Source organism: Ictalurus punctatus, chromosome 5, assembly GCF_001660625.3.
Source record: "Ictalurus punctatus breed USDA103 chromosome 5, Coco_2.0, whole genome shotgun sequence".
NCBI lineage: Eukaryota > Metazoa > Chordata > Actinopteri > Siluriformes > Ictaluridae > Ictalurus > Ictalurus punctatus.
In genome coordinates, this window is record NC_030420.2 from 19,508,072 (window position 1) to 19,578,082 (window position 70,011).

The 70,011-nt window shown below is 38.9% G+C and overlaps 3 protein-coding genes across 5 annotated transcripts in view; all 3 read left to right on the top strand.

Annotated features, from left to right (window-relative positions):
• Positions 1 to 3,294: 3,294 nt before the first annotated feature.
• Positions 3,295 to 13,186, top strand: LOC108266012 (coiled-coil domain-containing protein 112). Of its 2 annotated transcripts, none has more exons than XM_053680293.1 (10): positions 3,295 to 3,404; positions 3,797 to 3,858; positions 3,941 to 4,062; positions 6,309 to 6,398; positions 6,505 to 6,580; positions 6,691 to 7,081; positions 9,525 to 9,944; positions 10,025 to 10,120; positions 10,225 to 10,343; positions 12,290 to 13,186. In XM_053680293.1, the coding sequence occupies exons 2-10, from the start codon at positions 3,803 to 3,805 to the stop codon at positions 12,318 to 12,320; spliced, it is 1,401 nt and encodes a 466-aa protein (XP_053536268.1). In that variant the 5' UTR covers positions 3,295 to 3,404; positions 3,797 to 3,802; the 3' UTR covers positions 12,321 to 13,186. The 2 variants fall into 2 exon arrangements, with proteins under 2 accessions (XP_053536268.1, XP_017324432.3); XM_017468943.3 differs by having other exon boundaries at positions 3,330 to 3,367.
• Positions 13,187 to 14,992: 1,806 nt separating this feature from the next.
• On the top strand, positions 14,993 to 36,917 carry pggt1b (protein geranylgeranyltransferase type I, beta subunit). Its single transcript, XM_017468577.3, has 9 exons — positions 14,993 to 15,180; positions 15,587 to 15,705; positions 17,591 to 17,658; positions 19,142 to 19,293; positions 22,758 to 22,890; positions 30,630 to 30,675; positions 31,367 to 31,551; positions 33,685 to 33,793; positions 35,837 to 36,917. Exons 1-9 carry the CDS (start codon positions 15,008 to 15,010, stop codon positions 35,983 to 35,985), a joined length of 1,134 nt encoding a protein of 377 aa, XP_017324066.2. The 5' UTR covers positions 14,993 to 15,007; the 3' UTR covers positions 35,986 to 36,917.
• Positions 36,918 to 44,781: 7,864 nt separating this feature from the next.
• The window catches only part of trim36 (tripartite motif containing 36), a 25,270-nt gene continuing 40 nt past the window's right edge, over positions 44,782 to 70,011 (top strand). Inside the window, exons 1-10 of one of the 2 annotated variants that reach the window (XM_053680294.1) lie at positions 44,782 to 45,011; positions 45,596 to 45,836; positions 50,111 to 50,460; positions 51,341 to 51,487; positions 51,987 to 52,082; positions 53,592 to 53,845; positions 54,250 to 54,371; positions 59,270 to 59,569; positions 65,932 to 66,229; positions 67,651 to 70,011. The exon at positions 67,651 to 70,011 is cut by the window's right edge and continues 40 nt beyond it. In XM_053680294.1, the coding sequence (XP_053536269.1) occupies positions 44,979 to 45,011; positions 45,596 to 45,836; positions 50,111 to 50,460; positions 51,341 to 51,487; positions 51,987 to 52,082; positions 53,592 to 53,845; positions 54,250 to 54,371; positions 59,270 to 59,569; positions 65,932 to 66,229; positions 67,651 to 68,002 (2,193 nt within the window). In that variant the 5' untranslated portion in view covers positions 44,782 to 44,978 and the 3' untranslated portion in view covers positions 68,003 to 70,011. Of the gene's footprint in view, positions 45,012 to 45,595; positions 45,837 to 45,860; positions 49,177 to 50,110; positions 50,461 to 51,340; positions 51,488 to 51,986; positions 52,083 to 53,591; positions 53,846 to 54,249; positions 54,372 to 59,269; positions 59,570 to 65,931; positions 66,230 to 67,650 lie in introns of those variants that run through there. The other variant, XM_053680295.1, reaches the window with a different exon arrangement.

The following is a 70,011-nucleotide window of genomic DNA, read 5'->3' on the forward strand; positions in this document are numbered from 1 at the left end:
CCATTTCACACCTGAGACCTTGTAACGCTAACAAGTCACATGACACCGGGGAGGGAACATGGCTAATTGGGCCCAATTTGGACATTTTCACTTAGGGGTGTACTCACTTTTGTTGCCAGTGGTTTAGACATTAATGGCTGTGTGTTATTTTGAGGGTACAGCAAATTTACACTGTTACACAAGCTGTACACTCACTACTTTACATTGTAGCAAAGTGTCATTTCTTCAGTGTTGTCACATGAAAAGATATAATCAAATATTTACAAAAATGTGAGGGGTGTACTCACTTTTGTGAGATACTGTATGTATGTGTATGTACATATACTGTATGTATGTGTGTGTGTGTGTGTGTGTATGTATTATTATGTATGTATGTATATACATACATACATACATACATACATAAAGTGGGGGAAATAAGTATTGAATGCATCAACATTTTTTTCAGTACATATATTTCCAATGAGGTTATTCCTAGGAAATTTTTCCCAGACATCAGTATTAACTCAATAAATAGGCAAATATAAAGAATTCACAGCATTAAAGTCCATAAATAAAGTTATGTGTAATAAAGTGGAATGACACAGGAAAAAAGTATTGAACATGCTAAGATAAAACAGTTCTAAAAGGCAAGGAACCAGCTGAAATCCATAAGTAAATATACCCCCTATTTGTGCAAATTAATATCAGCTGGGTTAGTAAACTGATGGTCTATAAAAAGGCTTTTCATTACCAAGGTGTCACACAAGAAACATCGCATGATGGGTAAAAGCAAAGAGCTCTCCTAAAACCTTCGCACCCTTATTGTTGCAAAACATATTGGAATCAGATGAAGACGTATTTCAAAACTTTTGAATCTTCCAGTAAGCACCATTGGGGCTATTATCCGAAAGTGATCACTCCATCAACCGGCCACGCACAGGAGCTCCTCGCAAGATTTCCAATCAGGGAGTCAGAAGAATAGTCAGAAGAGTAGCCCAAGAGCCAAGGACCACTCGGAAAGAGCTCCAGAAACACTTGGAGGCAGCAAATACCGTTGTCACAGATCACAGAGAAAACAATAGGCAATGCACTCCACTGCTCACGCCGCAAGACTCCATTACTAAAGAAAAGGCATGTCAAAGCTTGTTTAAAGTTTGCTACAGCTCATTTGGACAAACCTATGAAATACTGGGAGAATGTAGTCTGGTCAGACGAGAGCAAAATTTAGCTTTTTGGCTGTCCTTCTACACACCATGTTTGGAGAAGAAATGGCACTGCACATCACCCTAAAAACACTAAACCAACAGTGAAGTTTGGAGGTGAAAGCATCATGGTGTGGGGCTGTTTTTCATCGCATGGTACTGGCAGACTTAATACAATTGAAGGAACGATGAATGGAGCCCTTTACTGGGAGATTCTTGAAAAGAATCTGCTGCCATGCACCAGGATGATGAATGAGACGTGGGTGGACTTCCAGCAGGACAACGATCCAAAGCATACAGCAAAGGAAACAGTTGGTTTCAGAGAAAAAAAAAATCAAGTCATTTGACTGGGCCATTCTATCATCTGATTTGAATCCAGTTGAACAAGATTGAAAGACAATATGTTTAGAAGAATGGGCCAAAATCACACCTGAATACTGCTGCTGATTAATTTATTCATACAGGGAGTATCTTGAAGCTGTCATTACAAACAAAGGCTTCTCTACTAAGTATTAAATAAATTTCAGTTAGTGTGTTCAATATTTTTTTCCTGTGTCATTCCGCTTTATTACACATAACTTTATTTATGGACCTTAATGTTTGGTTTTATTTATATGTGCAAATTTCTTGAGTTAATACCAAAGTCTGACTTTACACACAACCCCAATGCCAGAAAAGTTGGGACGCTGTGTAAAATGTCAATAATAACAGAATGCAATGATTGGCAAATCTCATAAACCCATATGTTATTCACAATTGAACATAGAAAACATATCAAATGTTTAAACGGAGGAAATTAGCCAATTTTAAATTGGGAGATCTTTTTAAATCCCTTGTTAGCCTCATAGGCATCCAGATCCTTTTTTTTTTTTAAGTCCTTACAGAACTCTTTAGATCTTGGCATGATGACGCCACACACCTCAATAACCAAGGGAACACCAAACATTACATATGGGGTATAAATAAGACTGGTTCCACCTACATTTCCTAAGCAGGTTCTAATCACTGGCACCCAATCTTCAACACCTGATTCTAATTTTATAGGTTTGAATGTGTGATAATTTATACTTACTTTTTCCATGTGACTGATCTGGTTTTTGTTTTGTTGTTTATGTAAATTGTGAAAATTACTGCAAAATGTCAATTATATTTGTCATTTGATAGTGTATCAACTTTATTAATAGGCACTGTTTCAAAGTTGATCAAATGCTTGTCCAAATATGTCAAATAAGCCAACAATTTCCATGGGGTGTACTTATTTTTCACATGACTGTTTGTTTTTATATATATATATATATATATATATATATATATATATATATATATATATATATATATATATATATATATATATATATATATATATATATATATATATATATAATATTCTGTGTGTGTGTATATGTATATATGTCAAGCATTGGGATCTATTAGGCAGCACCTGTACAGTTCTCAAAGTTGATGTGTTGGAAGCAGGAAAAATGGGCAAGCGTAAGGATCTGAGTGGCTTTGGAAGAAGGCAAGCCGGTGGAGGAAGTGTGATGCACTGGGTGATGTTCTGCTGGGAAACCTTGGGTCCTGGCATCCATGTGGATGTTACTTTGACACGTACCACGTACCTAAACATTGTTGCAGACCAAGTACACTCCTTCATGGCAACAGTATTCCCTAATGGAAGTGGCCTCTTTTAGCAAGATAATGCATCATGCTATACTGCCAAAATTGTTCAGGATTGGTTTGAGGAACATGACAAGGAGTTCACGGTGTTGATTTGGCTCAAAATTCCCCAGATCTCAATCCGATTGTGCACCTGTGCAGACAGGTCAGAGCTGTTTTGGTGGCACAAGGGGGACCCACACAATATTAGGCAGGTGGTTTTGAAGTTATGGCTGATTGGTGTATGTTTGTATGCATATGTATGTGTCTCTGTGTGTACATTTGACATGTTCTACATGTTTCATATTTGGCGATGTCGGTTTGTTACATTATGGAGTTTTAGGGTGTTTTTAAAGAAACTGACGACACTGCCATAAGCACAGAGGTCATTCCCTCCTATTTGGCAGTAGGGGCAAGTGTATTTTTCCTGCACTGCATAAAGTTTTACATTCAAAATCTAAGATGGCCGCCTTGACAACATGCATTTCAAACAAACAAACAGCGGAGTACTGTTTTCGGATTCCCACGTACGAATTTCAAACATAATTCGATTACTAAAAACACGTAAGGGATGTATCTCATGTTAGGTTTCTTTTTTCTTTTCTTTCTTTTTTTTTCTTTTTTTTAACTTAAACGGTTATACGTTTAGCAACGAAAAGCCCGATACCTTCACGAAATCACGAATTGATTTCTATTGACAATATAGTGCACTAGCTAGGGTGCATAGTCCAATATAACATGCTCTAAGTAGTGCACTTATGTAGGGAGTAAGGAGCTATTTGAGATATCGTAGCTGCATTTGCTATCACTAACCTAGACTTTCGTGCGTGAAGTTTTCCCACTAAGCGCCGTGTTAGATTTCTGCCAAAACAAAAAAGTACATTAATGCCAAAGTGAAGAAAAAAATTCCTTGTAAAGAGAGTGTAAAACAACGTTGTTAAATGCATCACTCCTAGGAAAGCATGGATTTGGCGAATACATCAGATTTCCTACGAAAAGCTGAACACCTGAGAAAGTTGTGAGTAAACAGTGACTGTAAACAATAAACAAGTGAATTAATTATATCTCTGATGATTTATTATTTGTATGTGTCTATGCAGGGTTGATCAACATGAAAAAGCAAGAGCACTGAATAAGCCCAGGAGGAGGAATGGCCTCAGGGATTGTTTCTGTGAATTAGCAGAGTTTGAGAACAAGCTGAATATGGAATTTAAGGCTGAAAGTAAGTTGTTGGAAAGTAAACTGTGTTTTCCCTTTTACTCTATATATATATCACACACACACACACACACACACACACACACACACACACACAATTTGAAGTGCTTATGTTTTGTTTCACAGTGGAATTTCACATTACCACTTTTGACTTCATCTCTCTCCACTGGCTTCCTGTAGCTTCCCATATCAAATTTAAGGCCTTGATGCTCATGCACAAGACCTTGTCTGGAACAGCACACCCCTTCCTCAACACTCTCCTTGAGGCTTACGTTCCCAAACGCAATCTGCATTCGGTTAACGACCGACACTTACTAGTGCCTACTCAGCCTGGCTCAAGGTCCCTTTCCAGAAGCTTCACAGTAACTGTTCCTCAGTGGTGGAATGAACTTCCAACCTCAATCCAGACCGCAGAATCTCTCACTATTTTCAAAAACCAGCTAAAGACCCACCTCTTCTGTGAGCATTCAACTAACCCCTAAAATGCCAACCCCACATTATTTAAAAAAAATAAATAAACAGCAACCCTATTCTGACTCCTACATCTTGACTCTGTGCAATTTGCTTCTCTAGAACTCAATTATAAATCTTGCATGGTAGCACTACTTGTATTGATCTCCGCTTGATATATCGCTTGGTGTGTATTTCCTCATTTGTAAGTCGCTTTGGATAAAAGTGTCTGTTAAATGAATAAATGTAAATGGAGTGCCATGGAGTTAGTCTATATTAAATGTATGTGTTACATCCATTTTTAGTTTGGTAGAATAAATACATATTTCTTTGTCCTTTTTCTTTGTCTAAATGTTATGAACTATTGCTGGAATTGTATGTAGTTGATGTCGAACACACAGAAGCGGAGTGATGGACACAGTGAAATGTCTCAGTGCTGTTATACTAAATATCCACATGATTGGAACGCTGCTTGTTCAATCAAATTGGTGGAACTAACTGTTGAATAATAATAATAATAATGAAGGATAACTTGTGATTTCCATAACTATAACTAAATTGAAGAAAAAAAAATCACCCCAGTGGTTTAGAACACTGGAGTTGCTGGTCTACAGCCACTTTCTTTTCCGTAATTTGATAGTCTTTATTGGTCACATATACATTACGACACAGGGAAATTCTTTTTTTTCTTCACATAACCCAGCATGTCAGGAAGCTGGGGTCAGAGCACAGGGTCAGCCATGATAGAGCACCCCTGGAGCAGAGAGGGTTAAGGTCCTTGCTCAAGGGCCCAACAGTAACCCAGAGCCTTAACCGTCAATGGTTTGGTGTGATTTAGTTGAGCTTGGATTTTTTTTGTGAGAAAGAGCTTCTGTCTAGCCGCCCTACCCTGTAGCTTAGACATGTGAAGAATACGAGAGATTGTTGTCACACATTGTTGTAATCGGTACTTGTCAGATATTCCTGCAGCTCCTTTAATGTTGCCGTAGGTCTCTTGGCAGCCTCCCTGGTAAGTTTTTGTCTTTTGAAGGGACGTCCTGTTCTTGGTAATGTCACTGTGGTGTTCCATTTTCTCTATTTGTTGTTGATGGCCTTCATGGGGTTCCATGGTACAGCTAATGTTTTGGAAATTCTTTTATACCTCTTTCCTGATCGATACCTTTCAACAAGTCAGATACCATGCATGCTTTGTAAGCTCTTTGTGGACCATGGCTTCAGCAGTCAGATGAAACCAAGAAGATGTGAAGAAAATCCTACAGTAACAGCTGGGTCTTATTTGGGGTTATTCAGAATAATTTTGTTGATCACATCCCCAATTATAAGAGAGTGCACACTTATGCAACCTGATTATTGTAACTTAAAAAAAAAAAAAACCCTAAAACTGATTTTTGATTGTTTTTCACTTAATTTTCAACAAATTTTAATTTACTAGTGCTTTCTGTAGGATATGTGCTGTTTGTGGTGCTGCAAGTACACACCTGTATCAGTGATACACTGCAGTCTCAAATACTTATGGCATCCCAAATTAAATAATTTGTCATCGCACTGTTGGTGTTATTACAACTTAGGCACTCTACTCCGGACGTAGCCTTAAATTCTGTTGAAAAAAATGCACTCAATGCCATGAGCTCAGTGGAGGAAAAGCACAGCATACTTTATGAAATGTTCTTCTGCAAGTAGCCAGCAGTAGTATATTTATTCAGAGGAGGTGAAATTCTAAGCTCTTGCCTCTTGTAGCTTTAAGCAGTCATTTTGTATTCATATGATCCCCATTTATGTTCCATTTCTGTTTTCTTGTAGTACTGAGAGTGCAGCAACAATTACAAAAGATCCGAAATGGTGTGTACAGATTCCAGGGGCAGTTGATGGATGTGAAGCCATCTCCCAATTGTAAGTAACATTATACAAATATAAGCTTTTTTTTGTCTCCATACATAAGCGTAGACTTAATCATCTTATTTGTCAAAGGAACATTTTCTCTCTCTTTAATTGCCAGTGATCGAAAAACTGAAAGACATCATGAGTGAAATTGAGAATGCCATCAACACCTTCAAAGAACAACAACATAAAAGGTATTTTAAAAAAAACCCCTCTTTTTGTGATTAAACTGAAATAAATTGTGAGCAGTTAACTTGTGCATAGAGTGTAAAAAAACATATTGTTTGCTCATTTTCCATCTAAGTTTTGAGGAGCTCTTGCAGGAGGAAAGAACTTGTTGGCAAGAGATATGTGCCTTTGAAAGGAAGATTGACTCTTGGATGTTGGCTGTGAAGAAGGACATTGAGTTTCCCATAGTTCAGAAAAGCAAGCATGACATGACCACAAAAATGAGAAAGGAGTTTCCTATAGAGGTCATGGCTCTGGAAACATTCCTGCAGCAGACAGGAGGAAAACTGGGTGGCTGGGACCAATATGACCATCAGAGCTTCCTAAAAGTGTGGACCAAGCACCGTGGGAAACCCTCGTACAGGTCCGAGGTCAAACTGTACTTACCGGGCAAGACTGAAGAGGATATAAGATTGCACGAGGACTGGTATCTAGAAATGTGCCATCTCCAGGAAAAGAAGAAAGAGGTACGGCTTCACTCTGGATTTTTCAGTGCTGATTGCTAAACTAATGAAGTCTTGTGTGGTGTTAAAAAGGAAGTAATATAGAGTCCTGTTTCAAAATAAGCATTTCCTGTCATGATTACAGTGACCACATCAGTATTTTTATTTATTTATTTTTTTTGTATTGTAAATTACATGTTAAGGAAACCTGAATGGCCAACCAGGAAGTTGGTAAGATGCGTGAGTTTTGCTAGTAGGTTGTAATGGTTGGCTAGAGTGGAAAAACTGGCCATTGGCCATTCAGGTTTCCTTAACATGTAATTTACAATACAAAAACTTTCTTACAAATGATGCTACTGGTGTGGTTTCCATCTCTTCAGGCTGCATCAAAACTACAAAGTGTACTAACATACTAAATAGTAGGGGTAGAAGTTCACAATTTACACCAATCAGCCAGGACATTAAAATCACCTACCTAATAATGTGTAGGTCCCCCTTGTGGTGCCAAAACAGCTCTGACCCGTCACAGCATGGACTCCACAAGACCTCTGAAGGTGTGCTGTGGTATCTGGCGCCAAGACCTTTAAGTACGTTTTAAGTCTCGATCAGATTGAGATCTGGGGAATTTGGAGACCAAGTCAACACCTTGAACTCTTTGTCATGTTCCTCAAACCATTCCTGAACAATTTTTGCAGTGTGCAGGGCATTTAGGTAGGTTGTATGTGTCAAAGTAACATCCCCATGAATAACAGGACCCAAGGTTTCCCAGCAGAACATCACCCAGAGCATCACACTGCCTCTGCCAGCTTGCCTTCTTCCTAGAGTGCATCCTGGTGCCCTGTCTTCCCCCGGTAAGCGACGCACATGCACCCGGCCGTCCCCACGATATAAAAGAAAACGTGATCCATCAAACCAGGCCACCTTCTTTTCTGAACTTTTCAGCAATTTGTGCTGTAGTAGCTCTTCTGTGGAAGAGCACGCCCTTGACCCTGTGGCTGGTTCACCAGTTGTCCTTCCTTGGACCTCTTTTGGTAGCTACTAACAACTGCATACCGGGAACACCCCACAAGACCTGCCGTTTTGGAGATGCTCCGACCCAGCATCTAGCCATCCAATTTGGCCCATGTCAAAGTCACGCAGACTTGCCCATTTTTCCTTTTTCCAACACATCAACTTCTAGAACTGTTTGTTCACTTGCTGACTAATATATCCCACCCCTTGACAGGTGCCACTGTAACAGGATATTCAATCTTACTCACTTCACCTTTCAGTAGTTTTAATGTTTTAGCTGATCAGTGTATCAGTGCCCATAAAAAGAGTAGTACCACATTACCCCCCCCCCCCCCCCCCCCCCCAAAAAAAAATAAAATAAATAAAAACCTTTTAAAAAACCTGATTCTTTTTAATTAATGTTTACAAAACTTCTTGAACATGGAAAAGAGAAAATGAAATATTCTGTAGGAAGATTTTGTTTACTGTCCAATCACTGAGCAACAATGCAGTTATACTGACATATGGTTTAGTAGGTTGGTACACAGGGTTGGTCAAAGCCACAAAATTTTTTAGGAAAGTTTTGTTTCCACTGCACTTCGCATTACACTATTAACGTTATAAACATTACTGTTTGGCACAAACCTTTATCATCATAGTGCCATTTTGGACAGTCCATGATTGTGTTTGGATCATAGTTTCATGTGATATGGTCATAAAAAATTCAACATACACTGTGTTGTTTATACAGAACATACACTGTGTTAAGGATATTTAGAATAGTTATACCTTTACAGATGTGTTGTACCAGTTTAGCTGATGTCATGAAGTGTTTTTGTTTTGTGCAGTGTAGCTCTTTATGCTTTTTAATATGCTTTAAGTTTGTAAAAATGAAACAATGTCGTCTACATTTATCAAGCACCTGCCAGATGACAAGCAGGAAAATAGTTGAGTATCCAGATGATCTTATCGCCATGGTAACTTAATATTTGAGTTTGTACAGGATTTCACTGACGTTTTTTGTGATTGTTGCAGCCCAAAATGCTTTATTTTGCTACAGCTTTTTTTTTTTTTTTCTTTTTAAATCTGCGATGCAACTTGCGGAGGTTTTTTGTTCATGCATTTTTTTGCGTAAAACTAGAATTGGCAAAATTGCAGTTGCACGAAATTGTTTTGCATGGTCTGCTGCAGTGATGGGACTTTTAGCTGTACTCATGTTTGATGCACGTGAATCGAAGAGAGATCTGGCTGAATGTGCGTTGTGATGCGATGACATCACATGACACATCTTGGCCCAAATCTGCGGAAAATCTGTGGTAATTTTGTAAAATTCCAATCTCTTCCCACTGATATGCGATATACTGAAAACAGTGGTATTGGGTTAGACGCTTATCCAACCATGCTAATGTTCGAAACTCCAGTTTTGCATCTATATACTCCACCCATAATTTGGCTGAAAATATACCTTATTTACTAGGCTATTCGGAAATGGAGGTCAGAAAGGCAGAGAGAACGGGAAGCTCGGGTGCAGCATGAACACCAGGCTGAAGAGGCAGAGAGGAAAGAGCAAGAAGTCGCTCTAGCGGAAGCCCAGCGTCTCAAACAGGAAGAGGAGCGCAGGGAGGCGGCACTCCGTCTGGAGGCCTGGAGGAAGCAGCGGAGGCAGCAGCAGGAGCAGGAGGAGGAGCAGAGACTCCGGGAAGAGGTGCTGCAGAGCAAAAGACTGAAGGAGGAGAGGCGGAGGCAGCAGGAGGTCAAACTCGCTGTGGAGGCCCACATCAGGGAGAGGAACGAAGAGGAGCAGCTGAGAATGCTGGAGAAGGAAGCACAGGAGCGAGTGGAGGTTGAGGAGCGGAGGAGACAGGCTGCTGAAGGCATCAAACGTTTTCAAGAGAGGGTGAGTTTAGAGAAAACACATTTTAGTTGAGGTTTTGATTGAGAAAATCTCAGAAAGTGCAGTTCATTTTGTCTGCGTAGGATCTACACATGTTAGAGACAAAACTGCAGGAAAAGCAGGCTAAAGAGGAGGAGGAGTTGGGACGGCTGAAGAAGCAGGCTAAACTAAAAGAGAAGGTGACAGTTCAGTGGAAATAAATAGTCTAATGAAGTATTAATTAACTTTTAATAGTGACCACTGTTTGTTTGTTTGTTTGTTTGTTTATTTATTTATTTTGCAGGTTGAAAGTCACATTAGCCGAGATCCTTCAAGACTCTGGAAACCAACCAGAGGATGGGAAGCACGCAGCAAAGAGATTGGGCCAACAGGAGGTGGACCTGTCTATCACATGTTTCATAGGTATGGATTTATACATGAATCTGTTTACTTAAGCCACAAGTAAAGGTGTTGTCTTAATTTCACAAATTGCGTCATGTTGTCATAATTTATCAACCTCACATCAAACACCGAATTTGGAATGAAATTTTGTGGGCCCTTGTGATGCATCCAGTATCTCTGACCAAGCGTGTGATTTGCTGCCTTCACTGTAGAGAGAGTGTGTATAAAACAGGTAGACAGTCACAATAAAAAAAATAGTCAAATACAGATGTTTTCAACGTTATAACTTGGAGGATCAACAGCTGCTCAAAGTACATGCAAAGAAGGTGGTGAATATTACAAAATGCATTTATATCACAATCAGAAAAGTTTGAACTGATATAATGTGTTTTTGTTTTTTACTATTAATATCCTAACATACACTTTTTTTATGGAATTCAATTTGTGCTAAAAGTATTGAACGTAACTTTTCAAGAAACGAACAAAAATATATAATGATAATTGAATTAAGTTAATTGGAAACAATTTAACACGATCTTCAAATAAACAGCATTCTTCATTAACAGTTTTCTAAGCTTCCTTTTCGCTAATCATGGTTTATGGATGCACTGCTAGAGTTTTCACACTTTACCGTCTTCATTCTGGCAAACCTCTCGTGTGGGCGGGAGGTGTGTGACGAAAAATAAAAAATTCTCGCAGTGCATTCATAAACCATGATTAGCTAAAATAAGCTTATAAAACTTAAGAATGCTGTTTATTTGAAGATCATGTTAGGTTTTTGCTACTGAGTTTCAGTTTGAGTGTTTTTTTCTTCTTTCTCATTGTGTATTTTTGTTTGTTTTTGAAAAGTTAAATACTTTTGGCACAAATTTAATTTCATACCTTCGAAAATTATTTGTATGTTTAATAATGAAGGAACATATGTGATCCTAACACACTAAATGGCTTGTTGGTGTAAAATGTATTTCTTGGTCTTTTTATCATTTGATGCTAAGGGTATACAGACTTTTGCCCTTGGCTGTTGCTTTTAGGTATCACAAACATTTTTTTGTTTTACATTTATGGCATTTGGCAGACACCCTTATCCAGAGCGGCTTACATTTAACTCATTGATACACCTGAGCAGTTGAGCCCTTGAGCAAGGCCCTTAACCCTCAACAGTGGCAGCTTGGTGGTGCTGGGGTTTGAACTCATGACCTTCCAATTAACCACTGAGCTACCACTGCCTCCAGTTTATCACATTCTCATCTGACTTGTCCTTCCAAGTCAAACAGATCCAAGAAGTATATAGTCCAATTTTACCAAAGAATGACAACACGAGGACCAAGCTTTCAGGTTGAAAAGAGAAATCTTAACAGGATCCTGAGTCAATTACTGGTTGCAGGAATATCACTCAACCAATAGCAAGAGACCAGTGACAAATTAAAAGTGACAAAGTGTGTTAGTAAGGTGCTGGCCCACAATAAACCACCAGAACAGCTTCACTGCAAATTGGAAAAGATTTTACAAGTCTCTGGGACTGTACTGGAGGAATGAAAAGCAGTCTTTATGAAGATATTCCCTCAGTTGGTGTTTGATGATTGTGAAATGTCACTCCACAATCTCGGTTTGAGATCTGGCGATTGTCAAGACCATAGCATATGATTGCCATCATTTGAAGACGCATCAAACCATTCAGTGATCACTTGTAGATCGGGGCAGAGTCATCGGGGAAGAGAGAACTCAGGATATCTATCAGGATAGTAATATTTCAACATAACCGTGTACCGAGTTGCAGTGGCCCTTCCCTGTAAGTGTACAAAACCATGTTGGCAAAACTCCCCCCTGATGAATTTATCACATGTCTGTGTTATAACTATAGGTTTATTCCTGCATCTGTTCATGTTGTGTGCCAGTGTTAATTCTTGTATTCTGTATTAACTTCATGCTAACATTCACTCACGTTATGTTTAATCTGTCTATCACAGGGCAATACCGACATGGAGACAAGGCCTTTAAACCTGGGTTCAGTCTTCACAGAGCATCCAGACATGCACAAGAATGTCATGAACTATTGCTGTTTGTGTAAATCGATTCTAGTTCTGATAAAAGGAAAAAAAATACATGTTATGTTTTAAACACCATTTACCTGAGAGATTTTTGAATGTAGTTAATTATATAAATTGGTCACTACTTTTTGTTACAACACAAACACACAGGTTTATTAGCTTTTAATGTGTAGCGTGTTTAATTGAGAGAAAAAAACAACGACGTAAAGCTTAACTCCTTACCTTCTGCAGCAATTCTTTTATGACCAGCTTTTCAATTTCTAATTTTGCACCTGCATTTAATAGGGTAAAATAAAATGCTCCAGATAACATCAAAAGTTGTTTTTTTCTCTACTTACCAACTGGTTTCCAGTGTATTGACATCACCAGTATCAGCTAATTCCCAATCAGACCTCTGAATTGAAAAGAAACCAAAGATTTAAGAATGCACTTATTCTTAAAGAGTGGTGAAAAAATGTTCTTGCTTGATATTTGGTGTAATAATTATGTTCTTAATGTGTCATTTACTAGGACTTTAATATACAAAATTGGATTTTAGGTAGACAGTCACTTTAAACACAGAATCAGTATACCTAACAAACCTATAAAAACATAAATATATATTTTATTCAGGGTTTTCTTTCAGCTGTTATACTTTTCCCAAGTACATCAGCGAAAGAAGTCCTTATTGTGGTTCCCTATGTGTCATGATAACCCTATTTATGATGTCTCATTACTAGAAAAGAAGTATTTAATACTTTAATGAACTATAAATTCCTTGCCTGTGTAATGTGAAAGTAGATATTTTCATTTCAGTAAAGCATGATGTAGTTGTAACGGTAGTCTTTGTTTATTTCCTTAAACTCCTTTCACGATCGCTTATTCCTGTGATTTATTTACAGGTGCATCTCAAAAAATTTGAATGTCATGGAAAAGTTCATATTTTTCCTGTAATTTAATTCAAAAAGTGGAACTTTCATATTTTCTAGATTTAGTCTCACGCAGTGAAATATTTCAAGCCTTTTTTTTTTTTTTTTTAAATCGTGATGATTATGGTCTCATGTATTATGGATCATGGAAATCAAAAATCCAGTACCTCAAAATATTAGAATAAAGAATTTATAATACTGAAATGTTGACCTGAAAAGTATATTAATTTATGCAGTCATATTTACGGAATAGCATGCTCCTTGATGAATAATAAGCAGGTAGTTTAATGGTTTTCCGTAACTGCCTGTAAAACCAATTTAACCTTGTCAAACTTGTCCGTCCCAACTGTTCACGTGAATACTCGAAACCAATACGTCATACTGAATATCAATTCAGCACACTCGGTACTGTCTGACTTTTATAGCATACAGCTGTATAGTGATGACTCATGGTCGCACGATCCGGTATCATCGGATGAGTTCCCTTTTGAGTTCCTCTTAAGGTTTCTTCCTCATGTCATCTCAGGGTGTTTCCTCTGTTGCCTCTGGCTTGCTCATTAGAGATTTCTGTTAAGGTGGTTTGTGACAATGTCCATTGTTATAGGTGTTCTATAAATAAAATTTAATTGATTCAATTGAAATGCTCTAAATATTCATATGCCTTTTAGAGGTCTCTTTTTGATGCTTCAACATCTAAATTACTTTGATTTTACTTTGAATTCACTTTTATTTGTATAGCAGAAGTTGATAGATATCAGGATGTATAGTGAGCAAGCCAGTTGCAGGGGGGAATCCCCAAGATGACATTAGGAAGAAATCTTGAACGGATCTAGACTTGTCTGGGTGACACTGAAGAGTGTCATTATAAGAGAGTGTAATGTATTAATATTCCTCCATAGTTGTGTACAATGAAGTCATACTGTAGTGTCATAGCAAGTGAGTTGAAAGTATGTTCAGGTTCAGTATGATCATCATGGTCCTCGTGAGCCATGCAACAGTTCTTTGGGACATCATGTCTACAGCATCTAGATGTGATTGTCCACTGAAGAAAGGTCTTGAGTGTAAACTGTTTTGTAAACTGAAGTGTTTATCTTCAGAGTATCCATGTGGCACCATCCACAGCAGTCACGAGTCCAGAAAGCAGAAGTAGAGCATCAGGATGAATTAGGGTGAGAAGAGACACAGCAGTGGCAGTGTATCAGGTTCAGGCATCCCCATCACAAAGAGGGGGAGAGAGAGAGAGAGACACACACACACACACACACACACACAGACAGACACAGAGGGACACACAGAGAGAGAGAGGGACACACACACACAGAGGGACACACAGAGTGAGAGGGACACACACACACACACACAGAGGGACACGGGCACACAGAGAACACAGACTTTGGTTCTGAATTTTTTGGTCCAATTAATTGACATGGACTATATTTAATTGTTGGGGGGTTTTGGTCAGTTTTATATATATATATATATATATATATATATATATATATATATATATATGTATATGTATATGTATATACTATGTATATATATATGTATATGTATATGTATATACTATGTATATACTATGTATATATATATGTATATGTATATACTATGTATATATATATGTATATACTATGTATATATATATGTATATACTCCCACTTCCCTGTACAAACATAAATGGACGGCTTTGAACAAACAGGACTTTTATTTTCGCGGATGTTTTCCCATAATGGCGCTCGGCCGGAAACAGTATCGCTGCCTGTACAAGGTAAAGATGGCGGAAGAAGACAATTCATTTGATGATTTTGAGCAAATAGATTTTTTAAGAGACAGACATATACGTTTTTTTCAGAGATGCCTTCAGGTGCTACCGGAGCGATACGCTTCATATGAAACCAGCAGGTACATAAAGAAGTTTTTCCATAGCGGTGTTTTTTTTTTTTATTATTATTATTTTTTTTAAAAAGCTAAGCTAGTTGTTCTAGCCATATAACTCGTACAGTCCATGGAGTAGGAAGATAACTAGCTAACACGTAATAGTGTGCCTTAAGATTGATGATATTCCAAATGTTAGATGTTTGACTAGTGGTTAATATGTAAATAAGGGTACATACTGACGTTGATTTAAAAAGCTACTATTATGTCAATTAAACAAATAATCGATGTACCAAAAAAAAACGCCAGTAAAAATGGATCTTGCTGATACCACGTGACCTCTCATATCTGAATAATGTGTATTAGCATTGCCTTATGTAATACTGTACACATTGCAAAAATGCTGTCCTTTTTTTTTTTTTTTTAACTCAAGGTTGACAATTGTGTTCTTTGCCCTGTCTGGACTTGATGTTCTTGAAGCCTTGGATGTTGTAGACAAGCCCAGCTTGATTGAGTGGATCTACTCATTACAGGTTTTACCCACAGAAGATCGTACGTCCTGTGTTTTATTCTCAATATACTTACAATACTAACTTGCAAACAAGAAAACTATGCTTTCAACTAAAAACATGTCTGTATGATACGTTTTTTTTATACTTAGAATACAAATACTGGTATACTGGAGCTGGTATATCAATATAGTATGTATGTATGTATGCATGTACGCGTGTGTTTGTTTGTACAACCCTTGGAAATTATTATTATTATTATTATTATTATTATTTTTTTGGACAGTCAAACATTTTATCCTCTTTGAAACAGTGCTTATTATTAATTGCTGGTGGAACCTGTCTTATTTATATCCCTCTCATTTCTAGTGTCTGGTGATGCCTTTTCTATTGAGGTGTGTGGCATCATGCCTAGATCTAAAGAGGCCTGTATGGCCTTCAGAAAAAAAGGTTGTGAGTGTCTATCAGTCTGGCAAGGGATTTAAAAAGATCTCCAAATTATGTGAAATACATCATTCCACTGTCAGGAAAATCATCTACAAATGGCGCAGATTTCAAACATTACCAATTTGTCCAGGGCTGGCCGTCCCAGCAAATTCAGCCTGATGCAGAAAGAAGTCTCCAAGAAAAATTTAGCACAGGACATGCTAGTTACTCTTGCAATTGTTGGTGTCAGTGCATGCAAATTTGACCTGCATGTGAGGCGTGCCAGGAAAAAAACCTTTGCAAGACTACGGTTTGCCGATGAGCATATAGGCAAAGACCAGGCCTTTTGGAATAATGTGCTCTGGACAGACGAATCAAAGAATGAGTTGTTTGGCCATAGTAACAGCAGACATGTTTGGTGCAGACCAAAGACAGCTTTTCAGGAGAAGCACCTCATACCAACTGTGAAGCACGGTGGTGAAAATATTATGGTTTGGGGTTCCTCAGGGACTGGAGAGCTTGCATTTATTGATTCAACTATGAATTCTGCATCAAAGAGTGCTTGAAGATAATTGTGAGGCCATCTGTCTGACAGTTTTAAGTTAAACAGAAAGTGGACCTTTCAACAGGATAATGATCCTAAGCACACTCGCAAATCCAGACTAGCAAATTATGGAATGGCCTAGTCAAAGCCCGGATTTGAATCCCATTTAAATTTGGTGGTTGGGTTTGAAATGGGCAGTGCATGCAGCGAAACCCTCAAACATCTTGCAACTGATAGAATATTAAATGGAAGAGTGGTCATAAATAAATTCCAGCAAACCAATGTCAGAGACTGGTGGACAATTATGCAAAACAGCTATAAGAAGTTATTTCTGCTGGAGGGGGGGCAATACTAGCTTCTGAGGCCAAGGGTGTACGTACTTTTTCCACAGAAGATTATTACGTCTATTGATCTTTCTGTTGAATAAATGATTATAAAAGCTTATTTCCCCTGTGGTTTTGTTCAAGTATTTCAATTTCATTAATAGGCCCTGTTTCAAAGATGATCAAATGTTTGCTTGTCCAAATATGTCAAAAAAGCCAACAATTTACATGGGGTGTGCTTATTTTTTCACATGGCTGTCTCTCTCTCTCTTTATTTTTATATATATATATATATATATATATATATATATATATATATATATATATGGACACATTGTTTATATTGAAAAAGTAAAATATTGTGATGATATAATAGTCGTATTGCTCACCCCCAATATTTATTATTCTGTTGATTATACTACTATAGTACAGTTAATTACTGTTTTTCCTATAATTAAACCTCTGTTTGGTGAACTGAGCAGGTTTTAATTTTTAATTATAGTGATTTGATTTGAATGAAAACAATTATTGGTTACCATGCAGACCATTAGATGGCACTGTTGGTGTTTGTACAAACTGAAAATCCAGACATTTTACATATTGATGGTTTGGTCTTTTTCCCCCCTCATAACCAGAATCTAATCTTTGGCGCTGTGGCTTCCGGGGATCATCACACATTGGAGTTCCATACAATGCCTCAAAGGTTATTACATGATCCTGTTCAACACCAGACAGGCATACACCTACCTAGTGGCTCCATACATTGACCTTTTTATCAGACACCTACTGCTGAGATGCACATTGTAGATTTTGATTTAGTGACTCTAGGCAATCTGTAAGCCACACATAATACCTCAGCCCCACTTTATGCTATCCATCATTGGAAAGGGACCATCACAGACCACTGCTGAGCACACATTATTTGGGTGGTGGATCATAGCAGTGATAGTGACATGGAAGTGGCATGTTAATGGGAGTTGTACTGGTAAGCATGTATGAGGTGCTGCTGGTGTGTTTAAGCACTGTGTTATTACTAGCCACTTTATTTGACACATACCATGTTGGTCCACTTTAGACATTATAGCTCATGTTTTTACATGCACACATTGTGTTATCCTCTAGTTTTATTTGCTCCAATCTTTGGAGGGCAATGTAGAATTTTTTTTTAAAACTAATATATAAAGTAAAACTTTTTTTTGGACTATTAAAACCACTCCTAGGCAAGGGAGCGAAGGAAAGAAATGGATCAGAGAATGGTTTTTTTTTTTTTTTTTTTTTTTCAAAGTCAAAAGCAAAACTCAAGCAGAGCAATAAAATGGGGGAAGAAAATTCTAAAGAGTGAAAGCAAAAATAACAAGGGAGACATGAGGAGGTATAACTGTAAATATTGAGCTGTGGATGTTTTTTAGCTACATGTATTCATACAGTGCACAGGTTTACATGCTATCAGCATTGGTGTAATAATTTCATTGCCGTGCTCTGGTGTTCCATTATGCCAGCAGAATGGAAATCATCTTATTGGACATTTTCAATCAGAATAAACAAATCAATTATTTTATCGCTCCAAGAATGTAATAAGATTAGTCACGGCACTGTTGGGTTCCTGTGTGTAGAGTATTGTGACTATGTTTAGCTTTTATGTTTTTTCTTTTGAATTAAAACACTGTATACGACTGCCACAATAAAATTATAACATTTAAACCGAGTAGGCCTGGTAAAAATGTTTTTTTAAAAAAGAAATACTTAAGAAATGCTGCAAATTATTAAAATCCTGCGTGTCTACTTTCATTGCTGAACGAAGGGCACCCCCAAAGCTGGTGGAAATTCGGTTTTTTGGCCTCTGGTAAGAGTTAAGATCACAGCACCATAGTTAGCTGTATATTTTTGGTTGGCAGGGACATTGAGGTTCCTAACAAATCTGCTATACCTTATACACTTGTACCAACTCTACACACAAGCATGTACCTGATTAAAATGTTAAATTAATGTAGATGTACCTAATAAACTGGCAGGTTTATTGGTATTAATAGAGTATTAGGGTTAATATTTGAAATATTTCTGCTTTGCAATTAACATGTCTGTATTCAGATTTATACCTTAAGATGTCTGTGCATTTAACACCCTTTGTACATTTTTTTTTTTTTTGTCATGGTTGTGTGCTTATCCTTTTGTCACCTCACGCTTAGGGCCCTGGAACTCCTCATCCATATGACAGTGGCCATGTGGCTATGACCTACACTGGCCTGGCCTGTCTCATTATTCTGGGAGATGACCTGAGTCGCATCAATAAGGAGGCCTGTCTGGCGGGTTTGAAGGCCCTACAGCTGGAGGATGGCAGGTATTTATTTTCTCTGGTGTACTACTCCAAACCTCAGAAGCTGTAAAATGCACTTGGGATATTCATCCTTTTATAGAAGTCGACCCGGTAGGGTTATTCAATATAAGATTATTTTAAGACAGGAGAACTATATTAGACGTTAGAGGAGTTCGATATCAAATATTCTAAGAAAAATCTTCGAGCTTGTAATATACGGGTAACTAGTTAACATATGGGGTCAAATTCCTCCAAGCTGATGTGCAGGATTGATCAACAGTTTAGTTGTAGTTATTGCTGCAGAAGGCGGTCAGACAAGATACTGAAAGTAAAGGGTAACATACTTTTACCAGTCACAGATATATAATTGGATCATTTTCCTCAATAAATAAATGACCAAGTACAATATTTTTGTCCCATTCGTTTAATTGGGTTCTCTTCATCTACTTTTAGGACTTGTGTGAAAATCTGATCTCGTTTTAGGTCATATTTATGCAGAAATTTTGAAAATTCTAAAGGTTTCACAAATGCTCAAGCACAACTCTATGTATTTTTAGCTATAATACCCTCCAGTAATACTGACACCCTTGGTAAATATGAGCAAAGATGGCTGTGGAAAATTGTTGCACACCTCTATTTAACAAATGGTGTGTTTTTATCCTAATTTTAAGGTGAAGATTTTTCAGTCTTGGAAGAATTCATGAAATGTTTGCACACTAAACGCTCCTAAACCTTTGTTTCAAAACTTAGGGTGGTGTGAACATAAAATATTTAAAAGCAACAAGCCTTTAGAAACATCGTGTGAGTATTGCAGTGATTTGCGTAGTAAAAGATGCAATCACTTCACCTAGACTATATGGCCAACGGTTTGTGTACACCTGACCATAACAAGGTTGGTCATTATATGCTGAAGCATTAAGATTTCCTTTCACTGGAACTAAGAGGCCCAAACATGTTCCAGCATGACCGAACCGCTGTGCACAAAGCGTGCTCCATGAAGACATGGTTAGTCAACGTTGGAGTGGAAGAGCTTGAGTGGTCTGCACAGAGCCCTGACCTCAACCCCACTGAGCACTTTTTGCATGCCAAGCCTTCTTGCCACTTATCAGTGTCCAAGCTCTTGTGGCTCAATGGGAAAACTCCCTACAGCCACGCTCCAAAATGTAGTGGAAGCCTTCCCAGAAGAGTGGAGGATGTTCTAGCGGCAACAACAACCAAGTTTGTGGAATTTGATGTTCAATACTCAAGTGTCCACATACTTTTGATCATATAGTATGTTAAGAAAAAGGATGTAGAATCACTGCACTTCAAGGTTTTGTCCACTTTGCTCATATGTTTAGATGCAGTTATGCAGCTGAGATGAACATAGATTATCTTCTGCCATTCATCCAACTGAAAATCCTCCACAACTACAAGTGTAAACCACCACGTAAGCACCGTGTCAAAATAACTTAAAATACCCATAATTATTATTTTTATTATTATTATTATTGTGTTGAACTACAGTGTGATACATGAATACTCTGACAAGCTGAACATACATTTATATGAGCACTTTAGATTTTTGTTTTCATGTATGAGGTCAGAGACACGTATTTTCCATTAAAAAAAATATTATAATAATATGGCATTATGGATCGAGAATTGATTTCAGTTCACCTTGCTACTGCTGACATTCATTCATCATCAGACACTCCTTCAAGCTTAGCAGCAGGGTCGACCCTCTTCAAATTCCTTAGTAAAAGTTCCTCCAGTTTCATGAATGGCTTTTAAAGTGCACTATTGTGCATTTTCAGATATTACCTTTCATGTAGTGTGTTATGTAGCTGTTTGTGAATGTAAAAAGTCAGCAAAGTTTCAAAAATCAAAGTGCACGACAAACCGCATTATTGTCTCCCAAAAGAAGGAACTGATTCTGAATAGCTGAAATGAGTTGTTAGTGATTCCAGACTTTACTTCATATACTAACCTACGTAGGTTTGTAACAAAAACCCGCCTCTGGTCTTCATCGGCTGCCCATGAACAGTAGTGGGAGTTTCCTTTTCGACACACGCTGACAGCTGTAGACCAATCACAACAGACTGGGACATCTGACCAATCAAAACAGAGTATGCTCTCTGAAAGGAGGAGTTTAGAATGAATCCTTTAAAACGGATCATTTAATGAGTCATTTGTGACACTGGGGGGGAAAAGGTAATGCTGTTGTTTAAATTATGAGCACATCAAAGTGTGTTTTTGACCTTAGATGCATGTAAATCTATTGTATGAGACCTTTAAAACACAATTAGGCATGTTTCAAAACCATAATAGGTGCGCTTTAAGGAAAGATTCATCAATTAGGGACTGTTACTGCTATTCGCGAGAACTTTTAGTAGTATGATGAGATTCATTGTGATTACAGCCCCTTATTTTTTTTTAACACCTAGAATAAAAACACCTACTGCTTAAACATCAGAGGAACCTCTTTTAAGTCACAGAATCTCTTATTGAGAGAAATCCTCTGAACTACAAATGTCTGATTAATTTCTTTATATCTAGTGAAGCTGTGTACATTGTGCCTTTGTCTCTGGCCAGTGGTTGCCCAGTGGTTAAGTGTCTGTGCTAGCAATTGGATGGGAAATGAATGTAAACGGTGCATCTTTTTACAGTGGTGCTTGAAACTTTGTGAACCCTTTAGAATTTTCTATATACCTGCATAAATATGACCTAAAACATCATCAGATTTTCACACAAGTCCTTAAATTTGATAAAGAGAACCCAATTAAACAACTGAGACAAAAATATTATACTTCGTCATTTATTTATTGAGGAAAGTGATCCAATATTACATACCTGTGAGTGGGAAAAGTATTTGAATCTCTAGGATTAGCAATTTAATTTGAAGGTGAAATTAGAATCAGGTGATTTCAGTCAATGGGATGACAATCAGGTGTGAGTGAGCACCCTGTTTTATTTAAAGAACAGGGCTCTATCAGAGTCTGATCTTCACAACACATGTTTGTGGAAGTGTATCATGGCACGAACAAAGGAGTTTTCTGAGGACCTCAGAAAAAGAGTTATTGTTGTTGCTGTTATCATCAGACTGGAAAAGGTTACAAAACCATCTCTAAAGAGTTTGGACTCAGACAGATTGTGTACAAATGGAGGAAATTCAAGACCATTGTTACCCTCCCCTGGAACGGTCACGCCATATATAGTCCGCAAGGTCACAAAGGAGCCAGGGAATCTTCTAAGCAACTAAAGGCCTTTCTCACATTGGCTAATGTTAATGGTCATGAGTCCACCATCAGGAGAACACTGAACAACAATGGGGTGCATGGCAGGGTTGCAAGGACAAAGATAATTTTTTGTGTGACCGTGTGCTTCACTGATATTGCAAAGGCGTAAAATATCCTAAACAACGTGTACTTGTGAGTGGACCTTTTCAGGGCAGACCACTGCGTGCAGTCCATTAAAGTGTTTGCTGTCTGTTTTTGTCTACTGTGCAGTTTCTATGCCGTGCCTGAGGGAAGTGAGAATGACATGAGGTTTGTGTACTGTGCTGCATGCATCTGCTACATGCTGGACGACTGGTCGGGAATGGACTGCATAAAAGCCATCGATTACATCAGGAGAAGCATGGTGAGTCTGAGACGCTTCCCTTTTTATGTTTATCAAGTTCCTTCCTCTCTAGCGCACACATGGCAACCATGCAGTAAAGACATTAGTGTGCTAATCACTCTATAGAGAGGAGAGAAAAGTTATGGATTAACCTGTAATCTAATAACGTTTACCATATAGTGAGTTCTTAACCTGCTTTGCTTTTTGCTTTACGGTCAAGTTGCGCTGATCAGCCTTTCAGTTAGACACCTTTGCAAACAAAGCTACAGGACATGATCCGACCCAGTCATTATATCAGCACAAAAGCTGGACTCCATTACCGCTGCCCTTCGTTTCAACCACTTGAGCCCAAGAGGGAGGGGGCGATGGCACCCGTCAAAGAGTTTCATCTGGCTCTGAGAAAATCCACTGTGTTTCAGGCAGTCCTATTCTTTCAGAATATAATTGAGTGCAAAGGTCTGGGTCTCCTGAGGATTTTTGCATCTACATAAGTCATCTGTAGCCAGGAAACAAGTGAGCAATATTGGCCATGCTTTCTGGGTGGGAGGGATCCTCTCTCTCTCTCTCTCTCTCTCTCTCTCTCTCTCTCTCTCTCTCGCTCTCTCTCTCTCTCGCTCTCTCTCTCCAATCACAGTAACACTAACCAAATGTGGGCATCTGTGAGCTCATGTATGTGGAAGAGGGCAGATAGCGCTTTCCTCCGAGTGTGTTATGCTGCCCTGTGACACAGCATCAAAAAGATGTGGTTGCCTGGCTTCATTTCTGTGACTTTTGGAAAGAAGTAAAAAATGAAATGTGTGTGTATCCTGCAGCAAGACAACAATCCAAAACATAGAAAAATATTTTTTAAACGGGGTTTTGCCATGACCTTCTTGTTCTCTATCGACTTCAGGGTTTTCGTTAGGTGTTTAGAGGGCTTATGTGCTGTCTGGGTTCCAGGGGCATGCAACCCTAGGGGGGGCGTTGAAATTATTTGAAAGAAATGATGCTATATTAAGTTTTTCATGTTGTTTTATACCTTTATCCTTACCATATTTGTGAAGGAAAGTTGACAACACTTACTGTACTTATAATCAAATAACATGTTAGAGATTTAATGAAAATAAATGCCTTTTTACATTCGTTTGGCTTAAGGTGCTCCGCAAAGAAAACGCTTAGATGCTACGCCTAAGCCTTTCTGTGGTAAGGAAAACCCTGGACTTGATCTAAAGAAGGTAGCATGCCATAGTTATAGCAGATACCGTATGTCAGTAGTCATTGGGTAAGAATGGAGTTGGGAGTCAGTATTATAAAGGATCTAAAGGCTTTTCAGAGGACATGAAACAGGTTTAGAGAGTGTTATAAAGGCAAGGGCTGGACACACAAGTTATTAGAGAATAATATTCCATTCAGAGAGGGAAATATTGCAGCTTTGGAACAGAATTATTTCCTGATTTATATCTTAACACACAGCGTTTGACCCTTTTGTTACTGATAACGAACAAACCTCGAAGAAATCTGACATTAAATGTTTTGGTTTTTAGGTTTTCTGTCTCTGTCGTTTTATGGTAACAGGATGCAAACTTGACTGTATGACTATATACGTATATATTTAAATATTATGCTCCAAAGACTAGCATACACACAAAGATGCCCTGTATTACAGGTTTGCTGTCACCTAGCTATAAATAAATGGTGTTAAGCTGGAGGGATTGTCAGGGCACTAATCCTCTTATGGAGCACATTTTGGTGTTTGAGTACTAAACCCACTGTGGGCTGAGACACAGAAAAGAGGTGGTTATAAATATTTGGTTGGTATAGACTGCAAATGATTTCTAGGCTCTGTTGAACTTTGCTTTTTCTCCTGAATGAGGATGTACTGTAAAGAGGAACAGTTTCTTCTTCTCTTCTTGTTTTAAGTATAAGCCATTGTTTTGCTTTAATATATATATATATATATATATATATATATATATATATATATATATATATATATATATATATATATATAATCTTATACATTATATTATAACTATATTATCTCACACACACACACTCACTTACACTTATTTATTTATTTATTTATTTATTTATTTATTTATTTATTTATTTTCTGGTATCATGTGTTGCTGCATTTCCTCTGATCCAGAAAAGAGTCACGTACATTTCATGTTTACTCTGTTTATTTAAGCGAGTCATGTTTAGGGACTGTTTAATGTGGAATTAAAAGGCTGTTTAAGCCCAATAGGCGATATTAAAGTGAAATGGAATCAATTGGCCGTGTCTAAAAAAAAAAAAAAAAAAAAAACAGTACGTGACTAATGAATCTAAACAAATCACTGATGCATTTATGATTATGTACTGTACCTAGTGCTCAGTTAATATGTCTGTAACTGAATTCGAATGGAGACATATAGCTTTATATTCATACATTCACTCACCGTCCACATTATTAGTAACACTTATACGTGCCCTTTCATGCAATTATCCAGTGGCAGCAGCGAAGTGTATAAAATCATACAGGTTCACATCAGAATTGAGGGAACAGTGTGATCTCAGTGGCTTTGTCCGTGGCATTGTTGTTGGTGCCAAACAAAAAGCAGGTTTGAGTATTTCAGAAACTGCTGATCTCTTGGGATATGCAAAAGTATCTACAGTTTACACAGAATGGTGTGTGTGTGGGCGGGACGGGGGGAACATCTAGTGAGAAATGTCTTTTAGATAAGAGAAGTCAGAGATGAATGGATAGGGCTGTAAGCATGTGGAGTATTGTTTGTTCAATATGAGGCTCTGGATTCAACAGACTGTATAATAAAGTAGGGTATTCACCATAAAATACCACTTGCATTACATGAGGTGTAATGTAGATTTAAACTTAATGAAGCCCACGGTTCCTCTGAAAAAGTAGGTTCCTCTTGATCTCGAATCTAGGGCTTTAAAAAATGCACTTCTCCTAACACACTGTTTTATGCCGCTTGCAATGAAGTGGATACTGTCATGGAGGAAATATCTAAGTATCAGACCTTCTTGCAATCTTCAGGACATGGTCTAAATTAATATTGCCCTAGCACTTGGAAGGAGCATGCTTCACCTCCTCCTTTGGGTCAAAATAAATGGAATCAAAATAATGGCACCCTCAATGGTTAACTATATTTCAGTGATGGTTCCTTTAACCATACCTACATAGTTATTCAAGCAATACAATCAGCTAGTAAAGGCTTTTGTGTGGAATGGGAATAAACCAAGAATAATAATCAACCAACAGTGTGTCACAAGCCTGAAAGATGGGCTGGCACCCCTGAACATAAAGCATTATTATATTGCTATATATTATTATATATATAAAACATTGGTCATCAGAAAATGATGTTCGCCCAAGGTTAGTTACATTTATAAAATGCTTTTCTAGACACTAAGCGCTTTACATAGTATGGGGGGGGGTTTCTCCTCAACCACCAGTAGTGTGTAGCATCCACCTGCATGATGTGAGGGCAGCCGTAGTGCACCAGAACGCCTACCAGCTATTACTGGAGAGGAGAGTGTGATGTAGCTAATTCAGAGATGGGGATTATTAGGGGGCCATGATAGAGAAGGGCCAATGGGGGAAATTCACCTGGATTTATAGGGGTTATACCCCTACGAGAAGTGTCCTGGGATTTTTAATGACCACAGAGAGTCATGACCTGGGTTTAACATCTCATCCAAAGTGTAGTGTCCCCGTCACTATACTGGGGCATTAAGCCCCACACCGACCGAGTACCACCTGCTGGCCCCACTAATACCACTTCCAGTAGCAACCTTAGTTTTAGAGGTTAACCTTAGAGGTCTCCCGTCCAAGTACTGACAAGGCTGAACTCTGCTTAGCTTCAGTGGGAAACCAGGTGAGAACCACAGGGCGATCTGGCTGGAGGTGGATGGAGTTAGACAGCAGTCATGTTGCCCTTTAGTCTTATACTTGCATTTTCTCAGAAAACATTTGAGTTTATTGTTGAAGGAGATATTAACCCTGTATCTTAACACTCACATGACGTTTTGTGTAAAGTACACAACATGTTTCAGCATGTTTCACATTCTAAGCACTCTCTTTCACCAATATGGAAAAACCCTTCAATTAAAATAGGAAAAGAAACTGTACACTGAAAAACACATGCATGCACAAGTCTCAAAATGATCATCTGTGTTTTACAGAATGGCAATAAATATATTTCATGGGAAAAGTTCAAATCTACAAATAGCTAATATGGGGAAGTAAATTTACAAGTTACAAAATAATTTACAGATATTAAAGGACTCTGGTCAGACTTCAGAAACTGGGGCTAATACGTACACTAATAAGTGCTGGAAATGCAGTAACTGTGTTCGTACCTTTTTGTGTCTAATGTGAGATTGTCCCTTGGTCTCATGTTTCTGGGTTCAAGTTGTTGGTACAGTTGAGAAATGCTTAGAACAGCCCTTGCCAAAGTGTCCACACTTTTGTCTGCTGAGTGACAAATCGATGTTGCCGGACACAATATCTAAGCCATGTTTAGGTTTAGCTCTTGCAGACTTTATTAATGTATATATTGAAGAACTGGAAATGTACAACTAAACCATGTTACAAGGACTGAATCAACCAAGTCTATGTCTAAATTTGGTCTACTTCTGGGTGCCTTTTTTGATTCCTAGAAAATAGTGGAGATGACAGAGTAGTAAGATGGCATATTTATATTGTCATGACAGTGGTTGTGTGCTATGTGGATTGGGAGATGCTGTGATCTACCATGATGATGTGACTTTTTTTTGTTTATACCACTAAGAATTTTGAGTTTTATATATCTCAGTTCTATGGGCTATGATGTACTACAGTCATGTGAAAAAATAAGTACACCCCATGGAAATTGTTGGCTTTTTTGACATATATTTGGACAAGCAAACATTGGATCCTCTTGAAACAGTGCCTATTAATGAAGTTGATACACTATATTAAATGACACACAAAATTGACATTTTGTGATGTTCACAGTTTAAATTAACACAAAAAAACCAGATCAATCACATGGAAAAAGTACGTACAACCCTACAATTATCACATTTTCAAATCCATAAAATTAGAATCGGGTGTCCAAGATTGGGTGCCAGTGATTAGAACTTGCATAGGGAGTTCTAGTGGATGCAAAAAAAGTCTCCAAGAACCCCAAAATTTCATCACAGGATCTGCTAGTAAGTCTTGCAACTGTTGGTGTCAAAGTGCTTGCTTCTACAATCAGAAAGAGCACAAATTTGACCTGCATGGGAGGCGTGCCAGGAAAAAGCCTTTGCAAGACTACAGTTTGCCAACGAGCATACAGAAAAAGACCAGGCCTTTTGGAATAATGTGCTTTGGACAGAAGAATCAAAGATAGAGTTGTTTGGCCTCAGTAACAGCAGACATATTTGGTGCAGACCAAAGACAGCTTTTCAGGAGAAGCACCTCATACCAACTGTGAAGCACGGTGGTGAAAATATTATGGTTTGGGGTTCCTCAGGGACTGGAGAGCTTACATTTATTGATTCAACTATGAATTCTGCATCAAAGAGTGCTTGAAGATAATTGTGAGGCCATCTGTCTGAAAGTTTAAGTTAAACAGAAAGTGGACCTTTCAACAGGATAATGATCCTAAGCACACTCGCAAATCCAGACTAGCAAATTATGGAATGGCCTAGTCAAAGCCCGGATTTGAATCCCATTTAAATTTGGTGGTTGGGTTTGAAATGTTATGGTTTGGGGTAGTTTGTGGTTGCTTCACTGCCTCAGGGACTGGACAGCTTGCATTCATTGGTTCAACTATGAATTCTTCATATCAAAGAGTGCTTGAAGATAAAGTGAGGCCATCTCTCCGAAGATGGACATTTCAACAGGATAATGATCCTAAGCAAACTATCAAATCCACCAAGGAATGTCTCAAAAAGAAGAAATGGGGATTATGGAAAAGCCTAGTCAAAGGCTGGATTTGAATCCCATTATAATATTGTGTGTACATTCAAGAAAACCCTCAAACATCTTGCAAATGAAAGAATATTGCATGGAAGAGTGGTCAAAAATGTATTTCTGTTAAAGGGGACAATTATTTATGTTATTTCTGCTAAAGGGGACAATACTAGCTTCTGACGCCAAGGGTGTACTTAATTTTTCCACAGAAGAAAATCACATCTATTGATATTTATGTTAAATAAATCATTGAAAAAGCTATCTTTCCATGTGGTTTTGTTCAAGTACATCAACTTTTATTAATAGGCACTGTTTCAAAGATGATAAAATGTTTGCTTGTCCAAATATGTCAAAAAAACCCAACAATTATCCATGGGGTATGCTTATTTTATATTAGCTCTCCTCAGGCAAGTGGTTTTTCACCCCCAGACCTGCTGATCACTGAATTTTTTTAATTTTTATTTTTTATTTTTGTACCATTCTGTGTAAAGTTTAGATACTGTTGTGTGTGAAAATCCCCAGGAGATCATCAGTTAATGAAATATTCAAACCAGCCTGTTGGGTACCAACATCCATGGCCCAGTTACTAGGATCACAGAAATCTTTTTTCGGAATCAGGAACACACAGATAGCTCACGTTGATTTGAAGGAAACAGGCTCATTATAAAGTCCAGCTTCTAACACACAGATGCTAACCAGACTGGAGTAATATCTTTTATGTGCGATACCAGGACAGAACAATGACTGTATATATGGGTGGATGTCATAATAGGGTTTTAAAAGTAAAGCCAAAGTGCCTCCGGGGCCTTCTAGTGGCTGACTGCGTATAATTCTTAGCCCCGCCCATTTCCATGTTAGTAAACCGGCCAAACTTACCTTTTTTCTGTAGTTTTTGTTCTGTAATTTTTACAACTTCAGCAGACCTTGATATCTCTTACATATTCTTACACATTTTATTCATCAAGACAATCTTCACAAATGAACACAACTTTTATCCATTTTGAAGCCTAAATGCAATCGGCAAAAGTAAAAATTACACTGCGGTCACATGACTTCAGCGTCACCACCACTACAATTTGAAAATTGAATCGGCATTCCAATTTGAATTGGAAAATACTATAAATTAATAAATCTACAAGTTGGAAAGTTTGAGCTGCAATAGTTTGCAAGAGCGTGAGTATAAACACACCGAGGCTGTAGTGGATGAGTTTTCCTGTTCGGCGTGATGACTTTTAACGTCCCTGACGACCACTGTAGTCCCATGTACCCACATGTGAGCAACCGCTTTTTCAAGACACGTAAAAGCTTGACAAAATCATGTAGAGTAAAACGTGAAAATATCTTGAGCTTGTGTTCAAGATATTATAGACCATAATCCAGACATTCAACCAAAAAACCCATTGACTTCAGGACGATGGAACTGGAAGTGCAAAAATGTGAACCTGTATATTTGCAGGTTTGGAGACACATATTTACAGAAATGGGACTGGGCAGCACACTGGAGCTTTTCACTTGCCCAGTGGGCTATCCAATGATTTATCATTACCCTATTCCTGTCTGTACAAATTTAATTTAAGAGTAAAAGGCACTGCGAATTTATACCACAAGTACAATTTATTCAAAAATTTAAGTGAATGACCAGAGTAAATGTAGCATACTTGTATGTATGTATGTATGTATGTATGTGTATGTATATTACTACTAACAGACCAAATGATTTAAAAAAAAAAAAAAAAGACTACATTCTAACATTACCTAGTTATTTCTGTATGTCTTTTTGTGTCCTTAACTGTAGGATTTGTGTAACCCTTTCTGATTTTATTATTCTTTCCAGTCCTATGATAACGGCATTGGTCAAGGAGCTGGCTTGGAGTCTCACGGTGAGTTAAGCTTATTGCAGATATTGTATCGGCCACGCAAACGGACATGCGCACCTCAGGATGTGCCTTCCATCTGTTACTTCCTTGTCACTGTTCAGTGACAGGGAGCTGCATTCTCTTTTACGACCCATTCATCTTCCCTGAATAGTTGTAGCTCACTTGAGTTTCCACAGCGACTGTGATCTCTGTGTGATTCAACAAAAGATCACAGGACGTTGCTGACTGTTTCTTTGATCTTCCCAAAGCTCCACCTTTAACAGTAACTCACTGGTCGGTCAGGCACTATCATTTTGTGGAATGTCCCAGGAAGTGAAACTAAATGCAGAGAACAGGAGTGCTTCAGGCACTTGCGACTTTACTCCAAGTTTCACCTTGTATATAAATCCAGATCATTTTCTCGGCTCATAGATGGACAGTTACAGTCTACAGTTAGCAGTCACATGTAGCCTGAAGCATGCTGTTAATCTTTATTTAAGTGAAATTTCAGTAAATATACATTATCATAACTATAGGTAAAGCTGTAGAGGTTTCTTGTCAAATCTACTATTTATGCCATCATATCATCAGCCCTTGCTACAATTCAGTTCTCATTATTGTGGGCTGCGTTTCAGATGGGAAGTGCTGACCGAGTGACTGAAAACACGTGCTATCATTAACACATGGCATTACCACCGTGTCTCTCTTCTCTTAGGAGGCTCCACTTTTTGTGCCATAGCCACACTGTGTCTGATGGGTAAATTAGAGGAGATGTTCAGCGAGCAAGAACTGAACCGAATACGCAGGTGGTGCATACTCAGACAGCAGAATGGTTTCCATGGACGCCCCAATAAACCTGTGGATACGTGTTACTCATTCTGGGTGGGAGCGACACTGGAGGTAATTGAAAGCCCATGTTTCTGACATCCAACCACCCCAACCCCCAAAACTTATGTTCGAGGATAAAGTCAAACAGTATGGATGGGGAAATATGAAAATGTGAGGCATATTTGTATATATCTGTCGCAGGTGAAGCTTTCACAAAGACCGAAATATTGAGCTGACATTCCGTAAAGCTTTTACTGTGAATTTTTGTTGTTGTTTATTATTTCTCTTTATATCATGATCTGTCTGAATACTCAATTCTGATTGGCTCGAAGGTGAGTGTTCAAACCGTATAATGCACAGGTTATTTCCAGTCAGTTTAATCACCATCCTAAATTAATGTGCTGTCTTATAAACAACTGTAACCATAGTAACATACAGGTATAGAAGCATACAGTAGTTAAACTCACAGCTAGCATTATTAGTAGAGATGCGGCACAGACACAGGTACTTCACACACACAATCTCTCTCTCTCTCTCTCTCTCTCTCTCTCTCCCTCTCTAATAACTGTTTGTTATAATTCATTCAAATAAATGTAATTTTATCACACCATTTTATTATATCTCTGTGTATGATTTAGAGCGGGCAGAATTCTAGATCTAATGACCTGTGTATATATAAATGAAATAACAAAAACGAACTATTTTCATTCAAATTTTGCACTGCAACCATCGATGACAGTTTTAACTCGTCACTGCTGGTAAGTGACCATGGTATAAGAGGGATAATCCACAGCTAGGTGTGCGTCGGGTGTGGATTATCCCTTACATGCCTTGGTATGACACATCAAAAACACAAATACATATGCCACCAACTAACACGAGTAATGTTTAAATGCTGTGGGAAATGATAACTGTTCTCTCCTAGTGGTCACCCGTTATCCATTACATCTCTGAGTAAAATACAAGTCTGTGTAATAAAATCTGTGTAATAAAATTAAGCAGAGCATGTGTTCTTCCTCAGTACATGATTCCTCCTAGTGGAACGTGTTACTTTAACAGCACACGTGTCGGCTTGGCTGTTCTTCAGCATGTATTGTCTGCGTTTGATTAGCGTCTGTTAGAAGAATGTGCGTTTGTCCTGAGCAGAGACCTTCCACTGTTGGTGTGTGTTCTAGTCTTTGAGGAAACAGAGCGAATGATTGTTTGTTTATATTCCATCCGTTCCAGCAACCGACCGTATTGTTTTACTGGTAAATGGATGTTCAGTGTTTGTGCAATAAATTTGAGGGATATATATATATATATATATATATATATATATATATATATATATATATATATGATTATATCTATGGCACCATGGTATACAGCGTTATGCTACGTATATAGATAATGGGCCAAAATAATACATTATATTCTAGGTGCTGTACATCCTTTGAAATACGCTACAACTATTTTCAAAAGGTAGCGCACAAACCAGGCTCTTTAAAAAAAAATAAAAATAATTTTATATATATATATATATATATATATATATATATATATATATATATATATATATATTTATTTATTTCAGTGCAGTGGCAGTGCCCTATGATGTTGTGAAATGCTGAATCATGTAAACTTGTTTTCAACCGTCTGGATATATTTCATATTAAAACACTGAGGGCGCACAGTGGCTTAGTGGTTCGTTCGCCTCACACAGCCAGGGTTGGTGGTTCGATTCCCGCCGCATCCTTGTGTGTGTGGAGTTTGCATGTTCTCCCCGTGCTGCAGGGGTTTCCTCCGGGTACTCCGGTTTCCTCCCCCAGTCCAAAGACATGCATTGTAGGCTGCCTGGCATTTCCAAAGTTTCTGTAGTGTGTAAATGGGTGTGTGATTGTGCCCTGCGATGGATTGGCACCCTGTCCATTATGTCTCCTGCCTTGTGCCCGATGCTCCCTGGGATAGGCTCCAGGTTCCCTGTGATCCTGAAGGATAAGTGGTATAGAAAATGGATGGATGGATGGAAAACACTACTGATTCTACACCATGGCTACAAATAGATGTGTGCGCTTTACATCAGACTGGTGTATCTGTTAGTTTTATGTAGTTTAAAGCTTTTCTAACTATGCTGTGTTGTATAATTCACTACAGTAGTTTATGGATGAATGTGCCACCTCTCAGAAAAAAGCATTTGAACTAAATCTAGCTTTTGTTTTTCAGCTCCTTGATGTATTTCAATACACCGATTTTGAGAAGAACCGAAACTACATCATGTCCACTCAAGACAGTTTGGTTGGTGGATTTGCTAAATGGCCAGACAGCCATCCAGGTAGAATTACAGTTCTGTGTGTGTGTGTGTGTGTGTGTGTGTGTGTGTGTGTGTGTGTGTGTGTGTGTGTGCATGCATTCACTATTGTCATCTGAAACCACAGTGTAATTTAGTACATGTGGTGTGAATGTCTATTTAATGAGTTCGACTGAAACAGAATGTGTTTAGGTTACTGGAAAATTTCTGTTCAAGTCGATTAAACCATTATGCTTTAACCAAGATCCTTTTTGGGAAGGTGGCCATACTGAACATGGATTACTTTCAGTTGCCATGGATTTCGGTCATATCAGTGTTCTAGAGATCACTTTTGATATTGGTGCATATATGGTTGGAGGTGGGTTTTCCACAGTAAATTGGCTTTCACATAATTCGAAGGAAGTTGATATTTCAAGCACGTAAGCTTATGGATGTGAGGCGTAGATATGAAATTTTAACTGTATTGAGGCCAGAAACAAAGTTCACAAATACAAAAACAAAGTTTTTATTTTATTTTATTCATAATCCATGCTATAATCTAAGACCCCTTCTGTTTTTGCACATTTTATTTTGTTATAGATTTCACTTAAACTTGGGCCATAATGACCAAATGAAAACAAGGTTTTAGAAATTAATGCATATTTCTTAAAAATAAAACACTGAAATCTTTAGATAAGGATTCAGAACCTTTAATTTAGTTAGTTCAGGTCACTAATCTGGTTGGTCGAGATTTACTCTGACCACACCGGGATGTTTCACTGTGTGTATCACTCTGCTCATGTGTTCAGTACATAAAAAACGACCTCCGTCTTCGGAAACCATTACTACAGCAGCGTTCATTGGTAGGCATGGCAAATAATATTTTTCAGGAATATAACTTTTGACTCAATATGAAACCTCATCAGACAAAGGGGCGCCAATTTCACCGGCAGCACCTTTGACGGGAATGTACAAATCAATGTGAGCTATCTAGGGAACTTATCACCGTGCTGTAAAGTGAGCGAGGCTTCTTCCGGATCTATTTCCGTTCGCGGCGCAAAAAGAAATTTCCACCAAGAAAATTCCACCATGTTTTGTCTGAAATGTCGCTTACTCCATGTTCATTTCTTGTTTATAGAACTGTTGTATAAAAGCATTATCACATGCGCTGTTGCTTTTATTATAAATCGTGTCCAATTAATTGAATTTGCCTCAAGTGGTAAAGCTCTACAGACATTCCGACATAATTCGATGTCTCAGGATGCACCTGAGCTCAATTTGTACTGCCTTAGCCAAGGGGCTGAAGGTTTTGCAGAATGTGAGATTTCTCAGTTTTTGAGTCCTCATATTCATTTTTGGAACTTTTCTGCAAATGATTCATAGCAGAAATACAGTGTGCGAAAACTGATGGCGTCTACATGCTTTCCAAACCCACCGCATAGTTAAAATATAAATTCTCTACATTTTGATTAAGTTTGGGATCGGTTTTTTTTTTGGTTGTCCCTTGAGTAGAACCTGAAGGATATACTGTACATGCTACAGTGATTATTTGCATACTAATGTACATCATAGTTGGATTCCTTCCATGATCTTTTCATCGTTATTTCATTTAGTGCACAGGCTAAGCAGAAAAATCCTTTTGGAGATTTTTCCCTCCGGAGCAAAAAAAGACAGCTAAAATGGATTTCATGTATTCTTCATAATCCGTTATAGAGGCTGTGTTCTGCAGTATACCAAATTTGGCTGGTTAATTTTTTTCTGGTCAATTTTGTCCCCACAAACGCTGGAAAGACATTCTAGATGGAAATTCGTAATAGATTTTACTGTGCGTTGCTGATATTGTATTGTAGGTGATCTACACCATGTCCTTACTGTACTTTACACTGTTAGGAAGGGGGGAGGGGGGTGAGATGCTAATTCCAATTACAGTAACTTGAGCTGAAAGTTCTGCTAGTATGGCTGTGTGTGTGTGTGTGTGTGTGTGTGTGTGTGTGTGTGTGTGTGTGTGTGTGTGTGTGTGTGTGTGTGTGTGTTGTTGAACTGACCCACGTTCTCTTCTCCTTTCTGTCACAACCTCCTGCCTCTCAGACCCTCTGCACACCTATTTTGGCATCTGCGGCCTGTCTTTGATAGGTGAGCCCAGTCTGCTGAAGGTGCACCCCGCGCTGAACATCAGCTACAGAGCCTTCGAGTGCATGCAGCAGCTGCACCGGACGTGGAAGGAGAGCTGCACATGACAGCCTGACGTACATACATACATACATAAATACAAATATACATACAACCACAGCAGCCTCCAAATCACGTGCAAAGACGCACCTTGTCCCTCTGAGCCCCGCTGCGTTAACATTAGCAGTAGATAGAATCCAAGCTGACCATGGACCGTCTCCCATAATGGAGGCAGTGAGGAGGCGATGAATAAATAAGTGGGTCCAGCCTAATCAATTATTCACTCTGAAACTGCTGTCAGTCGCTGCTTAACCCATGCAGAATGCTGTTTGGGTCCTTCATGCATCAAGAAGACATATTGTTCCTCACTGGTGATTCTTGAAATGTCCAGGTCATTCATTCTGATGCTTTTTTTAATTGTTTTTTGCTTTCAATATGTTTTACTTCTCTATATAAAACTCTAATAAGAATACTGTCCATTATAATATCCGTTCAAGCAAAATGTCCTTATAAAATATACTTTAAACCGTTCTTTGTAACAATCATGTGATCTCCAATAACACGCCACATGTATTTCAAACTTACTTTCTTTTCAAGAGCAACGGTTATTGCATCGTTTTAGTAACAACAGAGCACGGCTTCTCCTCAGTGTATGTGCCTCAGATAAATAACTCGCTGATTAATAACTCATCCTTCCATAAACCCTATACCACGTTGCTGCAAATTGACGTCACTCCTCAAAAAGACACTTGAATGTGTTCCAGCAAAATTGGAGAATTTATTTTTTCTATGCCTATAATAAAATATATATATAAATGTTAGAAGTAAAAACAAAGCCTTTCTATAATTATGAAATGCCAATACTGTAAATGACTATTTCAGTGTGATTAATAAATAACCGCCTTTTATGTCAGAAGAACGTTTATAACTGTGCCTGTGAGCCAGTGTGTATTTAAATGGGAGAAAGAAATAAAGTTCTAAATAAATTTCTGTTTCATTCCGCTGCATTCAGTCATTATTCAGATGGGCGGTTATAAGAGTCTAACATGTAACACTTATTATCTTGGTCGGTTACATTTACTGTGAAGATTTGAAGCTGTAGTTAATATTTGCTTGGGGTTATAGCCCAAACAGTGACATTGACTGTGTTTACATGCACATCTATAATCCGATATTAATCAGAATTTGGCAATATTCAAATTAGTATTGAGTTATGTAAACACCGCAATCAGATTTCCTGATTTCCCCAGATTTCTAGGTTTTTAAGAATGGCACCTCGGTCATACTTTCAACAACCATGGAATATTCCGATGCTCGTAATCATATAAACATCGTATTCGGAATATAAACAGAATTTGATGTGCACGTAAACATAGTCACTGACTCTTAAAAATTTAGCCCACAGCTAAGCGTCTGTTAGCACCCACAATTCCTTGTGGACGGAGCATGCGCATATATCACCTTTCAGTGGATTTTCTGAATACAGTGTTTACATACAACAAATTTCCGATTAAAACAGGCATATTCCCGGGGTGGGAAACAGAATGTTGTCTTAATCTGAATCGGGAAATCAGATTGCGTAGTTCACATAACTCCATACTAATTAAAATACCTTTATTTATTTATTTATTTATTTATTTATTTATTTATTTTTATTAATTTGGATTAATTTCTGAATATTGATGTGCATGCAAACGTGGTCATTGTTTGTTTGTGCTTGAATAACAGGAGGCATCGTGTTAGAAGATTAGATGTAGCATAAAGCTTTTTTTTTTTTTGCTCATATGGAGATCACAACATTGTCTTCATAGGTGCTTTAAATTAGTTGACAACTTTAGGTTATGAAAAGTTCAAGATATAACACTACAGATTAGTGTTATGAGTGTTAGTTTATTTATTTTTTTTTTGAGGGTTGCAATAAATCATATATAATAAGGATTGTGCAAAAAAATTTTAGGGGGTAACTTCCAGAATATTATTGTTTAAAAAAGGACTGCCATCAATACTGAGTAAAATATTGAGAAATAGATTTTCCTCTAAATTCCAGTTTGTATGTTGGTTCTTAAAAAGTAGGGAACCTTGTTAAATCGTGTAGCATGTGCACATGCATATGTATCAAATATTACAGTATAGCATAATGTAAACAGTATACCTAATTCAGATACAACAGTAATCAGCATATTGGTGCTGTATATCATCTGTATGCTGTGTGTATATATATACTCCACTCATCGATCTACAATCATCTTTAAGCAAAGAACCATATACAGAATCATTTGAATAAAAAAATCAAGTGTTATATGTAATAAAATTGCAAATTAACTAAACTTGATACGCAGACTTGCATGATCAGACCAAGTTGATATTAATGCTTTCTGCTCCATTATTCCTCATGGTGTGTTTATGTTGTGTTCCAGAAAAGACAGCTGAGATCAGAGATGTCAGAGATGCAGCTTCAAGGCAGTAGACACGTCTAGCATTATTGATTCAGAGGAAGTAAAATGGCTCTTGCTTCGATTGAATTTCCTGTAGCTGCAACACATGCGTTACAAGTCAACTGACAGGCCAGCTAGCTTTAACTGAATTTAGTTAGTGCATGAAAGTCTACTACACAATTAACCTTGTGTCAGTTTAATCACTAGTACATCAAGTCTGGGAGTTTATAAGCAACATCTAACGAAATATCTGTGTCAGTATTTGTAAAAGGACTTGCCGTTATTTGTCTGTAGATAGACCAATGTAATATAATTCCCTTACAAGATCTGAAGCAATATGGAAGTTTGGGTATTACGTTATCCACTTTTTTTTAAGTTGAACTGGGATTACCATAGTCCTGTGTCTTTATGATTCCTAAATAAGATTTTTGAGCACTGTATTACCATAATGTATACTGTGATGATTTTTATATATAGCTAGCTTCTTCTAATTGGAAGCCAATATTGACTTTCATGTTTATATAGTTAGCAATGTAGCTTAATATTGGATTATCTGTAAGCAAGCAGAATAGTGGAAACTGCTACTTAATACCCTAATGTCACAAGGACCCACAATAAGTATGGAATACAATGTTTGTTTTGGTCACTTACTTTTATGCTTTATGTAATTAAAGTAATATTACCACAGTAAATAGGTTGTAAGACCTACAGAACGTATTGGAGACCCCTCTGAAATATGCAAAAGGTTCTACAACTGAGTCTACCACTCTAAATCTGTCACCAAGTTTCCTTCGGATTACAGGTGAGCTACAGATTTATAGGTTTTAGAATAGATTAAATTTTGTACTTACTCCAAACATAGGTGATCAGCCATGTTTTAAATATTTTCTATAAAAAAAATTCATGGTCTCATTCAGAGTGTGTCAGGATAAGCTCTTGATCCACTGTGACCCTGACCAGGATAAAGCTCTTACTGAAGATGCATGAATGAATATGCCACATTTTATTAAATGTATATTATATTTGAATACCTAATGATGTGTTTTACTGAGATTTGACCAAATAGCACGGGTAATTCAAATTTATAAATACAAATAATCATATCCGCATCATCCATCTTTCTGGTACAATTCTGCATTTTTAATTTGGGAGTCTGGGTGCCTATTAGTCCACTGTGTGTGAATGTTGTGAATACAGACAACCCTGCCCATGATGTGGGAGTCAAAATGTCAACTTTTCTATGTTACATTGGTTAGTTTAAGTGAGATAGACCTCTACTATTATTTGCAACATGAGCCTCATAGTTCTAGTACAAAACTACATCAGACACCAAACCTGTCTCTTTCAGTCAACTAGATTTAGGATAAAGGTGTCTGTCCAATGCTGTAAATGTAAATGCTAAGTAAATGGAATATTGGCAAAATTAACGTTTTGCTTGGGTGGTTTTTGTTATTGTTTTTGGTTTTATTTTTTAAAAAAAAATATTTTTTTTTTGGGGGGGGGGGGAGGATTTATATTGTAATGAAATTCTGTGTTGACTTCTTGGGTATAAACTTCTTTCATTAGGGTGCATGGTGGTTTGGTGGTTGGCACTTTCGCCTCACACCGCCAGTTCAATTCCCGCCGCTGCCCTGTGTGCGCAGAGTTTGCACGTTTTCCCCGTGCTGAAGGGGTTTCCTCCGGGTACTCTGGTTTCCTCCCACAGTTCAAAGACATGCATGGTAGGCTGTTTGGCATGTCCAAAGTGTCCGTACTGTATGAATGTGTGTGTGATTGTGCCCTGCGATGGAGTGGCACCCTGTCCCGCCTTGTGCCCAATGCTCCCTGGGATAGGCTCCAGGTTCTCCAAGGCCCTGAAAGATAAGTGGTACAGAAAATGAATGAATGGATGGATGGATGGAACTTCTTTCATTGACATGTTGTTCTATTTTCACTTCGGTTAATGGTTTTCCATATGGAAAAGTACCTGATGCCCATGGTTAATTATGGTGGTGGCTCTTTAATGTTTTGAGGTTGATCTTCTGCCAGAGGACCTGGACATTTTGTTAGGATACATGGCATCATGGACTCTATCAAATATCAAGAGAGAGAGTGGTTGGATCTTCCAGCAGGTCAATGATCCAAAACGTACATCAAATTCAACCCAAAAATGGTTTACTGACTACAAAATTAAGATTCTGCCATGGCCATCCCAGTCCCCTGACTTGAAACCCATAGGAAACCTGTGGGCTGAACTGAAGAGAAGAGTCCACCAGCATGGACCTCGAAATTTGAAGGATCTGGAGAGATTCTCTATGGAGGAATGGATACCTTGACAAGTATTCTCCGACCACTTATAAGGCAAGTCAAATGCAGAAACAGCCCTTGCTGCCATATAAAAAGAGTGCTGCAGCAGCACTTTAGTCCTTTCATCTGTGCAGCTCTTTCACCTCCTCATCTGTATATTCTGCTCAAACACACTAATACCACCTTCAACGCCATCACTAAGTAGCCATACCCAGGCTCAGTGCAACTGTGTCTCATAAACCGATCAGCCATAACATTAAAACCACTGACAAGTGAAGTGAATAACATTGCTTGACATTGAGGGATGGGTTATATTAGGCAGCAACAATGGGCACATGAGCATCAGAACTGGGCCATGGTGACCTGGCCTGATGAATCACATTTTCTTTTCAATTGTGTGGACGGCCAGGTGTGTGTGCATCGCTACCCGGGGGAAGACATGGCACCAGGATGCACTATTGGAAGAAGGCAAGCCGGCGGAGGAAGTGTGATGCTCTGGGAGATTTTCTGCTGGGCAACTTTGGGTCCTGGCATTCATGTGGATGTTACTTTGACATGTACCACCTACCTATAAAACACTGTTGCAGACCAAGTACACCCCTTCATGGCAGTGGTATTCTATAATGGCCATGACCTCTTTCGGCAAGATAATGTGCCCTGCCACACAGCAAAAATTGTTCAGGAATGGTTTGCAGAACCTGACAAAGATTTCAAGGTGTTGACTTGGCCTCCAAACTTCCCAGATCTCAATCCGATCGAGTATCTGATGCAGCTGCAAGGGTTTTGACCAAGGCAAAGAAATATGATCATGTCACCCCAATTTTAGCATGGCTCCTGGTCCATTTTAGGATCCAGTTTAAGATTCTGTTTTTGTCTTTAAAACTCTTAATGATCAAGCTCCTTCTTATCTCAAAGATCTTCTTACACCACATTCATGTAGCAGATTTTTTAAATCTTCTGATAGGTCTCTTTTGTATGTCCTTCGGTCCAATTTAAAAACTAAGGGGGATAGAGCTTTTCAGTCGCTGCCCCTTGTTTATAGAATCAATTGCCACTGGACATCTGCCTTGCATCTTCTGTTATCATTTTGAAAAAGAGGCTGAAAGCATCTCACTTCTCCCAGGTGTTTTAATCTAATTTTTACTATTGTTTATTGTCTGTCTCTATTTGGTTTTATTCTGTTTTCTATTTCACTGTTTCTTCCTCTGTTCAGCACTTTGGTTAGCTTTGCTGTGTTTAAATGTGCTATATAAATAAAATGTACTTACTTACTAGCTGTGGGATGTCCTGGACAAACAAGTCTGATCCATGGAGGCCCTATCTCCCAATTTACATTACTTAAAGGATCTGTTGCTAACGTCTTGGTGCCAGATACCACAGCGTACCTTTATACAGAACAAGTATATACAGAAATCATATGCCTGTGTGTCTGGCCATAAACTATGTCTGCTTTAACTAACACTAACATATTAATTTCGGTAACATTAGCCAACATTATGCAAGCCTGGGCATCCAGGATAACCTCAGTCTAATTACCTTTAGCTCATTTTGAATAGATTAGGCTGTCTAAGAAAAACAAGTATTATTTTATGACAGGGAAACTCCTTTGTATACATAAGTACATTTAAAGCAATGTTCATTTAATGTCTGTAGTTGAAGGCTGAGCACATAACAACAGCTCAGCAGCATAACTGAAGCCACGCCCACCAACTGACAGAAGGTCCTTATGGTTTATTCAGATTGCCTTGTGAAGGAGCGAGCGATCAATGTCACATTATAGCCCGCTCTCTGGACACAAGCCAGTCTCACACAGGGTGCTGTTCATGTGGCACAGCACATAAAATCCTGCTCTCTTCTTCTTGCTCCTGTCTCATGGAGTGTGTATCCGTGGAGACTGAACCGCACCCCTGAGCTGCTGGAGGGCTTGACTCATATTCTGTTCCCAGGAGGAGGCTATCCTCCCTTGGTCTTTTATACACCCCTTTAGTACAGCAGTTTCTATTGATCGGATTATTTACGATGTCTGACTCAGAGGATATAACGGAGTTCGGGAGCATAGTGGAGCGGATTGAAAAGGGAGAGGTAAGCGTGCACTGAAACACATTCTGTACAATGGATTTGTCTTGGATTTTTTTGTTCTCAGATATCTAGCATTGCTTTGATCTTGGGAACATGAGGGATGCTGCATTTCAGTTAAACGCCGCCCTGTTTCTATGAGAGCGCGTGCAAAATAAGGATCGGATTACGCGTACTGAAAATGCAGCAAGTCGTGAATTTAGTGAATTTAACCGGGATGATTTAATAAAAAGCTGATGCACACGTGCACCTAGAACATGTAACAGAGCATGGCTATATTTGACGGTGTGCCACTTTGTTGCACAATAAGAAAACAGAATCTAGGCAACGTTTTACCTGAGAATATGCTACTGTATCTTCATGTGCTATCGGAATCATCGTAATTACTGGACCCAAGCTGTGAACATGGCCGTGCAGAGACCGTTAGAAGAGCAGGCAGGTGCTCAAAGTTATAAAGGATCATCATCTACACCAACTATAAAGTGCTGAACTATAGCAACCAATATTCAAGCTAAACATAACAAACCACACCTTATCTGATTAGATTTGATCGTATGTGTGTGTGTGTGTGTGTGTGTGTGTGTGTGTATATATATATATATATATATATATGAGAGAGAGAGATCGATGTATAGATATAGATATATTCGGTAGGCTATCAAATTAAACATTTATTTAATAATAAATTAAACAAAATATTTAATATTTTGGATATACAAATGTCAATCTTAAACGTAAACTTGGAACGTGAACTATAGCTTTGAATCAGAATTCTCGCTACAAATGTTAGTCTACTAAAACAGCAAACACACAATACGCATCCAAACAATAACACAAAGATCGATTTAGCCAATTCTGTCTTAACCTACTACTCTAATGAACGAAGTGTAAGGTCGCAGTCACGTGGACTTTTTGGCATCAGAAAAACAAAATCACCACTACTAGCTATTAATTGTGAATAAGAACACAGCATGACCTACACGTGCGTCAGTCAACCAGATCGTGTTTCAGCTAATATTAGTCTCCGCCCACGGACACGCCCACTGCATACCACTACATACCACTATGTACCCGATGGACACTATAAAAACAGCTTGACATCATACTGTACATACACTCTAGAGTCTGCTAATCGGATCAGAAAATAAGTTCGGTTATGCAGATCACGTGACGTGAACGGACAGACGGCAGACAGGGCCTTTTGTTTATAGTTAAATTATTATTAATTGAAATATCTTCCCTTGATAAGGGTTTGGAGTGAGACTTTTCAACCAAACAACAAAACAAAGAAACTATGAATTAAAAAAAAAAAGTTCACAATAAAAAAAGGAACGGGTAAGTGCAGCACTCCCCGCACTTTCGCCCATCTGCGCGTGTGTGTGCACGTGCACAGCGCTCTGTGACGGACTGCATACCATTTAAGGTGTATTCCCGCCGCGCCCAGAGTGGGATGGGCTGCGGATCCACCCGAACAGGAACAACTCATCATTGTGCATGAATGGACAGTTTCAGTGATCAACTTACTCTCAGTGGTCTGTAACATCTGTAACCGCTGTTTGCATTTATATATATATATATATATATATATATATATATATATATGCCTACATGTTTACCCTAGCGGAAAGTGGTTACCAAGATACTAAAATAGCTCAGCCAACTAATAAGCACACTTGTAGCTACCTGAATGCAAAAGTCTTCATTACGACTTCGCAGGCAGGACATAGGACAATTATGGGAGCACGTGACGGCATGATTTCCCCCTCATCCTGCTAAAACTGGACAGAAGAATCAGGCTGGGCTGGGCTTTCTTATTTTTTTATTTTCTTATTTTTCTAATTCAACACAGGCCTGCTGTAGACATGTAGGGATTCTCTTGATATCCTGACTGAAATTAGCGCACGTTTGCATTTCAGTGAATAGAAGATATGGAATTTAAAACATTTCTGACTTTTTAATCAACAATACACGAGCAGCCACGTGACCGACTATTCGTCTTCATTCTTCCACGCCCCCTCATTTGCATACAGCAGAGCTGCCAGGATGGTTGCTAAGGCGACTTTCTTTGGCCCCGCCCTGATCCCCGGCTTTCTGCGCTCCTTCCCATAAACTAACGGCAGTGCGCGTGTGCTGATTCACAGCGTCCCAGTTTACGCGCAGTGGCGTTTCGCGTTTCTTCTCACTTTTAAGTGCTCGTCTCGTCAAAGTTCTTCAGCTAAGCCAGCTAATACTAACTACTTCTAGGAAGTTAAGACGTTTTTACAATGTCTGCGGTATCAAGGCGCAGCTCTATGGGGGTAAGTGATGCAGGAAGATGATTGAAGTGTATTAAATGTCTGTGGGGTTCATTAGCAGATAGCAGAGCCATGTCGTGTCCCCCGGGTTTGTTTTGGAGTGAAGAACACCCTCCAAACAAAATACCGAATTGAATGAACGACCTTTTGTGTTGACTAAATTTGCGACAACGCCTGTTTAAGTGTAAAAAATAGCGCAATTCAACATTATCAAGAGTGAAAACAAGCAGAAATTCAACAATGGCTTGCTCCCTTCCCCTTTATTTCCCCACATGGCTTTTCTTATGTAAATCAGGCTCGAGCTTGGGTGCATGGTCTTCAGTCTCATATTTGCAGCAACTTCTATGTAGAAGTCTTGTACAGAATTTATTTCCTGTGCGTTGATTTAGTTTAAAAATAATTACATGTGTACCTAAGCATTCTTCCGCTGTGCTTAAAAAGTCCTAATATAATTAAAAACGAATGAATGAATGAAAAGGATTTGCCTCACCTGGATATCTCAAACTGTTTTTTTCCCCCTACACACTTTCTTCCTGTTCTTTCAGTGAGAAGCCTGATTCCTTTCTTTTTGTCTCACTGTTTTGAAGGTCCCTATAAAGAACATCGAGCGTGAGCTGATCTGCCCCATTTGCAAGGAACTGTTCACGCACCCGCTCATTCTGCCTTGCCAGCACAGCGTTTGTCACAAATGTGTCAAAGAGCTGCTCATGCTAAACCAGGACGACTCGTTCGGTACGGACGCCGGATCCGAGTGCTCGAACCCTGGAAGCCCGAGGTCCAGAGTTCCCTCTCCCAGCATGGAGAGGCTGGACAGGCTGGTCCGATCAGGTGCGTCCCAGCTCCGAGTCTCAGCAGACACCAGAATATGAAATAATGTTTCTTGGGGACAGTTTTCAGTCCGTTAGTGTGCTGTGCAACAGAAAATGTGAACGTGTTTACTTGTTTTGCACTTTTCTTTCCTGCCATCTGGGAGCCTAGATATTAGTGAAGTCTGGGGTGAGGAAGGAGAAAGCACAAGAATGAAACTTATACCAGCTAATGTGAATATTAAGCTTTTTAATTAATTATTCATCCACACATGCCTAAGCAAACCTAGCTCTATTTACAATTTTAGTGTAATCTTCAGTGCTGAAAGCCTACTGTCTGTGTTCTTGCATGCAATAATGTTTTAGTTAGTTGTAAACTTGCTATATAGTTCCTTTCCTAACCTTCAGAGGACACGAATGATTCTCTGTTACCAAATGTGGTGCATAAAGTTTAGCGAGACAGCTGGATTATTGTATTAAATAGCACATTTAGTGAGATGTAGGCATGTGTGTGGACCCCCAGCAGAGAGGAAGGGATTGATGTTTTCTAGTTCTACCTCTTACAAAGAGTTGTCATGGTGAGGCAGTCTGGCATGAGGAGGATTAAATCAAACCTTGGGACGAGAACCTCCAGGCTTCTTTTATGCCATCCAACATTTGCTTAAGCAAATTATTCAAGCTTTTATTTTTGGCTGTCCATCAAAGATATGCATCGAGCTCCTGTGAATTAACAAATGTGTCCCTGTTGTCTTCATCTACAGCGTCAGCTTTGCATTGAAATGTGTGACATGTAATATGATTTCATGTTTGTGCAATCCTGGGCTGTAGCCCAGTCTCATGCCACATTTGTTCACATTTGTTCTGTGTTAAGTCTTATTTTATTTCACTTCTCTGTTTGTTGCTTGCAGCCTCACTCAGAAGGTCGTTTGGAGGGAGAGGTAGATGTGGGTTGTATAATTTGAATAGCTGTAGTGAGTACAGTGTTTTGTAGAACCCCTGTGAACACACACTGCTTCTCTGTAGACACAAACACTTCCTTGTACGGTGTAATGGAATAACGGAAATGATGTTTTCACAACTTTTTTTTTTTTACTGAGCATATTCACTGCATAATGTGGTGCAGCACTGAAGCCACACATTTACATATTTATTTATTAAGAGTGTAGAGAGAGCGTGTAGTCGAGAGAGCCGGGGATGTTGCTGTGGAGGTGTGTTGGACTGGAATGTGTGGGTCACTGTGCAGTGTTCCCCTGCTGTGAAACGCAAATATATTTCTAAATACCATTTCACAGTAGTGACCTACTTTACATTCACTTTTATAATTCACTTTGAATTTCAGTAATGCTGTGAAGTGTATTTAAAATGTTCAGGTCTCTAAGACCCGCCCCCCCAACCAAACACACACACACACATCCGAAAATGTCATTCTTCCTGTCAGTGCAGGCGTACGTGTGACGGACGGATAATATTGAGAAAGGGTTAACAGAAAACATTAAACCCTGCAGCAAAAAAAAAGTTTGAATCAACATTTCAGCTCAACATTTCAGCTCAACATTTCAGCCATTGACGTCACTAAAATTCAAATTCATTATTATTATTTTTTTAAACATTTTTTACACTAATGAACATTATGTTAATATGCTTTATGTTTATAACAATCTGACAGCCACTACAGATATTTCCACGTTGTATTCATTAATCATATGAAAGAAAACACCCAACGAAAGTGTTCTGGAGCGCTTGAAACACATGCCATGTCGCTCCTGGTGTAAATCTGTCAAATATAGGCCCGAGGTACCTGATCTGTGTCCACTGTCGTTTAAGACTTTAAAAAGAGTTGAACATTGTTGGAATTGTATTTTATCTTGCAAGCTTCGTCTCCGATATCCGATCTCCTGCCCACGTGAGGGTAAAAAAAAAACTCGCCCACTCCTCTGGTATTTTTTTTTAGGCCCGATGAACAGCTCTAACTTACTCAAAACCACAGTGCTGCTCTCTGCTAGACATGTTTTAATTTTCACATTGACCTCCTGTGGACATATGGCATAACGAATGGCTGAATAGGGATTTCAGTATTTATTTGAGTACTGGTGCATCAGATGGTTAATGGGCATTTGAATATCTCTGCACATGCCTAGCTTCAACAGAAAGAGATCATCAGGTCAGATCTATTATTAATTCCTTCTTAAAAAAAAAAAATAATAATAATTGGTTTATTCAGTCCAGCTCCTATTTGTCTCACAGCCAGCAGATGGCCGTAAAATTACTAACCGCTCCTTTAAAACCCAATAACTAGATAGAATGAGCATTTTATTCAGACGTTCATTTTGGTCCATACACGATTATGCACAGGTTTTTTTTTGTGATTGTTGCAGCCAAAAATGCTTGCTTTTTGCTGTGGTGCTTTTTTGTTTGTTTGTTTGTTTTTTTTGTGGAAAACAACTTGAATTGTGAAATTGCAAAAATAGTTTTGCACGGTCTTTTGTAGTGATGTTTGTTGGTAAATGAGACCTTTTTAGCTGTACTCATATTAGATGCATGTGAATTGAAGAGGGCTTTGGCTGAATGCGTGTTGTGGTGATGTCACATGATGCGCCTTGCGGTAATTTTGAAAAATTGCAAGCTCGTCTGAATATTTGTGAATGTTTGTTTTGATCTTGAGTTAGTTTTCTGGAGGGACTGTCACTTAATGAAATGTGCATTGTTCATTTTGGATGGGTTCTTTGTACCGTTGATTTGTTAATAGCATGTCTATTCTCCTAACTAATCAATCAATGCATCAGTGCACTACTCGGTTCTAGCCTGGTCCTTAAAAAAATTTAAAAATTGTATGTAATTTTAGATGTCTCAACACAAGCCTCAGACAGACGTGCTTATATTCAGTGTTACTCCCATCAGTAAATATGCTCAGTATTTCAAACATGCAGGCGTAATTTTTGGATGCGTTTCAAAGCGTTATACTCTTCCACCCACCTTAGATGTTAATAGCACGCATCAGTTTGCAATTAGTGATGTTAAATTGAGAAACTTCTTCTGCGAAATTTAAAGTGACCGAGGCAGGTCAGAAGGCAGATAATGCATTCGAGTGCATCACTTTTTTTTTTTTTTTTTCAGTTTTAGGGTAGTACCGTAATCTTGAAAGAGAGGGTGCTTGCCGTTGATTTCTGGTTTTTGTAGGGCCAGGCACTTCTATGCTCTGCCAGAATGGCCTTACGATGACTTGCTGGTCTGAGCGTTTTATTTTCTTTCCCCTCCTCTTGCCTGAGTGTCATTGCGGCAGCAGCAGCAGGCCCCAGCGAGCCGCGCTGCAGATGCTGCCTGCTCCTCCCCTCCCCGAGCAGCACAGCGCAACCACGGCCTAAGTACATGCTTCTTCTTCTAACGTGCCCTCGCTCACTGCCTATTTCCCCTCATTTCGTTCAGCCGCCACCCGCAAAGTTCCCCATAGTCATTCCGTCACCACCATCTCCCACCACGTCTGTAACGATGAAGCCGTTATGAGTCCGTTACATCTCCGTACATCTCTATGCATGCTTTGTTCTAGAAATGTTTTGCATCCATTGCTCACTATTGTGCCATGCAGTGTGCTGTCACTGTCTTGTGTTCATGCCATGCATCTAAGTTTAGTCCTTTTTGTATTTTATTTATTTATTTACTTATTTATTTATTTATTTATTTATTTATTTATTTTTAGCTGAGTGTGTTACCTGCTTGCTCCTGTCATAGTTGTAGTGAATGTTTTAATTGTGTTGTCAGTGACTTTCTTATATCTGAGATTTTCCTTCATGTCAAATACCAAGTTTGTGTCTGTCTCTGTAAATACGCTACATGTGTATGTGTTAAATGCATTGAACTGGACAAGGAACAGGAAAATCTTTACCGAAGACCGCTGTAGTTTTCCTGGTGTCAATAAAATGTCAAAAGAAACAGAAAATTCTAGTTGGTTATCATACATACCCAGGTTTATTTTTATTTTGTGTGTGTGTGATTGTCTATTCAGCTTGTCTCTCAAGAATTTGGTCTGTGATTCACACACGTATCATTTTGTTTCTGTTTTCCTTTCTTTTTTTTTTTTGACCTTGAAGTTTTTATTGTCCAGATCATTGTGCACCTTGTGGCTTTTTTTCCTGTTTGTTGCATTGTTTGTGAGCATCCTGAAACTCGAGTCAGCTGACTGGAGTTTCATCTTTTTTTCTTCTTCTTCTTTTTTTTTTTTTTAGATCAGCAGTGCTTTCACTATTATAAACCTGTTCTTCCACATGTTTAACTGACTGAGTAATATTTGTGTGAAATCAGGGTCCGTGTCATCCTCCCCCGGCTGGAGGCGCTCCTCGGTCACCCCCCGTGTCACCAGCTTCCCATGCCCAGGTTGCCAGCGTGACATAGAGCTGGGCGAGCGGGGCATCAGCATGCTCTTCCGAAACTTCACGCTGGAGAGCATTGTGGAGCGCTACAGGCAGGCGGCCCGTGCCGCTGTCGCCATCATGTGCAACCTGTGCAAGCCGCCTGCTGTGCAGGAGGCCACCAAGAGCTGCATGGACTGCAAGGCGAGCTACTGCAATGAGTGCTTCAAGCTGCACCACCCGTGGGGGACACCCAGGGCCCAACACGAGTACGTTGGGCCTACTACTAACTTCAGACCAAAGGTATGACCGGCCATGCTGCAAAATTCCCTCAGGTCCTATAAGGGTATTCATTTCATGTTTAGTCAAGCCACTTTATGCAATAACAGATTGCCATAAGATATAATGAACTATAATCATGCTGTCAGTGACCTTTTAAAGAGTGTTATTGAGAGAAAAAATTACCCCTTTTGTTTAAATTTGTTTAAACAGATTTAACATTTTAAGGTTTTTTTTTTTTACTTTTTTTTTTTTTTTACATTTCCTTTATCAAGTCTTCTATAGTCACACGAGGACATTTTCCTTTAAGTTAAAAAATAAGTTAATAGTATATTTCTATAGAAAATAAACAAAACCCGATCCTTGACTTGACCCTCTGTCTGTCTGAAAATAATTTAAATACACGTTTTAAACACGCTAAATGAGCCGACAAGGGCTCATTTACATCATCGGTAGAGTTTATTTTCTGTACACTGAACTTGGAAACAGAAAGTAGCATATACTTCAGGAAAATCAAATATCAGTAAAGAGAAATGATCATCGAAAGTAATCTAACTTGGCGTTTTAGGAAAACTAGTTTAAGTGTTAATGTACAAGGTTTAGTAAACATTTTCTTAAATGCACTAGGCTATTTGAACTCTTACCAACAGAACATCAAGCACTATTATACAAGATTAATTAGCTGGTCTAGGTTTCACCATAACCTTCCAGCTAAAATCTTTCTAGGCGTGGGTTAATAATACATTGGAATGTTGATTTGTAACATTAACGTTGCCAGCAGTGCCTCCAAAACAAGCGCATCTTTCATGGTTTTCTTTCTTGATTGGGATCATTTGTGAGAGAGAATTGTTCATTGGATTATATTTCCATCTCGAACTAAGACTTTCCATGTTCCTGGCTGTAGGTGTTGATGTGTCCTGAGCATGAGATGGAGAAAGTTAACATGTACTGCGAGGTGTGTCGCCGGCCAGTGTGCCACCTCTGCAAACTTGGCGGTTCTCATGCTAACCATAAGGTCACGTCCATGAGCAGTGCCTACAAGGTCCTGAAGGTATGCAGACACCGACTAAGTTTCGAACACATTCTCAAGTGATGGTGCACGGTATTTGTTAAAGGTTTACAGTTTCATTTTTGAAAAATCTGCTCATTAAAAATTGAGCAGTGCACATGACCTGCTTTGCAAGAACGCAGGATCATGTTGCTAGTGAATAGAAGGGAAGAGGGTAAAAGGTTCATGCATGTCGATGAGTAAAAACCTCTTCTTTCCATTTGGCTAGATGTAAATTCCTAAAGAATACAAAAAAAAGCCCCACCTCAAGCCTTTTTGTCTTTAGTCTAAGCAGTGTAACCTTAGATTAGACCAAGCATGCCTGGGCTATGCATTTTTAATGCAATCATCAGTTGTGCCTAATAATGTTAAAGCCATCACAGAGCTCTGTCTTCTGTCAGTGTGGTATTAGATGCTCTGAACTGCCTGAAAATTGCTGTGGCAGTTCACTTTTCCATTACGTGCATTCATTGCCTAATAGATTTTATTGTTCCGCCAACAGGATAAGCTAGCAAAAAGTATCCATTACTTAATTAGCAAAGAGGAACAAGTGAAGACTCAGATTTCTGAACTTGAGGTCATGATTCGGCAGACCGAGGTAAGTTTGTGGAAACATTCGAGAGCCTTTTGGTGCAACTTCTCAATGCTCATTGCAAGACAGTATCATCTCTTTCATTGTCAAGTATAATTTATGAGCATGTTTATACAAATTTTGCTGGTCAGATTTGGAATGTGTAGGTTATTGTGATTTTTTTCAATATCATTCAATATAAAATGCAATGAGCTGTAATAGTAGTTTAGACACGCAACTTGAAGACTGTAGATTCCTGAAACTTTAGGTTATAAAACTTGTTTAGCTTAAGGTAAGCAATGTTACAGCCAGGTTTTTAATTATTAAAATAGTGTTTTGGTTCTTGGGGACTGAAAGATGGTCGACATTTTTGTTCTCTGCCAATTCCTAATAAACATGGAGCAGTGTATGGTGTTCTTGATTTGCTTTTGTTTAAGCATATTGGCAGCTGGCGGAGAGTTAAAAAAAACTCTCTAGTGGCCCACAAAGACTGGTTGTGGAAATGCTGGTGTAGTATAGTTTACACTACCAGTCAAAAGTTTGGAGACACTTGACTGAAATGTTTCTCATGATCTTAAAAAACTTTTGATCTGAAGGTGTATGATTAAATGTTTGAAATCGGTGTAGTCAAAAATATAATTGTGACAACGTATTCATTTCTTTCATTAGAAAACTAACATTTTATTTACAAAATTTATTTATTTTTTTAAAGGGATGACTTGGAACGAAGTATTCCAGCCAATAAGTGTCCAGCATCAATGGGAACTCCTTTTAATACTGTTTAAAAAGCATCTCAGGGGCATTCCTCAAGAAATTGGTTGGGAAAATGCCAAGAATACATTTCTGGAAATTGTAGGGGAAAAGGGGGTCTACTTTTGCAGATGCTAAAATAGTAAATTATTTTGATTTATTTTGTATTTTTTTTTAATCACAAGATAATTCCCATAGTTCCATTTGTGTTGTTCCAGAGTTTTAATGACTTTTGTATTATTCTAAAATGTGGGGGGAAAAAATTAAATAAAGAATGAGTGTGTCTAAACTTTTGACTGGTAGTGTATATCTCTCACCATCTTCAAAAAACAACTAAAGACCCACCTCTTCAATGAACACCTAACAAACTCATAAAAATTTTTTTTTAAAAATTGCACTTACACCTCTACTCTGCACTTTGCTTCTTCTGGAATTCAATTAATGGATCTCGTATGGTAGCACTTATTGTACTGTGCTCTGCTTGATATCGCTTTGTTTGTATCTTTCTCATTTGTAAGTCGCTTTGGATAAAAGTGTCTGCTAAGTGCGTAAATGTATAAATGTAATGTATATAGTATAATGATGCAGTTATCTAATGTTAAGCATTAGTGCTGGACATGAATTGGCTCCTGAGTAATTTCTCTCTTAAGCATATCATTAGCTGATGGAAAATAATGACAATCCGATAATTACTGGGTATTATCAAATAATCATAGCTCTTATCAGTATATCGAAAATGGACTAGGAGTGCTTTCAGTAATTGCTATTTGTATCTCATCAATGCAGGAAAATGGACAACTCGCAGAGAGACAGGCGAACGAGCACTTTGAGCGTCTATTTGAGACTCTGCAGGAAAGGAAGACTGAATTGTTGCGGTCCATCGAGCTGTCCAGGAACCGGCGTCAGGACAAGCTCAAGAGCCAGGTGGATGAGTACCAGGGCATGCTGGAGAACAGCGGTTTAGTGGGTTACGCACAGGAAGTCCTCAAGGAGACTGACCAATCCTGCTTTGTTCAGACGGCTAAGCAGCTCCACATCAGGTTACACCAGTATCCTCTAATTTCATTGCTTATTTTTACTGACAAAGCCTCACAGTCTCAGCAGGAGTCATCCGTTTTGTCCTTAGAACCACTCAGCAGTTCTAATGAGGAATAAGAGCTGCTGTTTATATACACTGACACAAGCTGATTAGCAGTGGCTAGTGGTCTATCTTAAGGTTATCTTAATCTTGGCGAAAGCTGGCCATGCACTTGTGAGCTTTGCATAATGACCTGCATAGGTGGATTTAAGTCTGGTAAAAGTTTGCATCCTTCAATCTAATCCTGATAATTGATCTCCAGTAGGCAGCGTTGAGCAGTTTACTATCTAAGAACTGTACATGTAATGATATTAAACGTGGCTGCGGTAGAACTACGGTTGTATCTCACTGTCTTCTTGGGTTCAGGGTTCAGAAAGCCACAGAGTCATTGAAGACCTTTCAGCCTGCTGCTAACCCCTCGTTTGATGAGTTTATCCTGGACACCTCAAAGGAAGAGTCCTTGCTGAAAGACCTTTCCTTTGGTGGAGGTAAGCATGAGAATGGCATGCGTTCATCTGTTCCAATAGTTGGGTGGTGGCTTGCTGGTGCGTGCTATCAGTGGCTTTCTAATTAAATAAGCTGGTTGGAGTCCTAATATATCCAAGGATTTTGGCACGAGGACGACTGGCAGCTTTTACTCTTTTTCTTTAATTCCTTTCATAATGGGTCTATGTATGTGTGACTGTATAGAGTATACATCTGAGCACAACGGTGTTAGTATCCTTACCTTTTGAAATGCTCAAACCATTTTATTATAGGTTGGCTGTTTCAGTTGTTCCTGAAAGTGTATACTCTTAATAGTGCAGCAGTCAACACTGTGTCTGAATGTAGATTTTCTTCCTATTCCACTAATTCCTGTTCCTCTAAATACATCTTCTATTTGTGTTGGGTGAACTTGGAGTTTTGATTTCTAGATAAGCTATAAACTGGATGTGTGTGTGTGTATATATATATATATATATATATATATATATATATATATATATATATATATATATATATATATATATATATATATATATATATATATATATATATATATATATATATATATATATATATATATAAAAAAAAAAAAAAAATTTTCCACTGAGAAACCAAGGGAATGCAAACCTTGGCACTCAATTGTATGTAGATAAAGAAAAATACAAGGAGAGACTGGAGTGCTACAGAGGCAAATATAGATGTTAAAATTGCAAGGTAGAAAATAGGTTAAAATACAAAGTCTGCTGAGGAACTGTTAATTTAGTCAGAAGTCTCTCATCGGCTATGCAAACAAAGAGCACATTTTGTACTGCTCAGCAAAAAATATGTAAGGGGGGGACGACGTTTCAAACTTCTTCTGAAGCTGTGGGGAATTAACTGGTTAATATGTGAATTGTTCTAGAACACATGTTCTATGCCAGTTATTCAGCTAAACTTGTGAATATCCAGTTACATAATTCCTTGCTTACACACATCCGGATAAACAACTAACATGGCTGGCAATGAGTCGCTTTTCCATTAAATTGTGTACATCTGCACTTCTGAGCAATAACGCCAGTATCACTATGCTTGGAAGACTGGAGTCAGGCAGCTCTTGAGCAATGACTGACTAGTGACCTGTCGGCGAATCAGAATGGCCTGATTAGTGTTGCACATGGTCAAAACCCTGCTTTCATCACACTTGAAATTCTCAGTGATTTTCTTTGGAATACCTGTCTATCGATCTATCTATCTATCTGAAACTGCATTTAAAATGGGGTTCAGCTGGACGAGACGCAATCAGGCCTGATTACTTCAAACCCTGTTCAATCAAATCAACTGTTGGGTAACTGTTGTTACCCAGATGAGGATGGGTTCCCTTCTGAGTCAGGTTCCTCTCAAGGTTTCTTCCTCTTAAAACATCTTAGGGAGTTTTTCCTTGCCACCGTCGCCACTCAGTGGCTTGCACAGTTGGGATAAATTCGCACCTTTAATATCTGTATATGTTGATATTTATTAACCATGTTGATATTTCTGTAAAGCTGCTTTGAGACAATGTCTATTGTAAAAAGCGCTATACAAATAAAATTGAATTGAATTGAAAATCAACACTTAAACAGAACTTTTTCAACAGCATGAAGTTATTTAAAAGATCTTGCCCAGTAATACACTATCCCAAAATGTAAAGAAATTCCAGAAATGATGAGGAAGAAGGTGATTGACATACATCAGACTGGGAAGGGTTACGAAGCTATTTCAAAGGCTCTGGGACTCCAAAGAACCACAGTGAGAGCCATTATCTCCAAATGGAAAAACTCTGCACAGTAGTGAACCTTCCCAGAAGTGGCCGACCTTCCAAAATAGATGATATAATAGATGTAGAGCACAGCAAGTACTCATCCAGGAAGTCACAAAAGAGCCATGGACAACGTCAAAGGACCTACAGGCCTCTCTTGTATCAGTAAGTCACTGTTCATGACTCCACTATCAGAAAGACACTGGGGAAAAAATGTCATCCATAGAAGTGTGGTGAGATGGAAATCACTGCTAACCCAGAAGAACATTAAGGCTCATCTGAATTTTGCCAAAACACACCTTGATGATCCTCAAACCTTTTAGGAGAAAGTTCTGTGGATTGATGAGTTGAAAGTGGAACTGTTTGGAAGACAGGGGTCCCGTTACATCTGGTGTAAACCAAACACAGAATTCCACACAAAGAACATCATACCTATGGTCAAGCATGGTGGTGGCAGTGTGATGGTGTGGGGATGCTTTACTGCTTCAGGGCTTGGGCAATTTGCAATAATTGAGGGAAACATGAATTCTTTAGGAAAATCCTAAAGGAGAATGTCCGGTCTTCAGTCTGTAAGTTGAAACGCAAGTGTAACTGTATCATGCAGCAAGACAATGATCAAAAGTGTAGATGTAAATCCTAGTCCTAGAACTAAGTGAAAGACTGATTTCCAGTTATCAGAAACGTTTTGTTGTTGTTATTGCTGCCAAAGGTGGCACAAACAGATTTTAAGTTTAAGGGAGCAATTAGTTTTTCACATTGCTGGTAGGTGTTGTATAACTTCTTATTGAAGCAAAAAAAACTATTGTGTTTACTCAGGTTGCCTTTGTTTTATGTTGATCTAAAATTACTTTGTATGTACAAACAGAAGAAATCAGGATACATTTATATGCATGCATGTACGAATGCATGCATGCAGTCAGTCAGTCCAAGGAACTGTCTGTGGATCTCTGTGATTAAATTCTGGCAAGGCATAGATCAGGTGAAGTTATAAAAACAATTTCTAAGGCTTTGTGTGTTTCCAGAACCACAGTGGCATCACTTGTCACAGAAGTCCTGGGCAGAAATGGGAGTGCCTGCAATCCATCAGGCCTTTATGAGAGCGTGGCAGGACGGAAGCCACTGTTGAGTAAAAGGCATATGACTGCTTCAAGGATTCATGTGGAAAAAGATTTTCTGGTCTAATGAGACACAAATGTAACTCTTTGGGCAAAACAGGCAAGCACTTTGCTGCATCATGTTATGCTTCAGTGGCAGAGACAGGGAGACTAGTAACAGTTGGGGGAAAGATGAATGTAGCCAAATACAGAAATAACCTTGAAGAAAACCTCCTACAGAACTCGCACAAACTCGGACTGGGGCAACCATTCACCTTTAAGCAGGACAGTGCAGTTATACAGCCAAAACAACACTGGACGGTCTGTACATAATTTCACAGGTGTTTTTTTTTTTTTTTTTTTTTTTTTTTGGAGTGGTGGGTTTTTTTTGTTTTGTTTGTTTTTTGTTTTGTTTTTTTTGGTGGCCAAAAATGCTTGATTTTGCTGTGGGCTATAAAAAAAATTGCAGTGCAACTTGTGGAGTTTTGTGCGCTTTTTTTTTTTTTTTTTTTTTTTTTTCTTTTCTTCCCAGAAAACTACTTCAATTGGTGAAATTGCAATTGCATGATATTGTTTTCCACGTCTTTCGCAGTGAAGTTTTTTTGGTAAATGAGACCTTTTAGCTGTACTCATGTTTGATGCATGTGAATTTGAAGAGGGCTTTGGCTGAATATGCATTGTGGTGATGTCACATGACGTGTCTTGGCCCAAATCTATGGAAAATCTGTGGTAAGTTTGAAAAATTGCAAGCTCATCTGAATATTGTGGAGTTTCCTTGATTTTTGCATTCATTTCTGTGATTGCAAAATTGTAAAGTCCTGGAGGGACTGACTGGAGTGGCTTTGAGGCAAGTCACTGAAGGATTTCAGTGGTCCAATTTTATAGATGGGTTAAAAATGGCAGTTATCCCTTCAAAATCAAATCCACAGCACAATAACGTATTCAACAATAAAAGGGGTCTGAATACTTTCTGAATCATAATTTAAAAAAAAATAAAATTCTGCCTTTCTGTGTATGGGTAAAGATGTATAAAAATAATTAAGATGGTCAATTCTGATATTTCACTATCTGATCTTTGGTGGTTCTAATGGCTAGTGATGGGCAAAAAGCACTGTGTATAATGAGTGAAATTGATCAAAGGAAAAAGCAGACGAGGCAGATAGCATCTGGCCGATACATTTCACGACTGCATCTCTGAGTAGAGTGGACTTTAATGGTGTTTTGTAGTGCTGATGGAAGCCGTAAATGCCTGGAGTGTGGCACACCTTCTTGGCCTCTAGCCCTTTAAATCTGTTTTTGTTTTCCTCTGCCATACTTTATGGTGCAGTAGATTCATGACCAGTGAGTGAGATGAGGTTTCTTCCCAATTTTGGGGTTTAATGCAGCCCCTGCTATGATCAATAGCGTGTTATTTGGGGGAAAGTGCTTTGGCTTTATGGCTAAAGGCTTGGCAGGCTTCTTTGGTCGTGCGACAGTTCCCTCCTCGTCTTTGCTTATCGAGGTTTCAGCTCTTCGCTTTTTGGATGCAGTAAATGCTTGAGATTTCTTCCAAACTTAACAATCCCTGAATTTTCTGTATTTTAAATGCATTTGTAAGGATTTAGCAAACTTGTGGTCCCTACAAACTTTGCTTTTTTTCATCATAAGTCTTTCCTTTTGCATTCAGCACTCAGATGATTTATTTACCTTGGCTTCTGTTGTGAACCTTAGAATTAGTCCTGGCTTGGGAATAGCTCTCTTCCTATCCTGTTCACTTTATGTCCTTTAGAGCACAGGTTTTCAAACTTGTCCTGGAGGACCCCCAACACTGCACATTTTGTACTGCTCCCTTATCTGACCCACCCAATCCAGTCTGTACTAATGAGGTGATGAGTTGAAGCAGGTGTGTTAGACGAGGGGGACATAGAAAATGTGCAGGGGGTCCTACAGGACAGGTTTGAGAAGCACTGCTTTAGAGTGTAGTGCAGGAATCATGTCTATGGAATTCAAATGCTAACGCTGAATTATTTTTATCCTTTTTTTTGCTCTCCAGTTCCCAATCCTCCCATGATTGACCTGTCTCAGAGTCGTGTGTATAACGAGGGCCTGATTCACTGGAGGCTGCATGAGGACTGTCTGCCCACAGACCACCATGTCCTTGAGTATAGAAAAGTGCCTGCAAAGGATGAGGAGGAGAGCCAGTGGCACCTGACCGAGCGTGTGCACGGCTCCAGCACAGTGGTGTGTGACTTGGATAGTGATTGCCGCTACGCGTTCAGGGTGCGGAGCAGCCGCAATACCATTCACAGCCCCTACAGCCCTGAGGTGTCCTTTCACACACCACCTGCACCAGGTAAATCTTTTGATTAATAATTTGATTATTGAATGATGGTCAGTACCCAGTGGAACTCGCAACCAGTTTGGTCCCAGCTGTGCGTATGCCTGTATACATCTGCGCTGCAAAAATCCTCATTACTATGATAGTGCTTTTCCACCGGATGGTGCAACATGGCTTAGCACGTTAAATGCGATCCTCTGTGATATCGTTATTTTCGTGATATCCATGTACCCATGATGAATCTAGTTACCCTTCTTCCCCAGGGACTATGCAAGTCCAGACCTGCAGATGATGTCATAAATGGTGCACACACTGTCGATTAGTCGAGCACAATTACCCAGAACCTTGATTCATTTCTGAACGAATCTCTACTCTACCAGCATAAAAGTCTTCACTAATAGTGTAGTGTCTGCCAAATTTCCTACAAGAGGCAAGACAGTTTAGTTTTTATTCATTTACACACAGATTTCTTACTGCTATTTAGTTCGATTTTACATTGTATATGCCTTCCTTCCAGCTATATCAGACGTCTTGAAGTTAAGCAAAATTGCAAATGGCTTCTTATTCACTTTGTGTCCTACATTGGGTATAACTTCCTGTCTCCTACTTAATGATGTACTCTGTAAGAGAGACATGTGGCAGTGCTAGACACTAGGACTGGGAGATGCAAAGATATAATTGAGATATCTTGATAAATTGTGGCACAGTACACTTTTCTGAGATATTATAGATATCACTATCTCTTTAACTATCTTTAGCTGATAGTTTTGTTATTTTGGAAAATTTAAATCCTTTTTATTTATTTCGTTTATTTTTGCTGCCATCGAGTATCCTCAAATCCATTTGTATGGTTTGTTTAAATGCAACACGGCTGTTTCACTGGCAGGTTGTCAAACCTGCAGTTGCAATCAAAATTATTCAATCCCCATTGCAAATCAGGTTTTTTTTTTTTTTTTTTTTTTTTGTCAAAAGGTACAGACTTTCTGCTGTTTGCAATGAACAAATCAAACAAAAGCAATTGAAATAGTTCAACACAATGAATGCTTCCTGATAGTATTATTATTATAGAACATTATTATTATTATTATTATTATTATTATTATTATTATTATTAGAATTATTATTTGGTTTACTGATAGTATTATTATAGAACATTGGTTTCCCCAAGTTCAACTGAAAATGCAACTTCTCCAGTCTCAGAATTATTCAACCCTTTCATGGCAAGCATCTTTAGTACTTGGTAGAGCACCCTTTTGCTGTTATGATTTACTGCAAATGAGATGCATAGTTTCTGGTAGTGTACCTGAGGAATCTTAACCCATTCCTCATGAGCAATGGCCTCCAGTTCAGTAATATTCTTGGGTATGTGTGCTGTAACCGCCTTCTTCAAATCCTACCAGAGATGTTCTATGGGGTTCAAGTCAGGTGACTGTGATGGTATTGTAGAATCTTCCAGGACTTCTTCTGCAACCAAGCCTTGGGGGAATTTGAGGTATCATTGGAATCATTGTCCTGTTGGAAGGTCCTTTGATGCCCAAGATTCAGCTTCCTCACAGACAGCATGTTTTGTTCCAGGAGTTCCTGATACTTCAATGAATCCATCTTGCCTTCCGCACACTGCAAGTTTCCAGTGCCAGAGGATGCAGCCCCAAAGCATCATTGAGCCACCACCATGCTTGGCTTCATTCTTCCTCACCAGACATACCGCTGATTAATCGTGCTGAAAAATTCCAGTTTTGTTTCATCTCTCCACAGAACACAATCCCAAAAGTTCTGTGGCTTGATTTTGAGCCGACTTTTCTTGTGCTTTTGGGTCAGTAGTGATCGTATTTTCGTGTTTGAGTTCTGGCATGGAAACCGTCTGTGTTTAGTACGTGCCATACTGTGCTCACTGAAACCTCAGTGCCTGTTGCCACCAAGTCTTGCTGCAGGTCTTCTGCAGTCACTCGAGGGTTTTTCACAACCTGCCTTCTAGAAATCTGGTTGCAGCCGTTGATAGCTTAATTTTTCTGCCCTGTCCAGATATTTCATGAATTTTCTGCCCTAAGCCAATTCAGGTATTTCATGTGTTCCAACTCAAGCACACCTGGTGCAACTAATGAAGCCCTTGATTATTTGCATCAGGTGTGCTTGAAACAACACCTGTTTTGTTTGTTTGTGCTGTTGTGAGGGATTCTATTTATGGGGTTGAATAATTTTGAGACTGGAGAAATCATTACAAGTTGCATTTTCAGTTGAATTTGGGGAAACCACTTGAAGCAATCATTGTGTTGAACTATTTCAATTGCTTTTGTTTGATTTGTTCATTGCAAACAGCCGAAAGTCTGTAAATTTTGACAATAAACCTGATTTGCAATGGGGGTTAATTGCAAGTGTATATATTGTAGAAATGTAATCATGTATCGTGAGATCATGTTTTTGTCATGTTTCCCACCACCCCTAATGCACACATTGAGAGATTTTCATTTGAAAAAGTATATTTTAATCCATTAAATTGTCTACAATATCTACAAAACTGCTGGCCCTTTATTCAAATCCACTCTGAGAAATGTGCTGATTCTGCATCTCGCTCAAACGAATCCTGACTATGCATTCTTTATCACAGTACATCAACCAACTCGTATATGTTGATTAATGACCGAACATATGGTATGTGGCAGTTGCACTGCTGAGCCGTTGCATATTTTAATCTCCTGGGATGCTTTATGCATGTATTTAATGCACATATTTGAACAAGATTACTTGGTTGACAGATGCCTCTTGATCGCAGCATATTTGTGCATCTCCTATCTTGATTGCATATAGCTCTGATTAAATCTGCCAGCATTTGTGTGCCATCTTTCAGCCATCAATTAACTGTCATTCAGTGAAAGCCAGATTTAAGTGATTTTTAAACTGCTGTCAAAACCTGATATGTCAGTCATGCTGCATCTTGATTGAGATTAACATCAGTGTGCTGGAGTTTATCCATTCAGTTTTGGAATTGCACTCTATTTAAGCACAGATCTGGATGAAAGTCCATTCCAGATAAGCACGAGTGTGTTATTAATGTGTTTATTTTTGGGTCACTGCATATCTGTTGTCTTGTCTAAAGCATCTGCTCAGTGCTTCAGTGGAGGAGCTACAATTTACAGAATCATAATATTCTGGTGTAAGAGTTTGGATAAATCTAGAGTAGCTACTATTTCAATTACAAAATGAAGGTGCATTGTAGCATTGTACAAGTATCTTATTTCGTTTATAGTCAGTGCAGTGTTTCAACACTTACATTTATTCATTTAGCAGACGCTTTTATCCTTACAAATGAGAAAATACAAGCAAAGCGATATATTAGAGAACAATACAAGTAGTGCTACCATACAAGATCCATTAAGAAGAAGAAGCAAAGTGTGCAGAGTAGAGGTGTAAGTGCAATATTTTATTTATTCATTTATTTATTTTTAAATGAGTTGGTTAGGTGTTCACGGAAGAGGTGGGTCTTTAGCTGTTTTTTTGAAGATGGTGAGAGATTCTGTGGTCCAGATTGAGGTTGGAAGTTCATTCCACCACTGAGGAACAGTTAGTTTGGAAGGTTCTGGAAAGGGACCTTGAGCCACGCTTAGTAGGTACAACTAAGCGTCGGTCGTTGATTGATTGCAGATTGCATGAGGGAACGTAGGCCTTCAAGAGAGAGTTGAGGTAGGAGGGTGCTGATCCAGACAAGATCTTGTAGGTGAGCATCAAGGACTTGAATTTGATGCGGGCGGCTACAGGAAGCCAGTGGAGGGAGATGAAGAGGGGTGTGACATGGATTCTCTTGGGCTGGTTGAAGACGAGGCGTGCTGCAGCATTCTGAATCATCTGAAGGGGTTTGATGGAGCTGGCTGGGAGGCCCGAAAGTAGTGAGTTGCAGTAGTCCAGTTTTGAGATAACAAGAGTCTGGACTAGTATCTGTGTAGACTGTCCGGTGAGGTAGGTTCTGATTTTCTTGATGTTGTACAGGATGAACCTACAGGACCGTGTAGTTGTTGAGACGTGGTCTGTAAAGGTCAAGCTGTCATCAAGAATCACCCCAAGGTTCCTGGCCGTCCTGGTTGGCTTGAGTATGGTTGAGCTGAGCTGTACAGTGAGGTTGTGGTTGATTGAGGGACAGGCTGGGATGACGAGAAGCTCAGATTTTGCCAGGTTGAGCTTAAGGTGGTGTTCCCTCATCCAGACCGAGATGTCCGACAGGCAAGCAGAGATGTGTGCAGAGACTGATGGATCATCAGGCTGGAAGGACAAATAGAGCTGGTGTCATCAGCATAGCAATGATATGAGAAGCCATGAGACTCAATCACCTGCCCTAGAGATGTAGTGTAGATGGAAAAGAGGAGTGAACCCAGAACTGACCCCTGTGGAATGCCAGTTGTGAGGTGCTGAGTTTCAGAAATACCTCCCCTCCATGATATCTTGAAGGATCTGTCGGAGAAATAGGATTCCACCCAGTGCAGAACCGTTCCAGTGATGCCCAGGCTGGAGAGAGTTGACAGGCTGATCTGATGGTTCACAGTGACGAAAGCAGCAGAGAGGTCCGGTAGGATGAGGACCGATGATCTAGAGGTTGCTCTTGCTAGTCATAAGGCTTCAGTGACTGAAAGCAGAGCAGTCTCTGTGGAGTGATTGTTCTTGAAGCCAGACTGCTTGGTGTCCAGGAGGTTGTTCTGTGTGAGAAAATTGGAGAGTTGATTTAAAAACGGCTCTTTCAAGAGTTTTGGAAAGAAAAGGGAGGAGGGAAACAGGTCTGTAGTTGTCAACTACAGCAGGGTTAAGTGAGGGTTTTTTTAAGCAGTGGGGTAACCTGGGCCTGCTTAAATGAGGTAGGGTATGTGCCAGTAGAGAGGGACGTGTTAAAGATGTGTGTGAGTGCAGGTAATAGTGTGAGAGAGATAGACTGAAGGTGGTGAGAAGGGATAGGGTCAAGAGGACAGGTTGTGGGATGGCTAGAGAGGAGGAGTTTAGAGACATCAGTCTCTGAGAGGGGAGAGAAGGAAGTCAATTGGGAGTTACATGGAGGAGGAGCTGGTCTATGCATGTCTGGGGTTAAGAACTGGTTCCTGATTGATGTAACCTCGTTGGAAAGGAAAGTGGCAAAGTCATCTGCAGTGAGAGAGGAAGGGGGAGGAGGGGGACAGAAAAGAGAGGAAAAGGTTTTGAAGAGAGTGTGGGTGTTGGGAGAACTACCAATCTTGGTAGTATGTGGCTTTAGCAATGGAGATGCTTTTTGAAAAAGAGGAGAGAAGTCTCTGGTAATTCATTAGGTCAGTAGGGTTGTTAGATTTACGCCATTTCCTTTCAGATGCTCTTAGTTTGGCCCGGTTGTTACACAAAGCTTCTGAGAGCCAAGGGCTAGAGGGTGATGTGCAAGCACGTCTGGAGTTTAGGGGGCAGATGCTGTCGAGAAGATGCTAGGGTGGAACATAGCATGTCAGTTGCGGTGTTTAAGTCAAGTGAGGAGAGGTGGCTATCAGAGGGCAGTAAGGTTGTGACAACGGAGGAGAAATGTGAAGGGGGGGAAAGGGAGCGAAGATTGTGACGAAAAGAGATCGAGGGTGGAGACAGTGAAGGGGTGAGGGGAGAGATATAGAGCACTGGATAAAGAAATGGTCAGAGGTGTGGCGTAATGAGAAGGTTGTGTGTGGTGCAATTACGTGTGAGGATGAGGTCGAGCTGTTTGCCGGCTTTGTGGGTTGCTGGTGTGGTGAACTGCTTGAGGTACATTTCTGTACACAAATTATGCGACTCACTGGTAACTTAGCTTTTTTATTTTTTATAAATAATTAGTTAATCTTTTTTATGATTTTTATTTATTTTTTTAATAAATTTGTGTGGTGTTTGACATCTGGAATAAGTTACATTGTCACATCTTGTTCCTTCTATAATGCTTTGGGCATTCTTAACGTTTTCTTTATAATGGATCTGTACGGGAAAACACTTTGCGAGTTGCGTTCATATCCTGGGATCGTCTGCTTGCCTGTACATAGTATGCATCATTAATAAGGTGGGTACTGAATTTGGTCTTTTAATATCACCGTCTTGATACATTTAAGTCACATTAAGCATTTTCTGTATAATGGTTTTCTTACATCTAGGGGAGAAAGATATTGTCTTTCCACTTGGATCATGGTGCCATTGTCTGAACAGTAGATAGTGTTTATGACCAGGGGAAAACCTGTTTTCTCTCTCATTTCTCTTGTCGTTTTAGTACATTAAGCCACATTAAGCATTTTAGAATTTCCCTAATGTTTACATTGTGTTGGCCTATTGAGGTTAATTAAGATTAAGGTAACACTGATCCTTAATTCGAGCTGTAAAATCGGATTTTACTATTTAAGGAGCTGCTGTTTGTTCTTCTACAGTGTTCGGCTTCCTGTTCAATGAGAAATGTGGCTACAGTGCAGAGCGTCTGCAGTTGAGCAAGAGGAAGGATTCTGTGGAAAGCATGGCTGGCATGGTCTTCCTGTTGGCCGCTGATCGGGTCCAGACTGGAAGTTACGTATGCCTTGACTACATCATCGGTGACACGGGCATATCACATGGCCGCCACTACTGGGCTTTCCATGTGGAGCCTAGCTCTTACATGGTGAAAGTGGGTGTGGCGTCAGATGCGAAGATGAGCGAGTGGTTCCACAACCCCCATGACACCAGCAGCCCAAGGTGAGCTCAAGTGTATATGGAGGAAAAAACATCCAATGTTACTTATGTTAATTAAATGAGAATTTGTGCAAATTTAAGGGAGCACTATACTATTTATTATAATTATTTTTTATAAGAATAGTGATTAACGGTAGTATGCTCCTAGTTCATGCCACCACACCCCTGGTCCTTAGTGGTTCTGACCATTTCAAGAGGTTAACACAGTGTTTCAACACTTTTAAGCACTTCCCCTCTTTCTTTTTCTTGCCATTTCCCCTTGTTGGAATCGCTTTTGATATCAAGGGCCTTTCCATGTCTTATCAGCTGATGTCAAGGTCATTAGTTGAGCCCTGGGAGGATTGATATAATGAAGCAATGTAATGGAGACATCGAGAGCATCATTGCTTTGAATCATTGTGATATGATGCAGTATCTTTTTCAAAAATGGTGGAAATATCTGTTTATAGGTTTAAGATGGAGAAATTAAATATTTAATTAAAAATCAAACAAAAAAGTTAAACTCTGTTTTGATTCTCTATAGGGTGGCACATGCAGAGTGTAGCTTTTTCATCTCAAGGCTCCAGGGTCCCTGGGTTGATCTTGAGCTTGAGTTATTGTCTGTGTGGAGTTTAATTTCTATTTGTTTGCAGAAAAAATGTAGCAAAAAAAGAAAAGCAAATGGTTTTTAAACAGCATTTTGCTGTAGTTGCTAGACTAACCCTGGGTTTTATGTGGCACAATAATGTTTATATAATAATTGTTTATATGTGTAGTCACATTTCAAAATAGATATCATTAATAATTATTAATAAAATATATGCTATAAAGAAATAAATACTGTATCCATACTGCAATACATTAGATATCCTGTGAAGTAGATGACTAGAATCTTCCACAGTTGTCCAGGTCATGCAATTTTAGACGGTCCCTTAATGACGTCACTTTCCAAATACAAACACGCCCACATAGTATACTCCCACCTCCGACACTGATTGGCAGGTTTCTGTGCAAAATGTGGGAAATACAAAGGGATTTGCGATTGCAGACTCCACACAACACACTGAGGAAGTGAAATAGCAAACTGGGTAATTGCTATATCAATATGACAGGATCATAACGTGTAACACACGGGAAATACAATTGCAAATGGGCTTCGCGGTTCCATTTGAAATTAGGCAGACACATGTTCGTGTAAATGAAAATGCAAACGGTAATAAGATTTGCAGTTTCATTTGAATTATGTCACAGTTTGTGTCCACAAATAGGAAATGCATTCGCAAATACAGTTTGCAATAGCGTTTGAATACTTGCATACACGTACATACAGGCTTGTAATCGAAATGCTGTTCACTTAATGCTTTTCAGATAGTTGGATCTATTCCAAGCCAACACGTTCCTGTTCAGAAAACCTTGCTCATGTCACGCCCATAATTTCTTTCTAGGTACGACCATGACAGTGGGCATGACAGCGGCAGCGAGGACACGTGCTATGAGCTCTCACAGCCTTTCACTCTACTCACAGCAGGCATGGGCAAGCTCTTTATTCCCAAAGCGTCCCACACTGCAGCCGCAGGAGACCATGGCAGCCGTGTTCTTCCTCTGCCTCAGCGAATCGGCATCTGCCTTGACTACGATGCCGGCCGCGTATTCTTCTACGACGCTGACTCGATGCGCTGCCTCTACGAGCGTCGGGTGGACTGTTCCGGGACCATGTACCCTGCGTTCGGCCTCATGGGGGGCGGAGCCATCCACCTGGAGGAGTTCATCACAGCCAAGCGCCTCTCTTACATGTGAAGTGTCCGAGTCGATCTACTGATCCGTAACTCTACTATTCTATTGGTTTATTTTGTCATGATATGTAGCTATCTGTGGGGAAAAAAAACACTATTTCAGTTTGAGTCACGAGTAACCTGAAAAAAAACCCTTGGTTCAGTGCCTTTTAGGAGACCAACTAGGCAGGTGTTTAGATTATAACATCCTCACCTATACACATCAGGGTTTACTAACAGTCACAGAAATGCAAAAGAACACACTATACCTTAATATAATGCAAAGTTTTACAGATGTCACCTATTTGCCGTTCACATGTGAGCCATTTAACGATTGTCTGATTGTTGCAGATCGACACCTGTGCACTAATAATAACCGGCTTTGTAAACTATTCTGATTGTAGAAATGCTGCTTGGGCAGGCTTTTTTTTCTATTAGGAAAAAGAATAAGGTTTGTTTTAAGAATAATCAAGAATGATCTAATAAATAATTTGCAGTGAAATTGAATCTATTCTATCTATCAGTCTGTCTTAAAACATAAGTGCTTGCTCGCAGTGGATTGTCACATATACATGTAAGTACACCTTTTAGTGATTGGTAAGGAATTGAATGCAGCATTGAATGGCTTTCGCATTTTGAATGTGTGTGTGTATATATTTTTAAAATGAAAAGTAGCATTTGAATCACAATGTGCTGCTAGGTTTAAACCAGGGTACGAGTACGAACACTGATTCAGAAGGTGATTGGGTTAATATGCACCATCACAGCCAGTGCAAAAATGACGGGAAGAAACTGACACGGTCTTAGTGAATGATCGGATGTTTTGCAGCAGGATTGCTGGCTATAAAGGGACTTAACTGGAGTAGTAGTAGATGGAGTGGGATTGCCATGTGATTCCTCAGGTGCTCACCTTATGGGCTTTCTGATATCTACCTCTTAGTCCTGAAATAACAACAATAATAATAGGCACTGGTTTTATGCTTGTATTATTTTGAGGTAGTGGTATAGCACGTGCCTATTCACTAAACCTCAAAGGGAATGTTTTCCTCTTAAGCTGGAACCCTATGAGTTACCAAATCAAAGCATTTTATTCCTGTTTTAAGTCATTTATCTCTTTGATTTCATTGCAAACTGATGGCTTTTTTTTTTTTTTTTTAATGAATGCATTTTTCAAATTTCACTGCTTTTCAATCCTTTCCTACTTGATGGTTTGCTGTGGTTTTTTTTGTTTGTTTTTTTGTCGCCTTTTATTGTAGCATAAAACCTTTTATGAAAGGAACTTTAGTTTTAAAGATCACATTAAGTCCTTTTTTTTTTTTTGTAAAATTTTTATTTTTAAAAAATCTCTCTTCACTAATATTTAATATATTTTAAGTGTAGTGTCCTGGGAATTTGTCAGTAGAAATCAGTTTGTTTGTCATGAAAATAAATCATGTGAATAATGGTATTGTCACATCAGGAAATGGTGAAATCATGGTAAGCTCTTCCAGTAGTTACTTTTCATAAACACTAATTATTGTTCATCACGTTTCTTTCCACAGTGGATTCAAGGGAGAATCTATGCACGTTAGTTTACAGTTTATGGCTTGTGTTCTTGTGAAGTTACAATGTTTGTGGCACAGAGTGTAATCGTAACCAAGAAGTCACCATTTAGTTCCTTGTACACGTTAAGCTGTTCGGTCTTTGAGGGGGGAGGGGGGGTTGTGGGACAGTTCTGTTTTCACGAATCACTTTTGATGTAGATTTAGTGGTAGAGTATCAAGATACTGTGAGCTGTACTTGCTTATTAAACAGGACATGATGTTTTAGTGGTCATTTTAACTCATTTTAAGATAGCACTTTATAGCATGTTAAGTCTCATGGCTTTGTGCAAGCGTGTATGTGAAGTAGTGTGCAATATAATTTCCCCCACAGGATGTACTGTGCTCTTCAAATGAGCTGTGGTGTGACGTTTGCTTTTTGTGACTATAATGCTTCAATGAGGATGAAAAGTTGTCTGTCACTTGTATCTATATTCATTTTTTTTTTTTTTTT

Bases quoted from the DNA above. Each gene is read 5' to 3' on its own strand.
- pggt1b (XM_017468577.3), top strand. From the start codon at position 15,008: ATGGCGCTCGGCCGGAAACAGTATCGCTGCCTGTACAAGGTAAAGATG. The intron at 30,676-31,366 runs GTGAGTTAAGCT...CTCTTCTCTTAG, and splicing joins AGCTGGCTTGGAGTCTCACG to GAGGCTCCACTTTTTGTGCC. The intron at 31,552-33,684 runs GTAATTGAAAGC...TTTGTTTTTCAG, and splicing joins GGGTGGGAGCGACACTGGAG to CTCCTTGATGTATTTCAATA.
- LOC108266012 (XM_053680293.1), top strand. From the start codon at position 3,803: ATGGATTTGGCGAATACATCAGATTTCCTACGAAAAGCTGAACACCTG. The intron at 3,859-3,940 runs GTGAGTAAACAG...GTGTCTATGCAG, and splicing joins GCTGAACACCTGAGAAAGTT to GGTTGATCAACATGAAAAAG. The intron at 6,399-6,504 runs GTAAGTAACATT...TTTAATTGCCAG, and splicing joins TGTGAAGCCATCTCCCAATT to TGATCGAAAAACTGAAAGAC.